Source organism: Coturnix japonica, chromosome W (assembly GCF_054131305.1).
Source record: "Coturnix japonica strain WE chromosome W, WE-NBRP24, whole genome shotgun sequence".
NCBI lineage: Eukaryota > Metazoa > Chordata > Aves > Galliformes > Phasianidae > Coturnix > Coturnix japonica.
Window position 1 is genome coordinate 5,146,053 of NC_140701.1, and position 70,510 is coordinate 5,216,562.

The following is a 70,510-nucleotide window of genomic DNA, read 5'->3' on the forward strand; positions in this document are numbered from 1 at the left end:
TTCCTCACATAGTTCCCAGTGATGGTTCTTTATGTTTTATTGATACATCATTGTTTGATTGTGAATGGTACAGCAATCTGTAGGAAAAAAAATTTGCAAATTATTTCACTTCTTTCCTACCCACTTTCTTTTTTCTCACTCCAAGAGCTCATGTAAACAGATCTCCTGAATAGGTTAAAAGATACCTAAAAAGCTTTCAAAATTTGCTATTCCTTAGCCCTTCTCTCTTGCTACCTTGTTTGGGTCTTAGGGAGGTACAGCCGCAGACAGCAGAACATAGTGCTCTTTTAAATCCTGCTCTATTTACACTACCACAATGCTCTGAAGTCCTCTCATTTGTGCAGGCCTGAAGGTCCTATGTATCTCAAAACAGTCCAGTTGTCTCTACAGCAGCACTCCAGCACAGCAGTCAGTAGCCAGCAATACGAACGGCTGTGTCAGAGCTGGTCTCCTTCCTGGTACTGCCATAACAACAGGGCCCCTTCAGAGAAGGACCAGAGAACTGGAGGTCTCTTCCAATTCTGGTGTAAGGAATATATTTCAGGAGCTGCTCCCTGAGAATGCTTCGAGATGTTTTGGTGCTCTTTACTGCGTGACTAGGTCAGATTGAAGAGTCCCAAGGAGATCTGTAAGAGACTCAGGGCAGTGCTGTGGTTTAAAGTTTATGGGTTGAGATAAAGAGAAAAAGAAAATGATAATAATTATGACAAATGTATTTATATATACATAATATATTTAGAATATTTTCTTATATATACAACAAATGAATTACCAAACATATATGCACAGATAATAATACGTATGCAAAGCTGTTTGCAAGTCCAGGACTTGTTGCAGGGGTTTTAACAGCCACAGGGTTCACTGTAGGAGCTGAAGCGGCTGTCGGGGTATTGCAGGAACTGGAACAACTGCAGAGCTCATTGCCAAAGCTGCAATCACCACAGGACCTGTGACTGAATTGGAGCAGCCATTGGGCTCTTTGGAGGGGTTGGAGTGACCACAGGGCTGAACCTCCTGGCACAGTTCACCTCCCTTTGGAGGAATTTGTTTCATTTCCTTATCACAATACCTGGAACAGGTACAGGACCTGTAGCAGGAGTGACTGCAGAGCTCATTATGAGGGGTGGAGTGACAGCGGGAGCTGTCCAGAGCATGGAGCAACTGCAGAACATGTAGCAAAAACATGCATCTACTGCCTATGAATATGTAGATGAGTTCCTGTAGATTTGTTGAATATGTATGAGCTTGGTTTTGAAATATGTAATGATTCTGCATGCTTGTGTGCAAGACAGGAGGAGTGATTCCCCTTTGTACCCTGCTCTGAATAAACACATCCCTGCTTTATAACCTAACTCTGGGTTTCAGAGTTTGATTCCACAAGTCAGTTTGGTGACCCAGATGGGACCTGCTCTGTTCGGCTGCTGGACCAGCTGAGAGGGGGAACACTTTTGGCTCACCCCAAGATTTCTCTGCCCAACTGGAACGAAAGCAGTGTGCAAACTGCAGTGGAGAAATCCTACCAAGCTAAGTGAGAGGGAACCTTCTCTGATTTCAAAGTTTACCCTAGCAGATTCACTGGTGAAATTGTAGCTAGGGAAGCAGGATAAGGTGGTTTATTTCCTGGTGGATATGGGTGCTTCTTACTATGTATAAATGGCTTTTTAACAGCAGCAGAAACTATTGCCCCAAAGTGAAGAGTCTTGCTTTCTTAAGACTTTACAATTTATTCTAGGTAAACAGGTAGGAATACACAAAGGTTTGTAGATGCCACATTCACCAAAGCCTTTGCTAGGGCAAGAATTACTAGAAAAAATGGAAGTTGAAATAAAGTCTAAAGGAAAACTGGAGTCTGAAGTAAAAGAAGAACAGTTAATAGAACTGCTTAGTTTTGCACTGATCACTACCCCTGCAGGGACTGGGATTTCAGATGAAGTAAGTGATCATGTTCACCCTGGGGTGTTTGTTGTGCAAACTCAAGGAAGGGCTAAGGCTGCAGCACCAATGGCATTCAGAATAAAGCAGGGAGCTCAGCCAGTTTGGATTAAACAGTTCTTCCTCATATTCAAAGACAGGAAAGAAATCCAGCCAATAATTGATCATTTTCAGAAACTCTGGATGTTGGTGGAGTGAGTCAAAAATACAACTCACCCATCCTCATGATTAGAAAAATGTACAGGAACTACCAGATACTACAAGATTCAAGGGTTATCAACAGAATTGTGGAGGATTTATATCCATTGGTAGCATATCCCTATACACCGCTTACAAAATCATCAGGGGGATTGGCATGGTCCCTCTTGTACCATCCCATGGCACCCAGACTGTGTTGCTGCAAGGGTTGGACTGAGGCACCGGCTCTGTCAGCCTCATCTCAAGTTTGTTGTATGACAGCAGCGTCTCCCGGTGGTGGGTGATGAGGTCGTAGAGGCTGTCAAATTCTCAGCTGTCAGTCAGAAAGAAACTGTGGATGCTGGTGTCCTGCTGCCTGTGGATGTGACAATGCTGCACTTTCCTATTACGCCAGATGGACAGAATGCATTCCCCAATGAGTTTTTAGTTCTTCCTGACAAGAAAGGAGACATCAGGTGCCCCCATCTCAGTGCAGTACTCTGTCAGCAGCCACTCAGCAATGTGCCGCCCACCACACCCTGCTCCCAGCCTGCCATGGAACCATTCCCATGGGAGATGCAGCTCTGTGTTCAAGCTCACCTCCTTTTGCACAGCTCATCTCCCCCAGACATCTCCCCCTGTTGTCCTGACCAGTACAATATAGAGTGGGTTCCGTGCACAAGTGATGGGGTCTTACACCATTTGGCAATCCACCTTCTGCTCATCTGCCACCATTTGGCACTCTGCCGTCTGCTCCTCTGGATTTGCCATCTGCTCCTTTGTCAGACATGAACCCATGGATCCTTACTGCTCACTTCAAGCCACCTCAGCTTTGGTGGCGCTTGCCTATGGTCTTTACAGCATCTGCTAACACCCATGCTAGGTGTCTGGTTATTATTTTGAGAGGGTCTGTCTGGCATGGATAGTTACAGTCTTTCAGTTTTCTCCCTCCATATCTGTTGAAATTAATTTATGGGGGTGGGGTGGGGAAGAGATAGGTGGTTCGGAGAGCATACAGAAATGGAGGACATGGAAATGCAGGCTTTGTTTCCAGACAGTAAAAATTTAAAATGAGATTAAAAAACAAGATACCAAAAATTGATAGAGGTCTTAGGAGGGCAGGTAGGAGAAGGAGGGTGGGTAAGGGTTCAAAACAAAATAATAGTCCCTATTATGCGCAATATTCATGGCTGAGCACAGGAAAACATACAGGGGAACAGAGGCTCTTTATAAATAGCTGAGCCATCAGATTATGGCTTGGAAGTTATACACCACCACTGAATAGGTAGCACAGCAATGTGAGGTTTGTTTGCAGAATAATCCTAGAACCAGCCCCAAGGTTTCTGTAGTACAAATAGGAAAGGGAATTTACGCTGGGCAACAATAGCAAATGGATTTCTCTGAACTCCCAAGGAAAAGGATGGTTTCATTATATGCTAGCTCTGACCAATACATTTCAGCATAGCCGTATGGGATTCATTCCCTGACCATACTCAGAATGTCCAGGATAGGGAAAAGAGAGTGGATAATCTTCCTAAAAACCCTGCAGTTGTAATAGTTGCAGAAATAAAGGATCTCAGTCAAATGTTTGAAGCTGAGACAGAGTATGGGGATATGAATGCCTGGGTAGAACTGATTAAATATACCATCCAGAATACCAACCATAGCGATTGCTATGCTTCATCATTCATCAGGATGACCTGTAGCTCAGGTAGTACCCCTTCCACTAGGGTGGACTCAGGAACCCCAAGGGATGTGGTGCATGATTGCCCTGTATCAGGAGAAAGCCGCTTAGGGCAACAGAGCCTGTAAATCGCTATCTTTACTGCTCTCTCCAATGCCTGAGGTGGATGCCAAAACCCCTCCTGCATTCCCCATGGCCACGGGTAACCATACAGTTTGCCTCTCAAGACAGGGTGTAAGAGCTACCAGGACTACAGGGAATATCTCCCTATGCAGTGAGACCTTGAATGTCATGGAAGATTCAGCAGGAAACTATTTGAGATTGGGAATCTGTAGAGCAGATCTCTGGTGCTGTTGCGGCCTGTGGGAAGATCTTACAGTCCACTCTCCCATCTTACTGGGGAGGTACCTGTGTACTTGCTCAACGAGCTCTACCATTCACCCTGGCATTCACAAAGGGGATGTCACACACCCCCAGAAAAAACAAAAGGAGCTTAGGGTTCTCATTTGATGATGCTGTATATAGATATAGATTCGATGGGAATGCTCAGAGGTTTCTGTGATAAATTTAAGGCAAGAAATCAAATTGCTGCAGGGTTTGAATCACTGTTCTGGTGGGTGACAATTAACAACAATGTGGACTGGATTAACTACATCTCTTAAAACAACAAAAGAGAGAATCTGGTCTACAGGCAATATGGGAACATACTAAAGTACTTCATCAAGTATCGATAGATGATACTTTATTTGGATTTACCAAATTGTGGGAAAAACCTACTGCTTGGCTACCACAGTTTGCATGGCTGAAGCAGCTCTTTGTTGCTTTGTATTACTGCAGACATCTTGCTTGTTTTAATGTACGTTGAAATGAGGTGTGCATTACGGCAGTGTAAAACCAGTGGGAATAGCTGTGAAGAATAGAAAAAGCACAAGCTAAGACAGAAAGTGGAGAGCGGAAGTTATTTGAAATCTTCCCTTTCCCGGAATGTAGTAATCAAGCAAAAGTATTTGCAAAGTCTAAGAAAAGGGGGATTGAGTTTGAACGAGGGGACAATCTAAGGCTCAACTATTGCAGAGGGGCTTGGGTAAGCAGGATGTCAGATCAGATAAGAAAAGAATATTTTGAAACTCCATTGTCAGCGTTATGGGGAACAGTGGGCAAGGGACCAGCTGGAAACTGTTGCAGGCTGAAGTCAACACACAATTTGATGAATAGCTGCGCGCTTCCTGCTGGATTGTGGGCTTCTGAGAACATCCGACCCCAACAGCTCCAGAAATGTCTCACAAGAAGGAGGACAGACAGAGTAACTGCACGTCCTTTATTCTTTTAAGGTTCACAGAGAGCCTGGTTCATTATGCACAGTGTATCTGGGCTACAATACAAAGGTAAATGCTGAATAAGAATTGGTTTTAATAATGAAGTTTTAGTGAAAAACATCACAGTATTTAAAAACATAATAATAAGCAGAATAAATTACACATACTAAGTGGCATGAAACAAACAAACAATGAGAGAGAGAGTGATTCTGTAAAAAGCTGCATTACAAGTCATAAATTCCAAAAGACAGGAGTAGGAGATGGCCCTGTTGTCCCAGAGCGCGTTGGCCATGGCTTTGGGGAGAGTGGTGGAGATGCAGCCCAGGTCAAGGAGGGCCAGGTTGAGGAGGAAGAAGTACATGGGGGTGTGCAGGCGGCGGTCGCAGGCTACGGCTGTGCTGATGAGGCCGTTGCCCAGGAGGGCAGCCAGGTAGATGCCCAGGAAGAGCCAGAAGTGCAGGATCTGCAGCGGCCGCGTGTCTGCCAACGGCAGCAGGAGGAACTCGCTGATGGAGCTGCTGTTGGGCATTTGCTGCTTTTGGGCTTGGAGTCCTGTTCAGAGTGCAGAAGATAATGACAAGTCCAGACCATTCTCAGAGACACTCCTCCTGCTGTACTGTGAAATGTTTTCATTTACCTTTGGGTAATTTTCATTTAACTCCATAACTTGAATTTATATTCATGAGCTTCACCATCCCTAAAGAATTAGAAGATTAAGGAGCTCTTACTTTTTCTCATTTCATAATCATATCCCAGACTCCTGAATATTTTCCTCTTGGTAACTGTTTACATGTCTCATATCTTCACTCCAACTGTTCTTAGTGCCCCCAACCCCAGCCTCTTTGCACTTCAATATGTTTTAGTCAAATATGCCTGTTTGCAGGATAAGTGCACTATTGAAGTCTGCAGAAAACAAGAAAAACATGAACTGATTCTTTCCTTTTAGAAACGAGAGGCTGAAAGCACAACCTGTGCGGCTGTTCACAAAACAAGCAATTGATTGAAGAAATATTTGGGAGTAACATAGCTGTGTTTTAAATTTTACAGCCTCTATTAGATTTCCACCTCCAGTCCTTTCTGCCTTCCCTCAGATTAAGATATGGAAAATCCCTTCCTTGGCTCTCCTCTTGCAAAGGGCCTGCACAAACATTCAGTAGTGCAGTGGAGCTGTGATCCCCTGCCCCAGGCAGCAGCTGTGGCAGCACAAGCCCTGCCGGGGGGCTCCTTCCCCCCACACATCTCCCCGCAGCACCCTGGGCAGCTCCCCGGGCAGGCTGAGTGCAGACACTCAGGGCTGTGCTCTGACACTGCAGCATGGAAGCCCTCGGGTGGAGCAGAAGGCTTTTTCCACAGTAAAGAAACATGCAGTGCCTGCAGCCAGATCTTCTACGGGATGTCCCTGGTTTGTTTAACCCTCTATGAAAAGAAGCTGCATGGTCTGCAGTGAGACTTACCTTTTCATGGTCTGCGTGGAATGCTCTTGCTGTGTGCCCACAGTCTGCTCACACCGTGCACATCCTGTAAGCTCTCTCCCCTTTCTCTCCTCTCCTTCTGTCACCTGTAGACTGTGCTGTGCACAAGAGCTGCTCCTGGGCACAGCTGTCTCTCTGCAGCACTGCCCACTTGTATGAGCTCCATGTGTCCCAGGAGCCCGGCCCAGCTCAGCAGCAGAGGATGTCATACTTTATCCTTCCCACCCGTCTCCCCTGAGATGTCCCTGTGTCCTCTTTGCCATCAGATCCTGGAAAACAGCCACATCATGATTGTACTTTGAAATCTGATGAATTAAATACCAAATGTACAGTGGTCAGTGACTGATTCCAGACCTGATACCTGAGATCCTGTGATGAAACAAAATGGGCATACAGGCAAGGACAGAGAGAGGTGAACTTCCCCTGTGCAGGGCAGTGATTTCACTGAGGCAGTGCAGGCGTCACATCCCTAATTGGAAACCCTGGGGAATGAATGAAATGAATCCCAATGAAATGGGATTCAACTCCTCATGGACACACAGTATCATTGGGATTCCTCTGGTTCAGCTCCGATGTACACAAGGACAAATGGATCTAATTTTATTTATTTATTTTTTTGTTTGTTTGTTTTGAGGCTGTAAGCTTAAAAGATGAACATACATGTCAATAAAACTGAAACAAAGAATTGAAGACAAAGAATTCAATGAAAATGTTTTAACTCTTCTCATCATGAGAAATTCTCATGAGTCTTGATCCATTTTTAGTTGTAAATATGAGAATTTGTAGGGATTTTGTGTCTTTTTTTTTTCTTTTTTTTTTTTTTTCCTATATTTCAAATGCCTTTGGGTACAGAGACACCATCAGTGGTGCCATTGCTATTGCCCTGCGACTAAAGCCCAGCGTCCACCGCTGCTCTTCCCTGCTGCCTATTTGATGTCCCTCATTTTTCAGGTGTCTGGAGCTGTCCTGAATAAATGGCCGTGGTTAAGGGCATGTTTTCAGCAGGCCATTTGGACTCACGCTCCTCCCACTGCCTGCCATATTTCCCCATCCTTGTTCAGTCAGATACCTCCCAATTATCTGTCAGGTTTCTGACTTTCAAGGAGATTACTTGAATTTGCTCTGTCTCTCCAAAGTCTGATTGACTGTGTTGTCAAATTCTTCACCATAATTCTATCTTCCTATCTTCTTCCTATCTTTTCTTTTTCTCTTTCTTTCTCTCTTTCTCTTTCTATTTTTCCCTTTCTTTTTCTTTTTCTTTTTCCTTTTCTTTTTCACTTTCTCTTTCTTTTTCCTTTTCCTCTTCCTTTCTCTTTTTCTTTTTTTTTCTGTTTCTTTTACTTTTTTTAATTTTTCTTTATCTTCTTTTTTCTTTTCCTTCTTTTACTTCTTTTTCTTATTGTCTTTCTTTTTAATTTTTTTAAAGCACAATGTCTAAAAGATGTTTATTAATGTCAGTAAAAGTTAAAAATATGAGTTGAAGACAAAGATATAAATAAATGAGAATGTGTTAAACATTCTCAATGTGTGAAATACTCACATGTCCTGTTCAGTTTAAAGTTGATACCTCTCAACTACCTGGCTGATCTATCCCAGGGAGATTACTGGAATTTGCTCCATCTCCCAGAGTCTGATGGCCTCTGTTGTCAACTCCTTCACTGTGATTCAATCTATCCTACCCTACCTCAGTATAAATCATTTCTTTTAAAAGTATTCCATATGAAAGACAAACTTCAATAGATGCAGCTTGAATATGGCATGCAGTTGATCACTGTTTTACTGTTCATTCAATTGCATCACTTTTCCTTCCGTTTGCTGGCCAGATAAAAAAGAGAAATCTTTCCTTTTCCATGTGCAGCTGGTTCTCTGAGGAAAGCCAGTGGGAGTTGGTGCAAAGCAGTTTTAACACTGAGCGGATGAATGCAGAGGAGAAGAGTGATGTGAAGAAAAGTGATGCAAGTCCCATAGGTCCATTGTGAGCAGAAATTGGGTGGGGAGGTTGAGAAGGACATTTGTCAACACAGTAACAGTACAGAACTCATTGGGACATCCTGGATTGGTATCAGTTGCACAGTGCTGCTTTAAACCCAGCTATAAATAAAGAGACAATAAATTTATAATGGATTCTTTCTCTTTAAGCTCTCTCCAGATATCCCTCCTTTTTGCTGAACAAGTTCTGATAACCTGAAGAAGATAACAAGATGGCATAAGGCACAGGAGATTCTTTAGGTTATAATGGTCCCAGGGTGCATTTGATGCTGAGTTCGTCAGCCTCCAGTGCAGAGAGAAGTTTGCACAAAGTGCTCAACAAGACAAAGTCACAAGTAACAGTGAAGTTTCTTGGAGTATTAATGGGCCCAGTGAGGAACATTACCAAGTAAGCTTCCCAAGGGACTTGTTAGAGAAGATAACTGGAAGCCATGACTACAGGCAGGCAAAGGCACTGGCATGCTAAGAAACCTCTCCTTTGCCTTACGAAGCAGACAGGTCAAGCCCTGATTACAAGACCAGTGGTAGAGAGATCCTGTATCTCATGTTGGCTCCTGGCATTTCCTGGGGCAATGGGTTGGAGGTCTGTATGATGTTAAATGAAAGACATGGGGACAGAAGATCCCAGGCTCTACATGAAGGACGCTGTGAGGTTCATGTCCCATATGAGACCTATGTTTCATTGCAGGATCTGAGAAGGGATGTGAGAAGGGCCCAGAGTGAACAAGCAGTCAATCCCTGTGAAACTCTGAACTTCAAATCTCTGAGTTCCAGTGCCCTCCTTTGCACATTCTCCCAGAGTTTGAAGTCCTTTATGTTCTGCGGTGCCCAGAAATGCACCTAGTGCTGCTAGTGAGGCAGTAGCAATGCAGAGCAGAGAGGGATGATCCTTTCCCTCACCCAGCTGGCAATAAGTTGCTTCATGCACTCCAGGGGACTGTTGTCTTTCCTGGCTGCCTTGGCACACTGCTGACTCACATTCAATTTGATGCAGACCAGGACCCCCAATCCTTTTCAGTGAGACCACTCTCCAGTGTCCCATATCCAGTCAGTGTGTATGTCCAGCGTTGCCCCTACCCAGGTGCACAATCAGGCACTTGTTCTTGTTATACTTTATGCACTTGGTGCTTAGTACCAACTGGTACCCACTTCTCTGACTTGTCCACATCTCTCTGCAAGTCCTCTCCACCCTCAGTGGAGGCAACAGCACCTCCTCATCTGGTCTCATCAGCAAACTTGCTCAGAACGTCTTCTAGTCCTGCATGCAAGTCATCTGCATAAACATGAAAGGAAAGTGGCCCCCAAATGGAACCCTGGGGACCCCGACAGTGACCATCTACCAGCCTGATGGAACCCACTGACTATAATCCTTTGGGACTGACCTACTGGCCAACTGCTCACCCACCACATTGTGTTTCTGTCTAGCCATATGCAGAACATTCTATCCAGAAGGTTGTTGTGAGAAACAGTGTCAAAATCTCCACTGAAATCCTCAAGGATTACATCAAATGGCTTCCCTTGGTCAACTAAACGGATAACTGTGTCACAAAATGAGCTTAAATTAAACAGGACCTTTGCCTCACAATCTTGTTTTGGCTGCGACCAATGACAGAATTGTCCTTCAGCTGTTTTTCCATAACTCCCACCATCATTTTCTCCATAATTTTACCAGGCTCTGGACTGACAGGTCCATAATTGCCCATGTCATCTTTCTTGCTCTTCCTTACAATGAGACAACATTTGCCAGCTTCCTGTCAGCTGGCATGACCCTAGACTTCTTTAGATGCAATTGAAATGAGATCCCAGAGCACACTAAGGTGTCATCATTGAAAGAAAGTAGATGTGCCATAGCTTTGCAATGCCTTGAACTCCAGAGAATGCCACAGATGGAGCAGAGGGGAAGATTTGCCTCTTCTGTAGTGAACTCATTCATTTGGTAAGCAGAATAACACTACCTGATACATGGGGACTGTGTCTCTGCTCTGCTCTGCTCAGCTCACAGGGCAGCGGTGCAGGGTGTTGCTCTCATGTCAGTGCAAGTAAACTCACTTTATTCCTTTTTCCTCTGTAAATGCTTCCTCTATTTCTATGCTCACATACACTTCCACATTCCCTCAAGTACACTTCCATATATCATTAACAATTACACAGTCTTTCACTTTGTCCGTGTCTGGCCATTTCCCTCACAGGAGGAAGGAAACATGGATCGGGACTCGGCACTCACCCTGCAGCTGTTCTGTGTCTCACTCACACCACACTCACTCTGACATTTAGATCAAAAACCATGGTTTATTCATACTACACAACGCTGACAACGTTTTCTAGCTGGAATCTTAATAACACTCATACTCTGGTCGACCAGTTGCAAACGTTAATGTTTTTCCCAGAGTCAGCTTGACACACGGTATCAAACACTTAAAGCAGATGATAATCTTGGACAGGGATCTCTTGGAAAGAGTCCAGCGGAGGGCCACAAAGATGGTGAAGGGCCTGGAGCATCTCCCCTATGAGGAGAGACTTAGGGAACTGGGTCTGTTTAGTCTTGAGAAAAGAAGGCTGAGAGGGGACTTGATCCAGGTCTATAAATATTTGAGGTGTGGGGGGCAAAGTGGTGAGGCCAGACTCTTTTCAGCAGTGTGTGGAGACGGGACAAGGGGAAACAGACAGAAACTGGACCATAGGAAGTTCTGCACTAATGTGTGCAATAACTTCTTTATGGTGAGAGTGACAGAGCACTGGAACAGGCTGCCCAGGGTGGTTGTGGAATCTCCTTCTCTGGAGATATTCAAGACCTGCCTGGATGCCGAGCTGTGCGACGTGGTGTAGGGAACCTGCTTTGGCAGGGGGGCTGGACTCAATGGTCTCTGGAGGTCCCTTCCAACCCCTACAATTCTGTGATTCTGTGAATATCATGGGGTGGTTTGGATGGGGAAAGACTACCCCTTTGAATGACCTTTTGTCAGGGCATGTCCTGGGATTCCTAGGATCCTCAAAATGCAGCATTGCTTCTGTCACTGAAAAATGGGGCCCTGTGTGGGACGGAGGGAGGGTCCATGAGTCCCTGGCCCACCTGACTGAGTATTTCCATGGTCTTAGCAAAGACATACTTACAACTTGAGAATGACAGTTAGCTGCGTTCATGGTGGCATGGCCACTGCTGATGGCCTTGAACTGTCTGAACATAACTGAAGAGGCTCAGGCTGATGCAAATCAGCTATTGAATGACAGTGTTTAAAAACTGGAAAGACAGGTGGCAGTTTTGATGGGGAAAAAACCTAATTCAATCATTCTCCTATGGAAGATCAGGGACATCTCTCTGGAAGACCATGGGGACCCTGTACAAGGGAATCTGTATAAAATGGACTCTGTAAATGAAGGCACTAAAAGGTCAGATTTTGAGGTTCCCTTTGGACTAGATCTATTTGAGATCTGACTGATTGTAACCAAAAAATGAAAAAAAAAATGCAGGATAGGCTGGTGGGAGTGCCCTGACCAGTGTCCAACCCCCCAAACCCTGCTGCCCATAATACAGCAGCTGAACTGTTGGATATAGTACAGTGGTTAGACAGAAACCAAGAGAGCATGCCAGCATAGCTGCTCTGGTTATGGGACATGGAGGCAGAAAGCGCTGTGGTGTATGGACTGGAAATTTCAAAACTGACATCCATTACTACTCACCCTGCCCTCAGGCAAAGACTGTATGCTCTGTCCAACATAATGAGGATAGCCATTTGATCAGTGAATGATTTATGGCTGTGTGTCATATAACATTGCCAAATAAGAATGACATACCATTAAATATCAGCCTGTGGTCCTCTATGGAGGACTAACAAAATTATATTAGAGAATTAGGCATGAAAGAGGCAATCTATGAAGATGATTTTGAGAGCCCAGTCAATAAATTTTTCATCAGGAATGAGGGATCTCATCCTACAGCCATCACCTTTACATCAGTATGGGTCTATGTTATCCATACTGAACCCCCCAGTGGCCCTCAGGTGCTGTAATACAACAGGCTGCCCAATTGATGGGGAGACAAGAGTGCCTACGGCCAGATGCAGGCTCTGAATGGTGGTGGAAAGGTCAGAGAACCATCTGCTGCCATGACTTAGGCGTCCAGCCCCTAAGGTAATCCAGTCTGGACCCATTAGGGTCTTGAGACAACAAATGTTTAAAGACCAGATTAGAGCAGGAGTTCAGTTTAAAAAGATCGATGGACAGCATAATCAGGAAAAAATATCTGTTAAACAGGCCCAAGCACTGAGTATTTATAGTCCAACCTTTTCAGCCAAACTAGATGTGAATGTAACTCAAGAAGGGTCTGGATGGGGGCTCTGGCAGAGCCAGAGTTCTTTGTGAACCCCTATGAGGTTTTGGTCACAGGTTTGGCATGGAGCAGAATAAAGATACATCACAGTTGAAAAGCATTTATTGGCTACCTATTCTACACTACAGGTGGTAGATCCAGTAACTCAGATTTCAGAGGTTATCGTTAAACAACTAGGCCAGTCCAGGGGTGGGTAAAAGATCTAACACACATCTCTATGATGGGGGTGGCCCAATCACAAGCAGTGGTGCGCTCAGTTGTTCTGCTTGCCTGCTCCTCAAGGAGTTAGGAGAAATCTATGCCTGCTGCGTGTTCGAGTGCATGCGCGATGCCATGTGGAGGGCTTATCGCAATAAAGATTGGCGGATTTGCTGCGTAGACCGGTCAGAACTCAGATCTGCGTTGTGCTTCCTGCGGCACCAAACGCCCAACAGTGGCAGTTCCGTGTATTGGCCAGCAGGTGGAAGCAGAGACCACGGAAAGAACGTCTGCGGGACACCCTGGGGATCCGTTCTCTTTTGATTATAGGGGAAGAACACAAAGATGGATTAAAAAAAAAAGGGCGGGGGGGGGGGGGAGGAGGAGTGGGAAAAGAAAAAAAGAAAAAATCAAACCACAGCAAACAAATAAATCTTCTCCAAAGGTAGCAAACGTGAATGTCTGTCAATAAATAAATGAGTAATTGAATTGATGTCTGTTTCCCCTTTCCCCCGCCCCCCCCAACTTCCGAGATGAAAAAACACCTTGTATCAATTGGACAGATGCACACAGTGAAGCCAGGGAGTGTCTGAAACGCAAAGCAGCTGAGCAGCTTTTAGAAGAAAACAGAGTAGTAACAACTTCTGTACCTACATTCACCACTCTGAGATCCTGTCTGGGTCACCCAAGGCTTGTAAATAACCACTGGGTCGGTTCTGATGTCGAGTGATTTGTTGTCAGTTCTCTCATGGTTCTCCGGTCAGTTCTCCGGTGCCAGGATCTGCCACAGGGCATTCTGACCACGGGCATCATGTTTCTACGCTGCCGCCTGCATTTAACAGGCAATGGGACTGCCCAGCATGTGCAAGGCAGCACCTCTTTCACACCACCAGAATGTTTAAGGCTGTTGGGATTGTTGTTAGCGTCCCATTAACACTGAGGCTAGAGATACCCTTAGGATTGACATTACTATTAGCATTACTTTGATGGTGCCCTATCTGGGTCATCTTCAGGGGATGTCAGGAGTGAAGGCTTTATGATCGTTAATGGCTTTACGATCTCTCGCCTCCAACTGAAGCAGTAGTTAGACCAATTACCAAGTGACACCAAGGTGGTAGCGTGGTAAAATGGCGATTTATTGAAGCACACACGACCTTATATAACCTTTGTCCACTTCGTCTACGCCTACTGTATTACACGTAGCAAGATTCTTCCAGAATATGGGGAAGGGCCTGTCACGTCACAGCCCGATAACATCCCCGTATTTCGCCTAATACAACATTTCCCCCTCCCCATGCTTAAAAGGCTTAACCCGTTACAATACGGAACAATATCTCTCCATCTTCCTCTTCACCTTCTTTGCCTTCTTCTGATTCTTCCTTAGCACCTTCCTCCTCTTCTTCAGCCTCTTCACCTCCTGCTTCTCGTGCAACGACTTACTATGATCACTCAAGTTAAAACAACACATCCCATCAAAGTCTTTACAACCATGACCCTGTGCGAGAAGCAAGAAATCAATTGCTGCTCTGTTTTGGAGCATAGCATGTCTAATACTGTCAGTGTCTTCAAGTAGCTCACTCAGCAGTGTGGAAGTCATGTTAGCCTGTTTCACGGACCAGCAAGCGAGTCTCTCTATCTCTTTTAGCGCCTGCGCTGCAGCTGCTCCTGGTGCAAAAATAGATGCAAAAATCCTTGCTGTTGGTCCCCAAAGTTGAACTTTGTCACCACAGTCCGATGCCAGTGTGTGAATGCTCCGTCTCTTCCGAGATTTCGTCATGTTTCTGGTCAGGCGCACCCAGTCGAGGGCTCGTGGGGACAAGATGGTTAACCGTCCCAAATAACAAGGTCCTCCCACTGCATTTGATGGTATACCTTGCCATGCACGGTCACCACAAATCAAGAATATACCCGGTGGCAGTGCTTTCACAGTGGAGTTGTTCCAGATGTATTTTTCTAGCCCCTGTTCTTTTGCCCTGGGTTCAAAACAGCAGCCTTTTGCATACTTGCTGCTGAGATTACAATTTATTCCCCGTTGAGAACCATCAGGCCTCGACACATTAATGACACCAGGGTTACTCACCCAATGTTCAGGCAAACAATAACTACTATTTTCCCTAGGTGTGGATGTGTTTGGAAGGAAGCCACAATATGACCCTTCCCAGGTAAATAGCTCTGTATTGTGTGGATAGACGGTAGTGAATGGATCTGATCTATTTTTCCGTGCATTCCAATAAGGACCTTGAGGTGTGAGAAGATCTAAAATATTTGAACGGCTCCTCTCGTGGTTAAATCTTGCAAAGCCAATACATCCAGGAGACCACCAATAGCCTCCCTCTTTATCCCATGTATCGTTAGGTACCCGTTGAGACCCCAATATCTGCAGCTCTTGGGGATCCCAAGGAAGAGTGACATTCAGTGTACAAACAACACATGCTATCCTTTTGCTGGCAAGGATTACAGTGTCATTCCCTAAATCTCTACGTGTGATGTTAATAGCTGTTAGTGCACAGAATTCTCTGCATGGATCTTGTATGGGATTATATGATCTTACGTATCCCCGAAACTCAGAGGAGTTCCCCCATATAGGAATCCCAATTAAACATGTTTGAAATGGCGAGGTAGTTGATTGCAGGCTAAGACAGAAATCCGTCCTGCCTGTTTGCTTCGCCCAAGTAACCCACAGATTCCCAGGTTGTTGGATCAAGTGAACACCCCCCACCGGCGACCAACATAAAGACAAAAGACATAGCAGCATCAAAATGGTGTCTCTCGTTGGCAGCAGGGGTTGTTTCTCTGGGTCCTTTGGGTTCTTGAGTCTCAAGAATTTCTTCGGTATCCAGATGAAAGATCTTCTTCTGCGCTCCACCAATTCAGGATTCCTTGGGCGGCCGATCAAGAGGTCCTGGAAGAGGATACTCAGCTCTTGTTATTTCCCTGACATTTTCTTTTTTGCCACCAACCTCTGGCTTAATGTTTCTCGATGGCACTCAACGTATGTCTCCTGTGCCTTTGCATTTTACTGCTGCGTACCCCCTTCCCCAGACTAGTATGGACCATCCCGACTCCCAGGACCCATTATCCACCTTGATCTTTACTGGCGGGCCTTCTTCAATGATTCTTGGCCGCCAATGTTTCTGGGTGGGGGTCCTGGAATTTTCTCCTCGCTCAAAGTGATTTAGTGCATACAGTGCGCGGGCCAAGATTTCCCCTTGTTGTGATACTGGGATCTTTCCCGAATAGCCTTCCCCCTCCCCAAGGACACGAATCTTTTCTTTGAGGAGGCGGTTAGCCCTTTCGACGATAGCTTGGCCCTGCGAATTTCCCGGAATGCCTGTGGTGTGTGTGATATTCCAGCGAGCTAACCAATCTTTGGACGAACGCGAAATAAAGCAAGAACCATTGTCTGTTTTTATGTGGCGCGGCATTCCCAAAACTGCTATAGCCGTGGCCCAATGGTGTTGTGCTGCTGTAGAACTGACACGACCGTGTTGTGTGGCTACAATGACAGTAGAGGACGTGTCAATAGTCACAGCCAGCCACTGTCGTGGGGCCATCCGTGGTTCCATTGTGAAGTCTGTTTGCCAGACGTCTAATGGAGCGAGACCACGAGGATTAACCCCCGCTCCTAAAGCTGGCGCAGAATTACAGTGAGGGCAGGTTTGCACTACCTCCCTAGCGACTGTAATCGGGATAGAACAGGCTCGAGCCAGTGCCTTGGCCCCTATGTGAAGTGCTGAATGAAGATCACGAGCTTCCTGCAAAGTGCACACCTGGTTCCCTGCTATCCGATCAGCCATGTCGTTTCCTGCTGTAAAGAAACCTGGCACCTCAGAGTGGCTACGAACATGAAGGATGGCAACGGGTGCAACCCTGATAGCTAAAGCATCCTCTAACAGGGCTGCAGCTGCTGTACTCGGTTGCCCTTCCTTTCCCATCCGTAGCAGCATTTTTGCCACGAACACAGAATCCGTGACAGCATTGCAAGGCTTCATGGGCCAAAGATGTAGTGCCACTGCCATAGCCCTAGCCTCGAGCATCTGAACACTTGCTGTCTTGTCTGTTATCATCTTGTAACTCCAGCCACCCTCAACTGTTTGCCACACAGCCACCCCCTGGCCCGTTGATGACGAAGCATCAGTGAAGACTGTAGGACCGTTCACAGGGGTGTCCAGGACCCTGTGTCGCAATGATATCTGGAGGGGTTTTGCCAGTTCAAAAATTGGCAGTGAGTCTGAATAGCAAAACTTTCCGCTGAAGTCATAAACAGCCAATGACACCTCATCTGGCAGAGGTTGCACATTTCGAAAAGCTCCTGGTAAATAGATGACTTCCAAGTCCTTCCCGAAAGCTCTGATCGCAGTGAGGCGAGCCTTTCGCAGCAAATATGACAGCTGTTCTAGCCATGTGGTAAATGCTCTCACCGGCTGAGCAGAAAATAACCATGACAGTGGGCGTGGCCGAGAGTTCAAAGCATGCCCAATCACTGCAGCTGAACCATGCTGGCACCTAGTGACCGCAGCCTCCAACGGGCGATCAGGTTCCCACCTGGCAAGGGCATTGGTGGAGCAGGCTGACAGTATCTCCTGCCAGGCTGACTCCATCTCTGGATTCCAATGCCTCTCCTCTTGTGGGACTGATCCCTTCAGTTGATCATAGAAAGGTTTCATGAGGCGCGGAGGGATGCCAATGGCATTCCTCACCCATTGCAGTGCCCCCACCAACTTCTGCACATCCCATAAGTTTGTAATTTGAGGCTTAATCTCCAGCCCCTCTGGGATTACTGTGGAAGATCCAAATTTATAGCCCAGGAATTCAATCCCTGGTTCTCTCTGGATCTTTTCCTGAGAGATCACAAACCCTGCAGAGATGAGGGTGCGGACGATCTGCCCCTCCAACGTTTTCAACTGAGCATCATCAGGTGCAACAAGCAGCAAATCATCCATGTAATGGGCGATTTGGCATCCTGGCAGTGCCTTTCTCACTGGTTCTATGACTCTGCTCACCACAAGTTGACAGATCGTAGGTGAACAGACCATACCTTGCGGAAGAACCTTCCACTGGTACCTCTGAGCTGGCTCTCGATTATTTACAACCGGAACTGTGAATGCAAAGGCTTCCCTATCCTGTTTAGCCAATGGGATAGAGAAGAAACAATCCTTTAGATCAATGACCATCAGAGGCCATCCCTGTGGGACTGCTGACAACAAAGGTCCCCCTTGCTGGACAGGACCAAAGGGGATGATCTGTGAATTGACTGCTCGGAGATCGTGGAGCAGCCGAAACGATCCAGAGGCCTTCTGAATGACAAAGATGGGCGTGTTCCAATTGCTAAGCGATGACTCTATATGGCCTAGTGCAAGTTCTCTGGAAACAAGCTGTATGAGCGCTGCCAATTTTTTAGCAGGAATGGGCCACTGATCCACCCAAACGGGAGATGTATCCCGTTTCCAACGCAGCGGAATCGCATGCTGCAGCGCCAAGTGGTGGACAGTGGCCCTTAGGATAAATTTGTCAGCCGTAACCCAATGAGAAGAAGAAGATCTCTGCCTAGCAGAGATCCCCTGATCGGAGCTATATTGGGGGTGATGAAAACCGTTTTTTCTATTGAGCCATCTCGATTGATGATCGAAATTCCCACTTCCGCATCCGACACAGAGGTGGTCATTTCACCCCCCACCCCTATCAGGACCTTTGATGTTGCAACCTTTGGCCACTGGAATGGCCAATCGCGCTCTGCAATAACAGTAACATCTGCACCAGAGTCCAACAAAGCTGTAAGGTACACCGTCCTAGGACCTAGTGTAGGCACTCCAGGGTCCAACGTCATCATGACCCTCACCAATGGCCTATCACCTAGATCCATGGTCAGCGCCACCGTGTGGTCAACACGCTTGGCCCATTTTAATGAAGCGGGAAGGGGCCCTGGGCCGCTGGCACCCTCCCGTTCCAGTTTCCCTGCGGCAAAACCTCAAATTTTCGACAGTGACGCGCAACATGTCCAACCCCATTGCACAACTGACAACGTTTTCCTTGCGGCTTGCTCTGCCCAGCTTTCTTGGGGCATTGTGCTTTAAAATGACCATGCTGCCCACACTTGAAACACGGACCTTTTCCCTTCTCATCCCCGGTGCGAGCTGCCACCATCACTGCAGATTTAATCGCAGAGCTGACCGAAGCAGCCATCCCTTGCACCGAAGCAGCCATTCCCTGCACGGCAGTTGCCAAGCCATCGTTATTGGAGGGAGTATTTTTCTGATGATCCAGCACATATTTGATAATCTCCCCTGGGGTGTTCAAAGTTCCAGGAGCTGCCCTAATTATCTGCTGAACGTCCGGGAGCGACTTTTGCTTGAGACAGTCTATCACAACCAAAGGCTGGACTCCCTTCGGGAGGTCAGACCCTTCAATGGCACGAATCAAGCGATTTGCAAAATCAGAAAATGACTCAGAAGGCTCCTGTTTGATGTCGGACCACGGGAGCACAGGCTCCGCAACTTTAGCCACTGTCAGCAGAGCCTGAAAGGCTGCCTTTGTAAGCGCAGCTAACTCCCCCTCTCTCAGCCCTCTTGCTTGATCCTCCGGGGACCCCACCATACCATCTGCTAGTCCCTGAAGGCGCAAGAGAGTAGTTCTTTCAACCCTAGCTCCACGGCCCTGACCTGTATGCGCATTAGCCGGATGATTGTTATCACGTGCTGCCTCAGCGACAACAGCCTGAAGCAATCTATTCCATTCATCATACCACAGCGTGTACTGCACGGGCTCAAGAATCACCCTCATGAGACTGACCACATCGTACAGCAGGAGACTCGAGGCCATGAGAGCCTCAATTGCTGACATAGTTACCGGAGAACGCAAGCCCTTGTTCTTAACTAACTCTGCAAGGCGAGTAATCGCCTTGGAATCCAGAGGGGTCCAAGCCGGACCATCCTGTTTCACTATTATCGGGAGGGCAAAAGCTGTTGTTTCCGGGTCGGCTGTCTGGAGGTCCTCCCTTGTCTGGGCCCAATCAGTGAAAGTGGGTGGGCTCCACGGTACGGGTGCCGTGGGGCCACATCCCCCTTGGGCGGCCCCCTGGGCGGCCCACGCAGGACCACATCCCCCTTGGGTGGCACCTTGGGCGGCTTGGCCAGCCCCTTGGGCGGGCCACATGAAATCATCACACCCACATTCACCTTCACTATCACATGGGTTGGCACAATCCCCCCCTTTCTCGGCATACGCACAGCAACAGGCGGGACCCGACAACGAAGAAGTACCACCCATCCTTACACTTTTCCCCGGTGACACCACACCTCCCCCTTTCTGCTCTGGTGGGACCACACCTCCTCCTTTCAGCTCTGGTGGCACCACCATGCCTCCCCCCTTTCTCTCTCCCTTGTCCTTGTTCTTATCAGGTACAGTAGCAACATCGCATTCCTCGAGGGGCTTCCCTCCCCCTTCATCCCTGTAGGCGTCCAATGAAGGATACGAGGAGTCAGGATAGGGGGGCGGAGGCGGGGTGTCCTCCTGTTCAGGGCTGCCTTCTGGAATGTCCGTCTTAGGCGAAGGAACAGGTGTGTTCGGGGGAGCCGGCGCCATCTTGCCTTGCACTGAATCTGTAAGAGAGTCAAGACTCCCCCCCCGGCCTCCCCCCGTCTCCAAACCCAGAATTTCTCTAGCACATTGGTTTGCTAGCTTCTCCTCCCGTGCTGCTTTCAGCGCCTCCAAGATAAGTCCCCATACTTTGAATTCTGATACTTTTCGAGTGGCCAGCGACCTTTGAGATAGTGCGGCCGTAATTCCATCCCATCTGCCAGGATTGTATAAATCAGACGGGTTTGTTAAAAGCCCTTCCTTTTCCAGCAGCGAAAGAACTGCTGTTACCTCCTTTTTGGAAGGAGCCTGTTTCCCACAGTGAAGTTTGCAAGCGTGAAGAATTACCTTGATAACGGCTTCCATGTCGCCCCGGCCGAACGTAGTTCTCCTGGCCGCTCCCTGGCGCTTCCCCGAAGGTTCCTGGGGGTCCCCGAGATTCCGAGATTCCGGGATTCCGAGCTCGCTCTCCCACCTGTCGAAGAGTGATGGCCACTCCTCTTCGACCCTGGGCTTCCACTACTCCGCGACGAGAGGATTCGCTACCGCAGTGGGATCCTGCTGCCGTTTAGCAGACAACTACCTTGCTCCAAAAGTCCCTAATCACGCCTAATCGTGACGAATCACGTCGGCGGTCACCATTTGAAGGCTTTATGATCGTTAATGGCTTTACGATCTCTCGCCTCCAACTGAAGCAGTAGTTAGACCAATTACCAAGTGACACCAAGGTGGTAGCGTGGTAAAATGGCGATTTATTGAAGCACACACGACCTTATATAACCTTTGTCCACTTCGTCTACGCCTACTGTATTACACGTAGCAAGATTCTTCCAGAATATGGGGAAGGGCCTGTCACGTCACAGCCCGATAACATCCCCGTATTTCGCCTAATACAACACAGGAGTAAGGCACAGTGTCAGGAGAAAAAGAACAGACTCTGTTACTTTATAAACATGATAATAGAGAGAGTTCATTGGAAAAAATACAACTCTTAAATAATACAAAGCATGCTTCTGATTGGATGCAGGCATCATCTGGGCTCTGATTAATATTACTCTTAAGGTAAAGATTATTGTTACCTTAATGATTGCTTTTTGGATTATGATCAGGGTTAAGGTTCCTTTTGCTACAAACTTCTAGCATCATTTTTGTTGTTACATTTGGAGTTAGAGACGATTTTAGAATCAGGGTAAGGGTTAGGATTAGAGTTACATTGCGGGTTAATGCTGTTGTCTTTACAGCTCCTGTGAGGGTTGGGGTCTGGGTCAGGTGTTTAAAAAATGAAATGAAAAAAGAATAAAAAAAAAATATATTGAAAGCTTCAGATTTCCTTAATCTTTGTGGGAATCATATAATGTGCAACTCAAATCTACCTCTTCGTGCAGTGACTGCCTGTAAATTTGCTAGAGCCTGATATAATATGGCCTTGTGCCATAGTCCTCCAGATTGTTGCTAGGATTCCTTTCCATATATTGAAATTGAATTGACCTAATATATAGGTCAGTTACCAACCTCTTGTTTTTAGGTTTGCCTTGTACTTTTCTGCGGACAGAGCAGGGCAATGTTTCCAACAGTCAGTACATTCATTCTGTCCTGTGCTGGGCTCTACCCACCCTGCGTATTTATCTTGTGCTTGTCTCAATTCTACCCATGTCAGAATGCCCCCAGTCTGAACTTAACTCTGTTCAGCAACTTTCTTGGTGGAAAAACTACTTATACAGCTGTTTTACAAGAGGGTTATATATTCAGTTAGGGCCTACACTATGTACTGAAAATACTGGAAACTTCCACTGCAAAAACACAATCTACCTCTCCCATCTGTGAAGCCTTGCAGACCCACAGCACGCCAGGTTATTTCTGCTTTCATAGCATTTGCATGCTGTAGGGTGAGCAAAAGGTTCTGCTGCTTGATTCTTCTGCAAGAGCTGCCTACCGGCAAATGGTTGCAGGGATGGAGGATGTGACAGAAAGCATTTGTCTCCACAAGAGCAGAGTTACATTCAGTGCAGAGTGTGAGAGTCAGGTTGGTGTGGAAAAGCACTGACACGCTGGGGATGATGCAGTGCTCACATGTCTAACACTCACAGACATTACTGTCAGAAGGATGGTGCTGTGTTGTGCTTCTACCTTTGGCAGCCCCTAGAGAAATGCTGCGGCACACAGAACACCTTTGTATTGCACTGACTGCTGCCATGCAGCATGGATTTAACACACCAAATCCAGAGGAGCATGACTGCATCTAACTGCCCTGAGAAAAACTACTGTAGCTGAAGAGATGAGGAGGCAGCTGCTCATCTGCAGAACAAGCAGTACTGCCAGACACTGGGCCAGGTGAGCACCTCCTGCTGCAGCGTGATGATGACAGGGCTGGAGATGATCTGCAAAGCCAGCTTCAAAGTGGGAGACATGAGTCAACATGGCAGGAGGACAGAGGTGTTAGGGAGCAGCCAAGGCATCAAAGAGTATCAAAAGGCTTTGAAAGGTATCACAAAGCGACAGCCAGGAAGACTGGGATTATCATGAGCAGCAACCTGGATGCTAGAGATTATTTGCTGCCATACAAAATGGTAGAGATCTTGCTGCTGACATCCCAAAGCCATGCAAAATGGGAACCCAGAGCTCTGCCTGCACGAACCCCACAGCCATAGCATTGCAAGCTGAGCTGCCTTGCTGTTTGTTGCATTCATCCCAATCCCTGTGAATGAAGACTCGGAATGCAGTCAAGGCGATGATTGAGCATGAGAGTGACTTTATTCAATAAAAGACAGGAGGGCTTGAGAGGTCAAGGGTGAAGATAGGACTCCTCTTGTCAAGATGAGAGTGGCTCAGAGCTGGTGCTGCTGCCTGGTGCCTGGGACTGGCAGCCTGACTCTAAGTCCCCATCTAAGATGCTCAGCTTCACCTCACTGATGCTGCCCTGCTCCTGCATGGTGGTGCTGCTGTTGGGGCACTCGGGCTGTGCTTGGGATGGGCAGCACTGCAAAGGCGCTGGGTCACAATCCAGGCAGGTGACTGTGGTTTCTGGCAGGCTCAGGTCAGGAGCTTCAGCAGAGCCAGGAGATATGAGAGCATGAACGTGGATGAGCCCCTTGTGTCCATCACTGTTACCATGTGGAAGGCTGTCATCCGAATTGCAGCGATTTGTGCTTAATAAGAACTCTCCATTGATGGAAACACACTGCACATCACTACTTGGTTTGGATCTTTGGGGTTGACAAGGGCTCGAATTATCTAGGAAGGCACAGAAACACAAGGGTTAGTGTCAAACGTTTGCAAGTTGAATCATGCAAGAGGTTGCTGATACTTGGTAATAGAGTGGCAGCAGGACGAAGCAAATAAGCTTGAAGCAACAGAGCCACTGTCTTGAAAGTGATCCTCGTGCAGGTCCATAAGTTTTGACTCTGCCTGGACTTCATATGGGGCAGTATGACATCACAAAGGGGTGATATGATGTCACAAATGGGCATTATGACGTCACAAATAAGCATTATGATGTCACAAAGGGGCACTATAATGTCAAAAAGGGGCATTATGACATCACAAATAAGCATTATGACGTCACAAAGGGCATTATGACATCACAAAGGGGCATCGTGACGTCAGAAAGGGGCATCGTGATGTCAGAAAGGAGCATTATGACATCACAAAGGGGCATCGTGACGTCAGAAAGGGGCATCGTGATGTCAGAAAGGAGCATTATGATGTCACAAAGGGCATTATGACATCACAAAGAAGCATTATGACATCACAAAGGGGCATTATGACATCACAAAGGGGTGTTACCATCACCCTGCGCCCAACTCCTCTCTCCCTCCTATTGGTTCCCTCTCCCACCAATCCCCGATCTCCCCTCCCCTTAGGCATTGAATTCTCTTCTCACTACCTCCTCCCAGTCCTCCCCTAGGAACAGAAACCATTCAGATTCTACAGCAAACTACAGCATCTGCACTGCAAGAGCTCACTGAACCACCTGCAACAATGAAACATGGTTTTGGAGAGTGGGTTTGAAAACACACCTTTAGACAGCTGTCTCCCTGTAGCCAAAAGGAAACCAAGCAGCAAAAGAAGAGTCCAGCCTGAAACATGCCCATGCTACTAGCCCAGGTTTTTCACAGTCAATGCAGAATCCATCCTGTTCATGAGGTGACAAATGACCAGTGGGTCTCCCCTTGCTCCACCCCTTCTCCTTCAAAGCCAGAAAAAGAAAGAAAAAACAAGCTTCTGTACAGCTGCCGTTATTTCTGACAGCGAGTGTAATCACAGAATCATAGAATGGCCCGGGCTGGAAGGGACCTCAAGGATCATGAAGATCAATCGCCTCCCTGTCCCTGCTGGCCATCCCCTCTTCTGATGGAGCCCAGGGGACCATTTGCTCTCTGAGCTGCAAGAGCACGCTGATGGCTCACGTTCTGTTTTTCATCCACCAGGACCCCCAGGTCCTTCTCTGGGGGGCTTCTCTTAAGGACTGCTCCTCCCAGGCTGTACAGATGCCTGGGATTCCTCCAGCCCAAGTGCAAAACCTTGCACTTTGCTGTGTTCAACCTCATTAGATTCACCTAGGCCAACCTCTCGGTTGAGCTCCCTCTGAATGGCATCCCTTCCTTCCACTGCATCAGCCGCACCACTCAGCAAACAGCAGAGGGTGCACTCCATTGCATCATTGGTGTCTCTGATAACCATGTAAAAAAGCACTGGTCCCAAGACAGACTCCTGGATGACACCACTTGTTATTGGCCTCCACCTGGACATCGAACCATGAATCACCACCCTCTGTCTGTGGCCTTTCAACCAATCCCTTATCCACCAGGTGGTCCACCTGTCAAATCCACATCCCTCCAGTTTAGAGATAAGGATGTGGTGGAGGGCCATGTCAAAGATCTTGCTCAAGTCCAGGTCAATGACATCAGTTTCCTTCCTTTTGTCCACAAATGCCGTCACTCCATCATAGAAGAGCACCAGATTGGTTAGGCATGGCCTTCCCCTGCTAAAGCCACGCTGGCTGTCTTGGATCACATGCTCATTCCTTATGTGATCAAGCATGTCTTTGAGGCGGATCTGTTCTTCACCATCTTCATCACAGTTCTACATTTGAATCAAATAATTGGTGTTGCAGTCACCAAGAAAACCTCTTTGTCTTCTACTCTTGCTGCACATCTGTGCTTTCACCAGAAGCAAAGGGAGAGGCCACCTCCTAGATCCAAATTTTAAGAAATTAACACCCAATAGGTGTCATCTGAAGTAAAATAGGAGAGAAATCAAGATGACTCTTCTGCATCCAGCTTGGATCACTCCCTCACTCAGGCACACCACCATCAGATCAAGGAGATGCTGCCTTCAGCTTAGAGACTGTATGGGAAATCACAGCTTGAACCTCTGATTAATCAGCTGAGGCAAGTGTTGGGCTAGCTGCGGGAGCACAGGTGATAGTAATCTAGCTGTGCTCCCAGAAGGGGTGGACCTCGACTGCACCTCTTCTGAGACCTCACCTCATTTAAACGCTGACCACCACTGAGGCAGAATCTCTTGGAGACTGCTCCCCAGTTGAGACTGCCTCAGCTTTCTGGTCAAGGCATCAACATTGGTCAGTTTTCCTTTGCTAATAATCTTTGACTATTTACCACCATCTTGGTTAACATCTTTTTACTAGCCACCCTTACAGAGACCATAAGGGCTTGGGCTTCCAAACTCTCAGCAAGCATTTGGATCAGACAGCTTCCTGTTGGGGAGCCCCCTGCATCACTGCTGCCTCCTCGTGTTCCGTACCCGCAGATGCTACAGAGCTCATTAGCATGGACTTCCTTCCTCCCCTCAGCAGCTGCTCTTGCACTCACCTTCATTCCTACTCAGATACCGGCCGCTTCCAGCACCAGCTGACCTGCAAGACACAGAAAGGAAAGGTGGGAGTCATGCAAATCCCCAAGAAGCCCAAGGCTGCGTCACCACCACATATGGCAGCCTCGGGAAGTCAGCTGAAACTACAGCCTTTGTCAGAATGGAAACAGGCACCGTCAATTAAGTGTGACCTCTGAACTCATTGCCACCATCAGAAATAGGCACTGAAATTGCTCACTTCACTGCAGCTGGTTACCTCCTGATTTTGGAGGACAAATGCGGACATTGTCTTGAGGGCTACCAGAAAAACGACATCAACTTCATTGTAGGTGGTTAAGCTTGGAAGCTGGACTTGAGCAAGAAAAGTTTCTCAGCTCAGAATCACAGAATTATCAAGGTTGGAGAAGACCTACAAAATCATCTGGTCCAACCATTACCAATACTTCCCGGATAAATCATACCTCTCAACACAACACCCAAATGTTTCTTGAGCACTCCCATGGTCGGTGACTCCACCACCTCCCTGGGCAGTGCTATCCAATGCCTGAATACCCTTTAGGGGAAGTAATATTTCCTAATGTCCAGCCTGAATCTTTCCTGGCACAGCTTAAAACCATTCCCTCTAGATCTATAACTGATCACACGAGAGAAGAGGCCAAACCCCAGCTCACTACAACCTCCCTTCAGGACGTTATAGAGAGTTATAAGGTCTCCCCTGAGCCTGCTCTTTTCCAAGCTGAACAATCCTAGTTCCCTCAGCAGCTCCTCGTAAGGTTTGTGCTCCAGACCCCTCACTACCTTCGTAGCTGAAGACGTTCCAGAACCGCAAGGTTTTCTTGCAGGGAGGGGCCCAAAACTGAATAGGTCAAACATCCTTCTCTCCATCATTGCTGTCACGTGGAAGGCTGTCCTTGGAACTGCAGTGACTCATGCATCGTAACTGCACTCCATTGATGGAAGCACAACGTGCATCATTGCAACTTGCTGGTGGGTTCCTGTATTGGCAAGGGATCGATTCACCTGGAAAGAGTAGATACACAGCATTTAGCGTCAAACTTTCACTGTCCAAGGAGGCAAAGGCTTGGTGCTGCCTGTCAAGCAGGTTTCAAGCAGCTTGTGAGCCTCATCTGAGAAAGACAGGAGTCAACCAAAGATGTCAGGCACAGGCTTGAATGCCAGAAGGAGGTACAAGCCCACTGAAAGCATGAATTCTACCTGTGTTGCTGACAAGCAGTGTTTTGAAAGCTGGATTTGCACCCTTACCTGCCAGGACCAAGACTTCAGCTTCAGAGGGCTCCCTGGCACTGCTCTGCAGTTGGTTCTCGGCCACAGGGGATGGTTTGCCCAGGCAGAAGCAGGAACACCAACTGCCAGCTGGTGACTCTGCCCTCTTACTGGGAGAACTTGGTCTGGAGAGAAAACAGAGCATGCTGTCAGTCGTGGTGCAGGGTGAGGGAAGAGCTGCACCGAGCCCTTGCCAATAGTTGCCTGTTCCCGCCACTGCCTGCTTTCTGCTGAAACACAGCCTAGAAACACCCTCTGTTTCAAACAGCAGAGGATGCTTCCATTCCTACAGCTCAGCCCTCAAGTCCTGCTGGCTACATTCCTCTCAATGATTTCAAGCAAGATTCGGAGCATGTGAGCAAAGGCTCCACAGCCGGACAGGAAAGGAGCTGGCAGGCGTAACTGCTTTCTGAGGAACCGTACAGTTATAAGGGAAGCTCAAAAGCATCCCTGACTCTTACGTTAACACCTCCTCGGCCTCAGCTGACTGCCACCTTTAATTTCTAGTGCCAGCAAGTCTGACCAACAGCTCTGCTTACAGGAGAAGCACAATTGGTTTCAGGCACATGGCCCTGAAATCTGGAAAACCCCAAGATTTCCATGTACAGCCAGCACAGAACAGGATAGACGCCAGCGTGGCTTTCTGCATCTTGTGACTGCCTGCCCAACCAGGAAGGAAAGGCACCTTGTGTGGCTCCACTGAGGCCATAGGGCAACTGTGTGTTAGTTGAATCCTCAAAGATATAATGGACAAAAAATAAACCAATAAAAATCATCCGAACAATGATGGTAGGGGCTGGAAAGGGAATTCCTCTTTCTTTATCTTTCAGATGGAAAATCAATGATTGCGTTGAAGTTCCTCAGTACAGCTGCAGGCCCTTCCTCCACTTGTATCTTGCTGCTCCGTGTTGCAACAGGAGAGCTGCTCTGGCCTCTCCTCTCAGCCTGTGCCGCCTGCACGGTGAACAGCTTTGTGGATGGAGAGACCCACACAGACTTGGGCCCAGGCAGAGAACTGTGCCCTGCAAGGGAAAACCACAGCTAAGACAGAAAAGGAAGCAGCAGCACAGCCATCCCCATTCTGCATATCTCTCAGAATTGCTCATCCGAGCCACTGGAAGAAGAGGAGCTCAAAATAACTGTGTGCTCAGAGGTATGCTCGTGGCAAAGGACACAGCCACAATTAAGAGCAGCTCACTGTATCTTAAGAGGCAAACAAAAAGCCTAGAAAAACTAGGGGCCAGAGATCTCAGAAAGCATCACTGCCACACTTCAATCAAGTTTCACCTGCTTGCAAAACATCTTAAGAGCAGTGATGGTTTTCTCTATGTAAGGCTTGGACATCTCAGGACCCATCAACAGGGCACCATATTCTAACCTAAGCCCAGAAGCCTGCTGTCTCCTCAACAGTAACAGAATTTTCAAAGGTCTTGGAGAAGCCCTGGATTGGATGAAGCTGTCAGATTTAGATCAAGCTAATGGAGGAAGATGCTCACCTACTCCCTCTCCCATGGCTGGTGTGGATTTGGAGCAGAAAAGGACGTCTGTGTAAATAGTACTGTTGAAATATCAACTGGTAGAGCAGTGTTGCACATTGTACAAATCACAGTTGGACATCCATGGACAATTGATGATGATAAAAGTAATTGCAGGGGAAGAGCTGGATGAAATATTGTTAAAAACAAATAATCATTTTAGCTGCACGTTTGTAAGCATTTCTTTTCATCCTTCTCAAAACAGTTTCATGGCAGAATAAAGAGGACACGTTCACACAGACATTTCCACAGCCAGACTAGGGAATAATCAAAGAATATCAACCAAAACGTATTTCCTACCAGTTACATGAATCTTGAAGGTGAGTTTCTAGCCAGCAGCCTCGCAGCTGTACTCCCCTTTGTTGCAGTAATTCATTCCTGGATGTAAATCACATGTAGAAAAGTGTTGCTATGATACTAGATGACCAAGAAAGTCCTATAGCCAAAATGTTTTGCACCAGAGAGGCTGTCAGTTGATCCTCCAAATGCAAGACACACCAAATGAACCGTTCCTTTATCTCTGGGATTCCAAGCATTTTCTCACCTCTGACTTTCACTTGGAATGTTGCTTTGTCATCTTTTGTTTCACAGCTGTAGCTCCCTTGGTCTTTCAGGGTCACATTTTTGACCATGAGCTTGCGGTGCGTCCCCTTGGAGATGATGGTTGTCCTCTGGTCCTGCTTCACCTCTGTTTCATCTTTCTTCCATACGACAGCTCCGCTTGCAGCTGACACCTCACACACCAGCTCCAGGTCTTCAGAAGGACTGACTGATATTTCTGAAGTGGTTTTGGGCTTGCTGACAACATTAATGGCTTCATCTGAAGAAAAAAAGAGAAAGTGGTTTACATCCTGACTCAGGCTTATTCAGCACAGCATGAAGATACAGTTAGAACTGATTGTAATGTCTCTGCTCATTACATTTGGGTGATTGAGTTTCACCTCTGGAGGTACTCACATACAAACGTGTGCTTGATTCTCCTGTGTAAGGAAAGAGTAAGTTCTATGCAGACAGTTGTTATTTCTTTTAATCAATTCTGTATTCTGCACACGTTCTTCTGAAGCTAAAATGAAGGCAGATAAGTAACGTGTTTGCAATGCATGAACAAACCTATTCAACACTTTGTCTCTAAGCTAACAAGCAGCGTTTGAAGAGCACATCAGTATTTCATGCACTTCATTCCATCCAGACAGAACCTGCCTGAGGAGCAAGCTGATGGCTGTCAGCTACAGGCAGACCTAGCTTAGTATTGCATTTCTTAGAGCAACAACTGTTGCTTTCAGTCACTGAATATACCAAGGCCAATTGCTATGCCAGGCACATTTATGGCATCAGTGAACAAATAATGAGTTAAAAATTGTAATAGACAGGAGTCATCTATTCTTGTAAAACTAGGTGACCAAAGAAGACCCTAGGTGACCCTCTAGAGTCAAGCTGTTTAGAACTAATAGCATCAATCAGTATCACATAGATAGATTACTTCCCTGCCCTAAGACCATCTTGTGACCATTTGGTGCTCCTAATTAAGCCCTCTTGATGGCATTTTGTCTGAGCCATGTGACATTTTGTGATAGGAGTTACTGCTAGTGTTCCCTTCACCCTACACCAAAGTAGGAGGTATCCATTCTCAGGGAATCATGCAGACTTCCTCTGGATTTGATGCGCAGAGACAGCCCCAGAACTTTTTAAATCTTAGCTTAGCTCTCATCCAATAATGTTCATCAAACAGTGAAACTTGTCCTTTGGGGATGCCTTTGTTCTGCATCAACCAGTTCCAACGGAGTCTTCTTGGCTTGTTTTAGATCAGTTTTTTAACAGATAAAGAAAGGGGCTTTGAATTACAAAGAGAAATTGCAGAATGCATGATTCTCAACCAAACAGAACGGGAGGTGGGATGCAGGGTGAATACCTGAGCCAACACCACCTGCAAGCAATCCTTCAATATCTTAGGAATCTCTAGCCATCCCAAATCCAGTGTTGGGCTTGATCTATCATCTCTGCTGAGTTTTTAGCTAGCTGATGGTGAGCATCTTGGTGGAGATGGGTGAGCAGTCGGACTAGAGGGTCTTAATCAACCTTAAGGATCCTGTGATCAGAGGAACTTGAATGTGCTGTTAAAGGTCACAAGAGCTGCACTGCAGCATGAGCATACACAGCGAAAGGTTTTCAGTAGACCTTCGGTTCATAAATGAGGACTGGGTTATGGAAAATAGGCTCAAGAAATAAACCAGAAAACAGATCTTAACGCCAGGTTCTGTGAATGCAGCCAGCTGAATTTCACAGATATTGAATTTCAATGACAATTTCTTGTGTTATTTTACCCTCCAGCTCCACCCTGAACAGGAACAGGTCAGTGACAAGCATTACTCCTCCAGGCTTGACCTGACAGTGCTTTACTTGTACTATGAGCTAATGCCAGGAAGAGCAGGAAAAGAGTTTCATCCACGTGCCTTCTCCTTCCTTAGTAAAATCAGTGTGAAACTGCAGCCACGTCAGGCTGAAGGAGACGTCTCAGATGTCCTGCCTGGATGCAGGAGCTCACGTGTCAGAGGATGTCTGGCACGTCAAGTCTCATGGCAGTGCAGTGCATGACAAACTGCAACAACACTTTCCTGTGGGCTCCTTTGGGCACGAGGCCCAGCGGGTGACACACCTCTGGCTGCAGCTCTTCAGAGCCTCCCAGCAGCCACGTGATGCCCATGGGAGAGACACAGCTGACCCGCACAGCAGATGATATACCAGCTCGCTCTGATTTACAGCAAGAGAAGATACAAGTGGCGATGCTGAATGGTGAAATACTGCGAGTGTGTGGCATAGGTATAAGATTTGTGAGCCTGAGGATGTTCAAAGTCAGGATGGACAGGGCTCAGAGCACCTGATGGAGCTGCGGTGCCCCTGTTCATTGCAAGGGAGTCCAACTAGCTGACCCTTAAGGGTCTCTTCCCTATCTATGAGATACACGAAAGCTGATTCTGCAGTAACCAAGCTACCAACAGCAGCTGTTTGTCTTACAGCTTGCCAACACAGATTTTAAAATAACAGCATTGATTACTCATTTGATAGTCACATTACAGTGCAAAGCACATGGAAACGTCCATCAGCTAATTCATTTAATTCTTTGGGCAGACCTGCCAGTATGAAATATTATGCTAACATGACAGAGAGAAGAAAAGCAAAATTAAGACTAGCTGACAAGCCGTGGCAGGAAGTTCTGCTCTCCATCGATTTAGTCCCATTATTCAATTCTGTTTGGAGATGTCTCCATGACTCTCTGGAGTTTGTTCTTTGAGAAGAAGCAATTAAGTAAGCTCTCCAATGCCAAAGTGCATACACTACTCTAGGCCTTTCTTGTTTCTCCATGGATCAACAAGGGTGACAAGCCAGCAGAATATGATGAAGAGCCTCATCATGCAAACTCATGCATTTTATCCCCCTCACAGATGCACTGACAACTTACAGCATCATCCATTGAGATGCTGTGAATTTTCAGGGTGTGTTTCTTCCCCACAATGTGCAGTTCCTATTTTTCACTGGCCTTGAGCTCCTTCCCACCCTTCATCCACTCCACAGTAGCGCCTGTGTCTGAAAGCTCAGCCTGCAGTTTGGCTTCCTCACGCAGCCGAGCGGAGATCTTTTCTACATCTTTGCTCTTATTGGTAAATCTCACTGCAGCACCTGTCAGGAGCAAAGGCCTCGTTATTTCAATTGATATCAGGCTAACGTGGTCAATGTTTGCTGCAACATCTCTGAAAAAGTATCACCTTCTGTTCCTGCACTCATCATTGTGTCACTGCTGAGCAATTCAAGATATTTCATTTGGTCTTCTTGCCGGATTTACTAAGTAAAAAACAACCAAACATCTCCTTCTACTGATTAAGAATGCTCTAAACATGCTTCTGCAGAGGTTTCCACCCAATGACAAACAGGTCCTCCCATCATGAATGTTTATTTGTTCTCTTTTGTCATGCAAAGCTGATTGATAGAGATATTATTGGAATGATTGCTCCCCTACTTCTAAACTATTCCAGTGCAATCAGAAAGGCTGTCTGAACCTGGAGCTGAAAGTACTGCTCTATGGTGATGCAGTGGTAAACCTGGTGACTGAATGCACTGGCCAAGAGCTGTGAACTGCAGACATTCATCAGCTGGCATGAAGCAATCTGGTTCAGATACCAAGCAGCTGGGTAGACTGGCTTACCCTACACTCAGAGCTATCATGTTTAGGTCATTACCAGGACTCACATCAGTCCATGGGATGCAATTTCAGGTATTTGGTACAGTCAGTGAATGCCTGCAGCCCCAGTTCTAATCATCAGATCACAGCAACTATGCCTTGACTGTAAGAGGAAAGGAGAAGGATCAAAGCAAATACCTCTCACTCTCATCTTGGTGCTGACATCAACATTTTCGGCAACAAATTTCACTTCTGCTCCACCATCATTCTTGGTGATGTTCTTTATGATTAGGCTGTGAGTAGTTTGGGTTCTCTTGATGATGCAGGTCTCGCTTTCCTGTAAGACTTTACCACTGAGGTACCAAGTGCTGCAACACATTGTTGTAAGATCAGTAGTAAACATGGCATCCCCTCCAGGTACAGCTTCACCAGCTGTTAGGGGGGATTTCACAGCCAGGACTGGTTCTGAGGAAGAACAACATGTATGTCTTAATGCTCTTTAGATGCAAGTCTGGTATCTCATTTAGAGATGGAAGATTAAATTATAGGTACATTTCTACGTCTCCCTTTGCATGAGTGCTGGAAGAAGCACTTCTATGCTTAAGATCTGTTACAGAAAGTTCTGCCTCTTGCACATGTGTGATATCAAAAGATAAGGATATTCACGTCTCTGTCACAGAAACATAACTTGTATCACTTTAGTGGTAGCTGGAGGTAGACAGGAGAACTAGTAATAAAGGAAAGCCTTTGGTGTGTTAATGCACTACTATCCTTAAAGTCAAAGGAAACATCTTTAGGGAACCAACACAGCTGCTCAGCTCACACTGACCCATTTCCATTGGGGTTTTTGTGCTTACCAAGGTGCACGCTCCCTGGGAATTCCAGAGACGGGCTCTGTCCATGCGCATTGACTGCAGACACTCGGAACTGATCATCAGCCTCTTCAGACAGATTGCTCACCGTGAACTCTGGGACGGGGACATGAGACTCGTGGCACCTCACCCACGTGAAGCCAGTTAGTTTATTGGGTTCCACAATGTAGCCATCGATTGGAATGGGGCGTTGCATCTTCGGAGGGGACCATGCCAGCGTTACTGAGGTTTCTGTTTTATTTTTCACCACGGGGTCAGTTGGGGGCTGGGTGGGAGGTTTTCTGGGAGCTGAACAGAAAGAAATACAGAAATATTAGCATAATGTCATGTAGGCTGGAAAAGACCTTCAAGATCAGCAGACTCAACTTTCAGCATGACCTACTGAGTCCCACCATTAACTACTGTGCTACCTGAGGACATACATGACAAGCTTATTCCTGCAGGTATTTGCATAGTGAATATATTCACCCTCTGGTTGCTTTGGAACATTTTAGAGGTTAAAATCCCATCAGACTTTTTCACTGTGTGCAGCCACTGATACAGGCAGGAGGCTGGGAATTACCTGATAAGCTCTAGTTACAGACTACTGACACAGTAAAGGATTGATTTCATTTCATTTTGGCCATCAAAAAGTTTGGAGCCTGGTTTAAGTCATCCATCTAGACTCCAATTATAATCATATGGAGAACAGCGCATTTAGGAGAACTCATCTCATCTTAATAAACCTGAATGAAATCACAGAATCATAGGATCACGGGAGGGCTTGGGTTGGAAGAAACCTTCAAGATCATTAAGTTCTAAACACCCTGCCATGGGCTGGCTGCCCACTAACCAGCTCAGGCTGCCCATCACCCATCCAACCTCGCCTTCAACACCAAGGACAGGCACCCACAGCTTCTCTGGGCAGCCTGAAATGGAAGCAATGAGCCACATGTTGAAGATACTCAAACATTCATGACTGTAGAGAGAGCCAAATACTCCATACATATTGCCTGCCTGGTCAATGGTATTAAAATGCCAACAACAGACTCATCCAGCTCATTGAAAATGGTGTGAACAAGGCGTACAGGATTCTTCCAGCAGCGAGTTAGATCTGCAAAGTGTAAAAATAGGAAATCTCAATGCAATGCAATTTTCCCTCATAACATAAATAGACACATAACTGTTTTGGGGTGCACTGTTACCAGCCTGTCAGTTGCTGTTGGTCAGTGCTAGATTCCAAAGGTCCCACTAACATAGCATGAAGCCGAAAGCTAGACGCTGGAATCAGATCTCCTGACCTTACCATCAGAAACGGAGATGTCATATTTTGCTCAGAGGTGCCTGCTTGTAGGAGGGACAGCTTCCGAGCTTTTTCTGCTCCAGGAACCAGCTCGAGCTTCAGAATTTAAACAGCAGTCAGAAATTAAACTGAGCTTTGTCACCTCCATCAAACCGAAGGAGTGGTTGGGTGGTACAGCTTTCCAAATAACTTAGAAACTGTCACAACAATCAGATGCCTACCTTTTCTTTTTGAACTTGTTAATACATAGAGCTTAATAGCATCAGAATGCCCCAAGCACTTCAGATAACACGACAGCTGTAAACCCTTCTTTAAGGATTCGTTTGTTTAACCACTGAGTAACTGTAATTCAGTGGTGCTGGTGGGAGAAGGGAAGTCCTAATCTTCCCAGATGGTGAATAGAGTTGATGTTCACATGCAGACTGGTGCTGCAGCACAGCCAGAAACCACTCATTTGGGAAACACAGCACCAAGAAAATAATGGGAATAGCTTCATAAAATCAGGCAGCTTCACCCAAATTTCATGTCAGGTCCATTATTCTTCCTATTTTCAGGAAGAAAGGTTTTCCCTTATTCTTGTAGTTTTATTTTCTTTTCCTTTCCAGCAAGCAGCTTTGTAGCTTACAAATTGTTTTCTAATCACCTCCTGGTGTGGACAAATCACACAGGTTTGACTCCATGTTTTACATAGTTACCATTTTATCTTTGTTCCAGTATGGAACTGTACAGTCATAGAATGGCCTGGGTTGAAAAGCATCTCAAAGATCATCCAGTTCCAACCCCCTGCTATGTGCAGGGTCGCCAACCACCAGACCAGGCTGCCCAGAGCCACATCCAGCCTGCCTTTGAATGCCTGCAGGGATGGAGCACTGCAGGGCTGGGCTGAGGGCACAGCCCTTCCTCTGCAGGGTCACTGGGGAGCCCTGAACGAGGGCCAGGACTGGGGGCCTGGATGGGGTGCTTGGGCTCTGCACACCAAGCAGGGCACACTGCACCATCCCATCCCATCCCATCCCATCCCATCCCATCCCATCACATCCCATCCCATCCCATCTAGCTCAGCAACAGCTAGAAACACTGCTGCGTTACCAACACTGTTTTTTTCCTAAAGCCGAAACAGAGCACCAGATGCCAAGAAGGGAAAATCAACTCCGTCCCAATGGAGACCAGAACATGGTTTAATTTGACAGGGGGGGATGCGGGGATGGACTGAAGAAGGACTCCCGGATCCCAACACCGCAGCTGTGGCAAACACACACAGTGAATACAAGGGCTCCTTCCAGACCGAACCTGCCCAAGGACAGGGACGGCTGTGGGGCTCTGGGGCGAGCCCAGGGCAAGAGGAGGGGTTCTATGTGGAGGCGGATGGAACGGGGTGAGATCACAGCCCTGTTACAATGGGCTTTGACCACCAGGAGGCAGAGCTGGAACACGAGGCTCATTTGCCGCTGTTCCTCGCTGCGAGATGGAGCAGAGACCCCCACTCTGAGTTCGAGAGGCTTGGCCAGAGAGGCGCGGAGCATCCCGCACCCCCACGGCCCCGCAGGGGCCCGGCGAGGTGCATGGGGTGCAGCCCCAGCAGGGGCCCGTGGGCTCAGCTGAGGATCCTTTTGCCTCCGTCGTGTCACCTCAGGACGAGGATCCCCTGAGCTACATCGACGCCTGCTGTGCATGCAGACCGCAGGTAGTGTGCACTCTGTGCTTCCATGGCTGCCCCTGCCCGGCTGTGCCCAGAGGGTGCCGGGGTCCCCCGATGCCAACCCCTGTAACTCCCCTCCTGTCTCAGACACAGGAACAGAAGCTGCGCTTTCTGGCCTGCGTCCGCACTGCCTGCACAGCTGCCATCACGGACAGCGTGGTCCACAGCCAGCTGTGTGACTACGTGCTGAAGGTGGTGCTGTGCATTGAGGTAATGGAGCACTGCAGGGCTGGGCTGAGGGCACAGCCCTTCCACTGCAAGGTCACTGGGGAGCCCTGAACGAGGGCCAGGACTGGGGGCCTGGATGGGGTGCTTGGGCTCTGCACACAAAGCAGGGCACACTGCACCATCCCATCCCATCCCATCCCATCCCATCCCATCCCATCCCATCCCATCCTGCTGTGCCCACAGGCGCTGCTGCAGGAGGAGCCCGCCGAGCACCTGGACACGGAGCTCCGGCAGCAGGCCATGAGCACCATCGCCGCCATGAGGTACTGCCCCAGCACGGCTTTGCCAGCGTGGAGGCATTGGTCCCAGCCGGGGCCCTGAGCGGGACAGGCTGCAGGGCACAGGGTGCTGAGCGGAGCATCACACCTCTGCCCTCTCTCCCCTCGCAGTGGAGCATGGCTGCTTCCAGAGGAGAAGAACGGTCTCCTGCGTGCCTGCCTCGGCAGCGTCCTCCACCTCCCTCGCTACGAGGACGACGCGGACCTGGATGCGGCACTCTACGTGGAGGTGCGCATCAGCTGAGCCCTGGGGACGCTTCCTGGGCACCAGCACCCGGGATGCCCCTCTGCTGCCAGCAGGACGCAGCAGGGCAGGCCGCCCTGACCCCTGTCCTCCTTTGCAGACCATGGAAGCCCTGCACCACCTGCTGCAAGTGCTGGTGAGCAGCGCTGGCCGCTTTGTCCTCGTGGAGCTGCAGAACATCATGGAGGTTTGGATGTGGCAACGCTGGGGTTTGCGGGGATGGTTCAAGGCCACAAAGGAGGGATCCACACGAGGTCCCCCAAGGGCCTGCTGCGGGCAGGGGGTGCTGGCCCAAAACTAGCCCGTGTGGTGTTAGAGGGATGGGTGGGGAGCAGCGGGAAGATGGCAGGGCTGCAGCAGGACAGGGACGCAACCACCCACCCTGCTGCAACTGGGGAGCAAGGGGAAGGACGAGTGCCCCGTGCTGTGGGCACAACAGCAACTTTTCTCTCCACAGCTCCTGCTGCCCTTCACCACGTGCCAGCTGGCGGCCGTGGAGGAGAGGGCTGTGGTGTGCATTGCCAGGCTGCTCGCCTTCAGCAACACCTGCGTCTTGCCTGAGGTAGGGAGTCCCGGCGCGCTCAGCTCTGGGACCACATCCTGGCTCCCCAGCCAGAGCCCACCTGTGTCCAGGCTTGCACAGAGCCTGGGCTGGGCCCTGCTGCCCACTCAGCCGTGCTGCCTCTCTCCCCAGCTGTGCACCTGCTTCGTTGGAACCGCGGTGTTCCAGCACAAGTGCCAGGAGAACCAACGCTTCCCCGTGCTGGGAAAGCTGGTCGGACACCTCATCCTGTCCTGCACTTCCACGGATGACAGGACCAGAGATGAGGCGATTAATGCTGTTCATCAGCTTTTCATCTTCATCGCTGCCCCAAGTGAGAGGAGTTGTGTTGGGCTAGGTCCCTCCAGATGCCCAGACCCCTCACTGACACCGTGTGTGCTCCTGTCCAGGACTGCCATGGCAACCGGAGGAGCGCACAGTACCACAGCTCTGGGACAGCCAAACTTCGCTCCACCAGGAGGTTTCCCGTGAGGACAGAGCCAGAAATATCTTCGAGGTACAAAGAGCAAACCCTGAGCCCACAGGAGAACCCAGGCCTGCAGTGTCAGGAAGAGTGCACGCACTGTCCCCGAGCAGCCCTGGTGCCTTTGGGGCCCTCACGCTTCATATCCCTGGCATCACCCAGCACAGCCTCTGCTCCCAGTTCTCCTGGGACACCTGCACAGCTGAGCAGCCAAGCAGAGGATAAGTCATCCCTCCTCTCCTCCCTCCCACAGGTCCTTCTGAAATACCTCCTGTACCCTGAAAAGGTCAACATTTTACTCACAGCCATTGAGAGCATGAAAGCACCGAGCCTCCACAGCACCCAGCTGGCTGCCCACATGGTGGATGTGCTCGCAGGAGAGGCTCGCTTCCCTCCACAGCAGGTGGGAACCTGCTGCTGCCTCCGCTCCAGCCCTGGGGGCTCTGCTCCATCCCTGGCACTGCGCTTGGCCGGCAGGCAGCAGTGGGGATGGCAGCAGGGCCCTGCTCTGGTGCCATCCCATTCTCACCCATGCTCCCCCCCTCCAGGTGCAAAAGATTGTGAAGGCGATCCACAGCAGCCTGCCTTCCATCAAAGCCAAGCCAGCTCTTGAAAGCCTGAGCAGGGCCTTGCTTGTGCTGGCCAGCAAATTCCCAAAGGAGATGGTCAGCAGCCTGCTGGTCTGCTCTCTCACCTGCTCCAGGTATGGGGCCACAGCCCTCAGGGCTCCTCTCCCCCCCCCTCCCCACCCCACGGCCGTCAGCCAGGCAGGAGCAGCCACGCTGACAGCCCTGGGGACCTGCAGAGTTGCTGTCACCATGTGGAGGGAAATGCTCTCGGAGTCTTCAACCGTGAAGACGGTGCTGCAGGAGGTGTTCCAAGTGCTCATAAACCACACTCTGCAGCACACCTCCCCATTCATCAAGGAGAGGCCACGTGTCCTTGCCCTGGCCGTGAGTTCCTCATTCACCCAGCTGAACCCCAGCTGAGTCCCCACTCCCCTTCCCTGTCCACCCCCGAGCCTTCTTCCTGCCCTGGGATGCATCCATAGACCTGCCTGGGGCTCTGGGGGTCTCCCTCCCCCCCCCTCCCTTTCTCCATCCCTACTCTTCTAGAGACGGGGTGGAAACCCAGGGGACAGGGCAAGAATCATATCCGGGTGCTTTCTGCAGGCAGAAAGGATCCTACCAGAGATACTCCAGCTGCCTCTGGTCCTCAAGGAGGCTGAAGCCATCTTCCCCCAGCTCTTCCCAGCCCTTCTCCTGCAAGTGTCCTTCACCACGGAGCTGACGCTGCAGGAGGTGGAAATCTTCTGGGAGGGGCAACAGCAGCACCAGCTCACTCCCATCAGGTGCCACATCCCCGTCCCCCTGCTGCACCCAGGGACCCGGTGCTGGGGCTCCTGATGTGACTCGCACCCTTCTCCACCTGCAGGTCCGCGGTGCAGTCCTTGAAGGTGCTGCTCTGCAGCGTGGGCCTCCAGAAGCAGATGGAGGCCATCCAGGAGCAGGGGGGCTGGGACGCGCTTCTCAGCACTGTGACCCACCTCCAGGGTGTGCAGGTGGTGGCCAGGTGGGAGCCCTTCCTTGTGGTGTCACGGGGGTCCCCAGTTCTCAGCCAAACTGCAGCCACAGCACCAGAGCCTGTGGCCCCTGCAGCAGTGGCAAGAGGGCTGCACAGCCAGAGCTGTGTCTGCCTGGTTCAGGGCTCACGGTGCCTTCTTATCCCTGCAGGGTGATGAGGGAACTGCCTGCTGCTCTGCGTGACCCCATCTTCCAGCAGCTGGTTGAGCTGCTCAGCACCAACTTCTACTCCTGGGATATGGTGGCCATGGTCTTCCTCGTTGAGGTGAGCAACAGCTGCAGAAGCAGAGAACACTGGAGGCTGCAAGGCCACTGGCAGCACGAGCCCTGCTGCCTCCCTCGGGGCCTGCTGTCTTTCCCCAAGCTGACTGTTAGATCCAGCACTAAGAGCCACGTGTGTTGTTGCAGATGCTGGAATGCATGGACCTCAGCAAAGAGCTGCACCGCATCATAGGAATCTTTGCCCACTATCTGCAGAGCAAGAGGGTGGGCATGCAGCAGCTGGTGCTCAGGGGCATCCTGCAGCTCAGCATGAGGCAGGACACGGTGAGCAGGGGTGGCCAGGAATGCCACAGGTTGGGCTGGGCCTGCCATGGGGCTGTAGCGGGGCCATGTACATCTCGGCAACTCTTCAGGCAGTGAGGAGCTGGTGCGCTCTGCCCACCCCATCACTGCCTGCTATTCAGGGCTGGTACTGGAGTAGCCTTGCCCTCATTACGCTTGCTGCTGTACCTAAAGGATGGGGTGTTTTTCCCCACAGGCAAGGACAATGATCATCTTCCTGCCGTGCATCATGGAGCAGCTGCAGGATGCAGATAGTGACATCCGTGCCACGGCCCTACCAATATTCAGCAACCTGCTGCACCTCCTGAAGGAGGTTAAGCTCAGCGTCATGGCTCTGGAGCTGGCCGGCAAGCTCCCAGCTCTGCTTAACGATGTAAGGATGATAGGGAGTCCAGCACACGAGGGATGTGGCTGCCAGCCCAGCGTGCCCATGCCTGCTGCCTTGTGACAGCGCACCAGGGGACTTTCCTGGCCGCTCACCAGGTTCAGGCACTGTGTGGTCCTGGACAGACTTTCCGCTGGGCAGAGCTTGCACACTTTGGAGCAGTTCTGAGGGCATCCTCAAGATCTGCATCCTCTCAGCTCGGAGATTTTGCCCCCACTTCACTGGTGGTGCTGTCCCTGCTTGCCATGGACTTGGAGCTGCTGACACAGATGTCCTTCCTTCCTCCTCCACAGGAGTCCGGCACGGTGCGTCAGCTCTCCATCGACTTCTTCCTCAAAACGCTGAGCTTTGTGGAGGGCCAAGAAAAGAGGAAGATGCAGAAGACGGTGTGCAGGAACCTGGTCCTGCTGTATCTACACCTGCACGATGAGGAAGAGAACGTGTCCAAGGTGGGAATCAGGTTCATCTGGGGGAGGGTGATGCTGCTCCCGTGGTGCCCCCCATACATCAAGAGTACTGCAGCCCACAGCAGCATCAGCCCCTGCTGCTGCATCCTCCCTGCAGAGGGGCTCTGGGGACACGGGCTCTGCGGCTGCTCGGGCTGCGGTGCTATCTCAGCTCTTTGGCAGGCCTCCCAGAAAGCCCTCCTTGGTGCTGCACGGTTCCTGCGCTGGAGGAAGCTGGAGCACCTGGTGCAGACAGAGCAGTTCTGGCAGATCAGCGACTGCATGGTGTGTATGCGCAACAGTATGCCCATTCCCACACCCCAGGACAGGGTCGGGACCAGCCTGCACTGACCTCACATTCTTCCCTCTTCAGCTGACCAAGAGGAGGAGACAGAGTGCAGCGCAGGACTACCTGGGCGACTGCCTGCTCTACCTGCAGAGCCTGCAGGAAACCCTGCGACTGGAGGCCGTGAGGTTCATCGGTGAGCCACGAGGCTGAGCTTCCCCCATCCCCGGCCCTCCATGCTGCACCCACGGAACAGCGGGGGTCGCTGACGGGGTTTTGTGTTCGCAGGGCTCTTAGGGCGGCACATGAGGGATGAGCAGCGGGCTGACAGAGAGCACATCTACCAAAGTAAGCCAGGGAGTGGGATGTTGGGGCAGCCAGCAGGTGACATGCCTGTCCCTCGCTCCCTCCTGCCAGAGGGGAGAGCTGGGTCATCATGCCTCTCTGTTCCTCTTATCGCAGGCCTTCAGGGAATGAAGCATGACCCCAGTCCAGCTGTCGCTTCCTTGGCCCTTCAGACGCTGAAGATCCTGAAGGAAACGAGGCCACATCCACAAGGAGCCATTGGGCAGCTCTCCACCAGGCTCCGTGGCACATGGAGGAGGTGGCGCTCCTCCCGGGCAGACAGCTGAGCGCCCTGCAAATTTCCCAGCATCTCCTGCCTGCTGCTCAGCCCCACTCCTCGGGCACATCACTTCCCTTTGCCCCATCGCCCGCACAAATTGTGCTTTTGGAAAGTAAATGGGAGTCGTTAGGACTGGCCCTAGTATCCTGTTTTCATAATGACTGGGCCCGTGTGCTGCTTTGTAACCTGTTATACTGCAGATAACAGCGGAGCGACATAATGGGAGAATTTCTAGCATTTCCAATGCAGTTTCATGAACTGCAATTATTAGGCATTATCCAGGTTATTATCCAGTGTGCTTCTATTTTATTAATAAATTGGATGTGAATCAAATAGGATCTAATGTTACCAATGCTGGAATCTATGGGAATAGGCATTTGATGTGTTAGTAATGCTGGTTACAATGCTGTTAGCCTACCAATGAGCCTTTTCTAAATTGGAGAAGACAAAACCTGGACAGAAATCTCGGGTGAAGGGGATGTTCCTGTATCATAGTGTGATCACTTCCTTTCAGCCCGCTCATCAGGATTTGTAAACTATGACCGTGCATCACTTGAGACAAAGCTGTTGGGTGCACCTGGGCTGGAGTCAGGGAGGTCACAAGTACCTGATGGGGGCGGTCACATGTACCGGTATATACTATTTGTTGCAAGGCATTAAATTCGTTCTTTTGGCATTACGCACTGTGTGTGAGTCTCATCTGTTCCCCATGTGCGGAGGCACGGTACTTTCACACGCAGCCTTGACTTGTCGCCGGATTTGGAGGCGACAGTTAAGAAAACATTTCTAACAGAACCAAACATTTCTAACGGTACCACAGTGATACCAGAAAGCATTTCACCCCGTCAGCTCTGTCCATTGGTACCAACTCCTCACTGCCATTGGAAGTGAAGATGCTTCTAGAGCTGTCTCAGGACCTGTGGAGTTTGCTATGTGATGACAGTGAAGTCTTCATGCTGTACGTCTCAGCACACTCGGCATTTCCTGCTCCACTCAAACCATGTGAAGGGAATGCTGGTTGTTACAACGTGCTGCTCGTATGCTCTGAAGTCACATCTTAGACCAGCAATACGACATGGCGCCCTTAGGAAACAAAATTCAATGCTTTATTGCTTCTGAGCATTGACATTTTCAATAAATTAAATCAACACAAAGGTTTATAACAAACACAAAAAGGAGCAACCAGATGAAAAACCTCGTTGTAAGAAAAAGCAGCATTTTTTTAATCCAAAAGCAAGAGATCCAACACGCACAAACCCAGAAGGAAATCTCATTCAACATACACAACGTTCCACTTTGCAGAAAGGCGAGACAAATCTGCTCATAACTGCACTGATCACCTCAGGTAGGAACAGAACAGCAGTGAAGTCAATGATATTTAACTCTACCTTCTGGAACTTGGACATGACTGTAATTCACAGCTGTTGTTCGGCACTGCTCAAAAACCCACCACACTTCTGTCTAGAGAAAAGCTTCAGAGCATTTCTGACAAGCTAATCGATTCTCTCCTTACATGAATGATGCTGACAGAAGTAAACTCACACAGCCAGCTTGGACTTGGACACGCTGCATATTCCAGTAGCTTCCCTGCAAGTACCAGAACTGTCTGTTTAATGCTTCTCACTTCAGGGCACCGATAACTCAGGTTTTTCTGCGCTGCATTACGTTCCACTTTGGTACTGGTTTCGTGCTTGGTCCTCGCTCCAGTGTTTGCTTCAGGTTTTGGTTCTGGTTTTTGTTTTTCAACATCAAACCATTTCTTTGCTAACTTTTTCAACAGCCCACCATCCTCAATAAGGGTATTCTTAATTACATGTTAATTAAGACGTAAGCCATACAATGCCTTCATATATGTCTCCCTACCAGTAAGAATGGGAGCTCCCCACATTAATTCTGGCCATCAGTTCATGTCAGGCAGGTGCACTACAGACCTTCATCACCAACGAGGCTGTTGGAAGAAAAGCTAAGAACGAATGATGCATGAAGAGAAAATTACTCGGCTCTCTTTCACTGTACAGAGTAGTTTAGTCAGCAACCACTTATACTGTCACTATCAATACTTCCAACAAACTCATGTGGAAACCTTTATCCAGGCAGACCCGTGCAAAGAATACAACCCTCCATAATTGCAGCCACGAACAAGAATTATTCTGCCCACGAGCATTTCATGTTCCTTTCTTCATATACTGGGAGAGGAACTGGCTTCTGACAAAGTGGACCAGCTTGGTCTCTGTGCAGAACATGGTAATGTTGGTAGCTGCAAAGCACAGCGCCCCAATGCTGATGTGAATCAGCCTTGACATCCAACCCTTATCGCAGCAGAAGAATGCCTAAAACAAAGGAAACCAGCAACTGAAGGAAAACCAGTTGGCACAAGGTAGGCCAGCTACATACATGATAGATGTTGTTGTTTTATTCCCCCTGCACTGCTTTTTTATTTTTTTAACCGAATCTTTAGTGACCATTTCTTTGCACTATCACCATCAATTACCAAGAACTAAGAATGTGGATATACAGATGGCCAGCAGAACTGTCTGACTCATTAGGTACACAGTTCTCTGCCACCTGGAGAAGGCAAGCAGGCACACATCTGAAGATCAATATAATTGCATGTCTTTGTTTCATTTTTAATAGATCTATACGCAGCCTTGCAAGATGTAATGGAAATCTCCAAGGCTATGGTTGTAAGCCTTTCCTGTTGATAATATTTCTTTCCTTCTGGTAATGAAGCCATCTGACAAACCTCCGCAGTGAAAGGAACATCCCGAGGCAGATACTTACCTCTGAATAAACAGTAATTCCTCCACTTATGACATAAGCGAGTATTAAAAACGGTGAGGGAAGCAAGCCTGTCAAAGGTCTGTAGGAGCTTTCCTTGAAGTACTCATAGATGTACTGGATGCTGTGAGCAATGCGAATACCCATATTAAAGCAGTTGGCAAGGATGAAGCCAACACTTCCGTGCCAGCGGGTCAAGAAATAAGAGATGCACAGGAACACGAAGGACAAGGCCAGCATAACAAAATTGTACCTAGGAAGAAGAAACAATATAAACAACATATGCAGTTGCACTATTTAATTACTAAACTCATTTTCAGAAGATAAAAATCCATTCGCTTTCTAAAACATGGGAGCAACAACTCCTGTCATCTGCTAACAGCCGGCAAGGCTGAGAAAAGAAATGCAGCACAAGAATGAAAAATACGTTGAGTAAACTAAACCAACAACTACTTTAAGTGAAGGAAATTCTATCCTACTATTCACCTGTGCATTCACTTCAGAAAACCTACTAACAATAATTAGCAGTATCAAACACTGAGGACTTTTTCCTTCTCTATTTGGTACTGAAGAACAATAACGCTCAATAGGGTGACACTTAGTCCTGCTCCAAACAGTGGCTTTAAAGAGAAGATCACACTTGGAAAGGGGGACAAAAGCAGTCCTTGCACATCTAAAAAGAATTGCTCAATTGCTAAACTGCTAAAAGAGGATCTCTTTTAATTAATGACCTAAAAAAAATAAAGGCCTAATTAATTTGGAACAGAGCTGTAATAGACAACAGCCACAGAAGTGAAACAAGTCCGATGGCAGCCATCAGGTTGCAGTGCCAACACACCACAACAGAGAACCAAGAAAACATCCAGGCTGCAAAACATCACAGGAAGTCATCTTGTCCAGAGCTCTCCTCAAGGCCGATAAACCACTGAACTCATGTCATCCCAAATGTGATCTATAGAAACTGTGACTGAGAAGTTTTAACAGCTGCAAGACTTTAAGGAGTTTAACATAACAGTCCACCTTAAAAACTGAAGCTTCTATTCACGTACATGTACAGAAAATAAGACTTCACATTAAATTACTTTCCCAGTTTGCTGTGTATTAAAAGCTAATAACCTTGTCAGTTCGGATCCTTTTTACCCAAAGGTTTAAACTAAAGCTTTTACATCGAGGTCTGCACACAGTCCTTAAAACGACTGCAAAAAGAAACTGCCTTCTCAGTAACAGAAAAGCATTTCCAAGCGAATATCCAAGCAGAACAATTGTTCCCCATTTGCATGCTTAACTCCATGCAAATCACACACAGATGCACTGGGGGTACTCCTCACCTGTCCACTTCTTCTTTGCACATCGAAGCAAACGTGAAACATTCTGTTACTCCATTGACAGCAAGAAATAGGACATACAACGAGTAGCACCGGAGAAGATCGGGACCTACAACAAAATAAAGACAGCAGCATTACAAGGATAAAGAGATCATTATTTCTTTTATAAAGCCACAGTTTCATACTCCACAACAGAAGCTGTAACATTATCACCGATGATAACAGCAACTTCTGTGTCCCTTTGAGAAGCTTCTGGTCTGGACATCTTGACAAGATGACAAACAGAATAAACAAAGCAAGGGGAACCCAAACACAAAGTACAAGGCGGCAGCAGCTATTAATGTAACAGACAAGATCTCCTCCACAAAAGTGGTGGTTGTATTTATTGGGCCATAAGCTGGTACACGTGACACAAGTCGGGAAAAGCCAATGCTTTATCCTTCCTTCCTTGTAAACCTCCTAATATTGTTAAAACTACTGCTGGGCTACATTCCAGCCTCTGCAAGCATCCCTGCAGGTAACTTTGGGAGCTGTGGTGCTACAGTTGGAATATTCTAAATGCATGCATCTACAGGAGGGCAAAGCAATCAAATAATTCTACCAGAATGAGGCTACTTGAAGCTCCTTTTAACCTGAGCTGATTTTTTTCAGACAGAAAGCTGACCGAGCCAAGAGCTCAGAACAGAGCTGAGAAACAAAAAACACAGCTAAAGCTTTTTACCTGTTCCAGAACTGAGCATTGAACCTCCATAAATATCCAGAGCCAACTGAGAAAAGGCACATCCAAAAACAGCAATGGTAAGGCCAATCAGAAGCACCAGCTTCAACAGCAGTTCTAACACATTCGAAGCCATAGCAACATCATCCTGGAGAAAAAAACAGAAACAAAACAACAAAACCCAGCAGTCAATTACACGAACTAGAACCAGCACAACTGCTGCTGTCACCAAGAGAAACTGTTCCAGGGGGAAAAAGTCCACTGGCACAATGCAAGGCACAGCCAAGACTATTTTTTGGTATTGACACACCTACACACTTGGTCCTGGCTTCCAGCTGTGCTCAGGTATTCTTATTCTCTTCCGTATTATATGCAGAACTCTCAACAAAGATCAGCCATTGACAGCTCTGTTTCAGGGCTTAAGGAAAGGGGCAAACAGCAGCCAGTAAATAGCAAAGAAAAGCACAGCATTTGCCCAGGGCCACAGCCTGAATCACCAAAAGGGCCACGTCTTCATTGTTACACTGGACTACAAGTTTCGCCACAGCATAAGGAGCCACTTGTGAGTTCTGTACATGGTAAGATGCAGCTGCCCACACCCCTCATGAGGAGTCAAACCTCCTGCCAGGTGCACGGGATAAGCCCACACACAAACACACCATGAACACTCCACGTCAAACACACACACAGGTACACCTCTGTCAGCCTACCATTAACGTGAGACACGACACTTGGCTGACTGGGACCTTCCTATCTGACCAAGAATTTCTTCTAGAGCATACAGAAACCTCTCCTTCATGTAACCATCGTTACTGCGCAAACAATCCCAAAGCTCAGCCAAAACACAGCTGTCTTCCTCTGGAAAGGGCACCCTCTGAAGCGCTCAATGCTTACCAGCCTGTTGTATTTTCAAGTCAGTCAAATATTGTCAAGTGCCACTTATTTGCTGGAAAGAGATTGAACCTACAGTAATTGCCTCAGCACAGCTGCACAGACATGGTGCACAAGCACCATGCTGTTGGAGTAGAGGATTTTAACTTCAATTACCAGACAATGCAGCATTATGTCATTGCACCTCGTAACTCCTACTTCGCTACCTTTTTATCCATTTGCTTTTTGTCCAGACTCCTTCGGCATGGTCTCCACTTCAAGTTTCTTTCCAAATATCTTTACACTCAGTAATTTAAACACACGACAGTCACACTCCTGATACAATTGATCTCCAACAGAAGGTAAGCATTTCATGTGGAACCAATACTAACAAACGTACCTGCTTCTGATCCTTTACATTCTTCCCTCTTTCCAATACTTGAGCGAAAAAGACATAAAAACTCTCTTCAATAGGCAAAAAGATGAACCTGGCCACCAGCGACCCGAGATTATTCACGATATCATACACACCTTCACAAACAAAACACACCAACAAGCTGTCACTTTTTTTCTGGCACAAATTCCTATTCCACATTTCTGATAAACAAAGAGAGAACCAGTGGAACTTAATGCAGCATTAGAGCAAATCTAGCAATAGCCCCAGACACCCCCAGGCAGCCCCTTCAGTTCTTACTACAGAGGAAGATAAAAGATCCAGATGCAAGAGAATCAGCCTGTGGCGCAGCCAGTGCTGTCACCTGAACTGCTGCTGCCATTCATTACTCTGTAAGGACACTGCTTTTATGGAGCACATTCAGTTGGAGATGTGATGCTACAAACAACAGTGTTCCTGCTGTAACAGCTAACAGACTGCAAAGGAAGACAACAGGGCCAAGAAAATGAAGAGAAGGAACTGCAATGTATCAGATACTATGCTGCCTCCTTCCAAGTTTTTAAAACAGAAACAAGACGCACAGCAGAAGAGGCACAACTGCCAAGTTTTGATCCAAGGGAGAAGCATTCCTTAAATCCACGACCCTCAAACAAGTTGCTCTGGTTTTGTTTCTTGTTTTTTGGTGTGTGTTATATTTAATAACCATTTACCCATCATTCTCTGAAATGCACCTCAACGTCCCAGCGCCACTGAAATCCTCCAACATTTTCATGTTATTTTCAAATGGTTTCTAATATTTTCAGTATTTTCAGAAGCAGACAAAAAGGAGCAACTAGAAAATGATGTCATTGTTGCACAGCATCGCCACACTCACCCTGATCGCCAAAGTTTATCACATTCAGAAAAGTCATCACGTATCGCTCACCTGAAGTTGAAAACACAGAAGTAAGGACAAACCCCCACATCTCTCCCCGTGTGTGTCCAGGCCCTGCTAACAGGACGCATTCCAGAGACATGTCCAGCAGGACGGTACAGTTCTGATCCTCCACAAACCTTCCGTAACTGCACCTGGGTTGCCAACACCTGCTGGTGCCGCTCTGACCACCATCCCCTCCCAGCCTTCCCAGGCTCCTTGTCCATTTTGTGACCTGTATCCACTTTCCTTCCCCCAGCATTCCCACACATCGAGCCTCACTCTCTGTCAAAATCTGCTTCAGGAAGGACTGTTTGAAGAAGCTCCAAGTCAGCCATGCTTCCTTCCAGTTAAGGAAAGCCTGCAAAATCAAAGAAGCAGCATCACCCTGGTCTGGCTGACTTTCTCCCTTGTGGAAAATCACCATCTTTGCAGATACACAAAGGAACTGCATAAGTTTTCTACAGAGTAAATCACTCAACAGTAACCAGAGAGGGGGAAAAGTTGTTTAGCAGACCAATATAACTCTGCCCCTCACAGTACTGTACATCTTTCAGTGCTCTTCAAAGCACTCCTGCAAGCCTCACAAGACAGAACTGCCTTCATGTCCTCAATCTCTCAGTCTCTTCCTCATCTTTGCCTTTTCATTTCTTTCTTTGCCCCATTTCCTTTTTGGAGGACATCAGAGATCTGAGTATCTGCAGGACGCTGTGCACCACCACGTTCTGTCTGAGGAGAAGTTGAAGTACCAGCTCTGTAAGACAACCCTGGATTCTCTTCTACCTGATACCAGCTCACTCCCTTTAACACTGTAAATGTTCCATCTCCAATCAACAGATGAGGCAGCCAACGAGGCCCAGAAACAAAGAGCTCCAGGTTCACTGTGGTTTTCTGACAAGGATTTGAATGCAACAACTGTGAATGGAATTTTATGCAACCATGCTTCCTAACCAGCCATGGTGTCCAGGAGCAGAAATAATCTCTCAGTCACTCCATCAACTCCAGTTTTCAAAGCGCTCTCGTCAAAGACTTAAGAATGAACTGTGTGACCCACCTTATCCGCCATCCAGTTAGGTAACAGGCCTTTCATTCTTGTAATCGGAAATGACTTCTTTGTTGCTTCAGGAGACCCCAAGAACTTTGCAAAACAAACCACATAGCACAGCACCAGAACACTGGTGTACAAAAGCTGGAAAGACAAGGAAGGAAAAAAACAAAGAATGAGTGAGAACTCAGTGAGAAGTGAAGGCAGTTCTTCCTCCTGTCAACTCTGAACCTAGCTGAAGGCGTTACTGTAACTCCCCTCCCCACACACAGAGTACTGTTGATTTAAATTCATTTTAATCAGCAGATCAGCATCACAGCCCTCTGCCCTCAAGAACAGCTAAAGCACACACAACGTAACAACCTTATTCACAAAATGTACCTTTAGGCACACAACAAAGGTGCCCATTAAACTGACTGGGCTCAACGCGCCAAGTAACGTCTATCACCAAAATCCTTCACATTTAAACCCTCACCTCGGAGGAACATTCTCTCACCTCCTCAGTGTTATCTAGCAGGTTAAATGTCACAGACAGCAGCAAAGAACATTTCAGAGCAAGAATTTATATACAGAATACAGGAAACTTACCTGAGCCAAGGAAAAAATGTGAAGGCCCCATTGCGGATAAAGGATGACTAAGATAACTGTCAAAGTGCATTTTGACACTATCGAAAGGCTTTCAGCAATTACCTTCAAGAAAGAGAAAATAGACAATGCTCATTTTTGCCAGCTTAACCACCTACAGGAAGGCAAAGCACTCCAGTTTCACACACACAACCCACAAAGGACCTGTAAGGCATTCACAGTCAGTGTGGCTACCACAGTTCTGCTGCTGCATTGACCACCTCACGCTGCAGCATCTCTGCACATTCTCAAGTCTTATAGGGCACTTTTCCCCCATCACACTGCCCCGCTCCCTTGTGTGGGACCCACATGGGAGTAAATCCTGCTTGGCACAATCGTGACCCCAGCTGCTGCATTTCACAGCCTTACACCGACAGTGAAAAGCAGAAGTGTGGAAGGCGTCTGTGCCTCCCTCTGAGCAACACTTGTGATTATACATTTAATGAGCATTAGGGAGGTAACTTCTAAACAAATTAACTTCCTTTTTTAAACAGGAGCAAATTAACGTTACAAATACATTATGACTACATCGTACAGCACGAAGCAACCCATAGCTTCATTTGTTTTTTAAGCACCCCTGAACATGCACAGATCCAGTTCAGGAATCTGGTCTTCATTTCCATTACGTCACTTTTTCAGCACGAAGTTTCTCCGTCCCACACAGCCCTATGCTCACAGCTTCCCTACTAACCTTAAGCCTTACAAACAGGTGAGCCTGGGCTAAAACCCAGAATGGCTCCCCTAGAAGCTCAACAACTGCAGAGAGGCCAAACACCACCACACCAGCCTCATAGTGAGGAACCACGGATGGATCCGGAACTTCAAGTACGTGCAGCCAGACGAAGCCCAGGAAAACAGACCAGAAGACACCAAGAGGGACTCTAAAAAGTTAATGTAAAAACAGTCAGGTTTCCTTCAGCAGAAAAAAGAACAAGAGAAAATCTGATTCAAATTTCCCACGCTGCTGTACTTTACGTATGTCGAAAGAGATCAGACAAACTCATTGCTATTGTAGCTACAAGTTTTGGTGTAAAACCTGTCAGTGCGAGCTACTACTTGCAGCTATGAGTCTGATAGCCCCAATGTAACTGTTACAGTGAGCCTTCCAGGCAACGGCAGTGGAGTCAGCAGAAGAAAACATGCACGGCATGCAGTGCAGACACGGGCTGCAGACACGGGCCGCCTCGTGCAGGTCCCGCTGCAGGACCCGCCGCCTCCTCCAGCCGGAACCAGGAGTGAGCTCTAAAGCAAAGCGGAGCCGCTCTCACGTCAGCCACAGCAGGTTGATGGTCGCGGCCCAGCTCCGCTCCGCGCCACCGCTCAAGCAGGCCCTGCGGAACGCCTCCCTGGCCAGGAACACCGCGGTGGAATAGAGCAGCGTCAGCCTGCGGGAGACATGACGGGACACGGGGTCGGCCCCGCTCCGTGCCAAGGAAACCCGGCCACCAGAGGCGGTTCCCGGCGGCTCCCATTGCCGGGGCAGCGCGGCGTCACCTCACGCTGACGACGCCGAGGAGCTCCCTGGACAGGTAGCACAGCGTCAGCGCGTTCAGCCCGAAGGTGACCGCCCGGAACAGCACCTGCGGGGGAACGGGGGAGGAAAGCGCTGCCGGGGGGCCGGGCCGGCTCCCGCGGGCGCCGCCCAGGAGGGCGAGGAGCGGGAGGAGGCGGGGCCGGGGGTCCCGGGTCGGCCCGAACCTGCAGCAGGGCGCTGGACGAGGCCAGGCGGGCGGTCTGACGGAGAGCACCGACGGCCGCCATGACACCGAGCGACCGGCCGGAAGGACGGCGTCGCGCCGCGATGACGTCACGAGGGGGCGGACGGCAGCAGAGCTGAACCCGACCCGTGTGGTGCCTGTCAGCAGGTGGCGGCGGGGTGACACAGCGGGGTGTGCAGCGATACAATGTACGGCCTCAGTGTGCGGGGAAATGGCAGCCAGAGGCGTCCAGCTCCACTTGTGAATGTGGATGGAGCACAAGCAGCGCGTGTGAGCGCAGTGATGTGGTGCATTGCAGCACTGGGGGCACGGACAGGAAAGAAAAGCCCCAGATCTGGCCATGCAGCTTTTAGCAGCGCCGCATTCGGCTCTTGTTCTTTGCTGGCCAAAACACGGAGCTGCTGGTAGTGACAGTGCTGAGACACGGCGCTTTGTAGCTGACACTGCTCCACACAACTGTGCTGTTGTGCTCTTTGCACCCGGTGCAGTTCCCATGGAAATAAACGGCAGGCATTACTTTTGGAGCAGCCCGTACAATACAACTTCACCACCTCATTTTATCTGTGCCTTATCATCCTACCTAAAATGTAAGACTCTTTTCTGAGAATCCAATAGTACCGAAGGTTCATCGTAAGAGACACTTCAGGAGTCACCTCAGGCTGTTCTAAGCGGTAGAACACTCCCATCGCATCCTGAGGAATGTGGAGAGGTTCAAAGAAGAGGCTCTGACCCCACGTCTGAGGCTAAACCAGCACTGACATCCTCCGTGCACACCATACTCCTAACATTCCATGTCTGATGTGGAGCAAACTCCTGTCCATCCGCACACAAAACCTGATGCGATCAATTATGCTGAAAGCACAATACAGAAAGCAAAAACCTGTTCTCTGTCTGTGGCGAACCTGAAATCTTTCCAACAGAAACAGAGCCCCACAGCATCCCTATGGGAGCAGCAAGGCACAAATGCCACTTCTGACTACTGCAGTGACACCATACCCCGAGCCTGTGACTTGAATCACTTCATCCTCTCACAAACATTACATTGTACAGAACGAAACCCCGTAATGTTGTCAGTAACGTTTCCGAAGGGTATATGCAGGTTCACTGCAGCCTAGGAGAGAGCTAGCCAGGAAACCATGAAGTCAGCCTTGCTTTTTTATTGAATTATGGCAGTTTTCCAGACCTTTGTGTGATTATTAAAACAAAAGAGAGAACTGTGGTGCTTAACAATGAGATCAGATCAGCGGTACAGAGAGTGGAATGTGTAATTTGCAACAGGGGAGGCCCAAAATCAGACTTGCCTTGTTAAACCATACAGATAAAAGGGTGAGCAGCCCTTTTCACTGTGCAACACTGGGTTTTTCAACCAAATCCATGTGAGGCTGCTATGAGCTTTGCGTGTCATTTTCTTGAAGCACATGACGACTCACCAATAAAAAGTGAACTCATTCAGTCTGCTGGCTGTTTTGCAGCCCAGGCTTACATTTGGTCCCTTTTTACCTCTGAGCCAAAGTCTAGCATCGTTAGCAAGAGGCCAAGCTAAGACATTTACTTTCACGCAATACCATTTAACCACGTTAATAATGCAGGACATCAGGTGGTTACAGCTGGGTAGTGCAGTGAAGACATATCAGCTATTTGCTCAGAACTGGAACGAAGGGGGAAGGGGACAAAATAAGGGCTACTGGGGTTGAACGGTGCATTCGAGGGATTGTACCAAACTCTGTGGGCAAAGATTGCAGAGTGCAAAAGGAGGGAGTAGGGCAGGGGGATGATGGGGATGCCGCTGTTCTAGCGGATCCTGGATCGCTTATGAAGGTGGTGAGATGGACAGCCCGGCTGAAGTGCCTTTATACTAATGCACGGAGCCTGAGTAACAAGCAGGAGGAACTGGAAACTGTGATGCACTCTGAAAATTATGACATTGTTGCTATCACAGAAACATGGTGGGATGACTCCCACAATTGGGATACTACCATCGATGGCTATAGGCTCTTTAGGAGAGATAGGCGAGGTAGGAAGGGTGGGGGAGTCGCCCTTTATGTCAGAGATTGGATAAACTGTGAGGAGCTCCCCATGAGAAACAGTCAAGAACAGGTTGAGAGCCTGTGGGTTAGGATTAGAGATGGGACTAATAAAGGTCAGCTGGTATTAGGGGTATACTACAGGCCACCTGATCAAGGGGAGGCTGCTGATGAGGCTTTCTTGCTCCAGATGCGTGAGGCGTCTGGCTCATGGGCTCTTGTCCTGGTGGGGGACTTCAACCATCCTGACATCTGTTGGGAAAACCACACGGCGAGCTGCAAGAGCTCCAGAAGGCTCTTGGAATCCATTGATGATAGCTTTCTGGTTCAGGTATTGGACAGACCGACCAGAGGTCAAGCGTTGCTGGACCTGCTGCTCACCAACGCTGAGGAGATCATCAAAGGCGTCAAGGTTGGAGGCTGCCTGGGCTCCAGCGATCATGCCCTGGTTGAGTTTGTGATCTCAAGCGATGTGGGCCTGGCAAAGAGCAGGACCAGGATGCTCAACTTTAGAAGAGCAGACTTCAAGCTACTCAATGGAATGCTGGCCAAGATCCCCTGGCGCGCTGCCCTCAAAGATAAGGACGTTGAGGAGAGCTGGCTACTGTTCAAGGATGCCCTCCTGGCAGCACAAGAGGTCTCCATTCCCCTGATTAAGAAAGTGGGCAGGAGAGGTAGAAAACCGGCATGGCTCAGCAAGGACCTGCTAAGAGAACTGAGGGTGAAGAAAGGGGTGTACAAGCTCTGGAAACAAGGCTGTGTCACCCGGGAAGAATACAGGGATGCCGTCCGAACTTGTAGATGTGGGATCAGGAAAGCCAAGGCACAGGCAGAACTGAACTTGGCGAGGGATGTGAAAAACAATAAGAAAACCTTCTACAGGTACATTGGCCAGAAGAGACAGGCCAAAATGGGCGTACCTACTCTGGTAAATTTAAAAGGAGAAATGGCTTCAACAGATGAAGAGAAAGCTGAGGTGCTGAATGAGTTCTTCACCTCGGTCTTCACTGGTGGCCAGGATTCTAGTCTTTTTCACGTCCCTAAGTCTTGCACCCCCATCCCTCCATGTGGGGACCAAGGAGGTAAATCCCTCCCCACTGTAAGGGTAGAGCAAGTCCGAGAGTGCCTCCTTAGACTGAATGAGTATAAGTCTATGGGGCCAGATGGCGTGCATCCCAGGGTCCTGAAGGAGCTGGCTGAGGTGGTTGCTGAGCCGCTCTCCATCATATTTGAGAAGTCGTGGCTGTCAGGTGAGGTCCCGGATGATTGGAGGAAGGGTCACGTCACTCCCATTTACAAGAAGGGGAGCAGGGACGACCCGGGTAACTACAGGCCGGTGAGTCTCACCTCTGTGCCTGGGAAGATTATGGAACAGATCCTCCTGGACAACATGCTTGATCACATAAAGAACGAGCATGTGATCCGAGACAGCCAGCACGGCTTCACCAGGGGAAGGTCATGCTTAACTAATCTTGTGGCCTTCTATGATGGAGTGACGGCGTTGGTGGATGAAGGGAAGGCGACCGATGTCATTTACCTGGACCTGAGCAAGGCCTTTGACATGGTCCCCCATCACATCCTCATCTCCAAATTGGAGGGAGGTGGATTTGATGGGTGGACAACTAGATGGATAAGCAATTGGTTGAAAGGCCGCAGACAGAGGGTGGTGGTCAATGGCTCTATGTCCAGGTGGAGGCCGGTAACGAGCGGTGTCCCTCAAGGGTCTGTCTTGGGACCGGTGCTCTTTAACATCTTTATTAATGACATCGATGAGGGAATGGAGTGCACCCTCAGCAAGTTTGCTGATGACACCAAGCTGAGTGGTGCAGTTGATACGGTGGAGGGAACAGATGCCATTCAGAGGGACCTTGACAGGCTGGAAAGCTGGGCTCGGGTGAACCTAATGAGGTTCAACACGGCAAAGTGCAAGGTTTTGCACTTGGGCCGGAAGAACCCCAGGCACCTGTACAGGCTGGGAGGAGTGGTCCTTGAGAGCAGCTCGGCTGAAAAAGACCTAGGGGTCCTGATAGATGAGAAACTTAACATGAGCCAGCAGTGCGCTCTGGCAGCCCAGAAAGCAAATGGGATCCTGGGCTCCATCAGGAGAGGGGTGGTCAGCAGGGATAGGGAGGTGATCGTCCCTCTCTACTCTGCTCTTGTGAGGCCCCATCTGGAGTACTGTGTCCAGGTGTGGAGCCCTCAGTACAAAAAAGATATGGAGATTTTGGAAAGGGTCCAGAGGAGGGCCACAAAGATGATCAGGGGGCTGGAGCACCTCCCCTATGAGGACAGGCTGAGGGAGTTGGGTTTGTTCAGCCTGGAGAAGAGAAGGTTGCGGGGTGACCTCATTGCAGCCTTTCAGTACCTGAAGGGAACTTACTCCCAGGAGGGGAGTAAACTCTTCGAAAGGGCTGATAATAGCAGGACTAGGGGAAATGGTTTTAAGTTGAAGGAGGGAAGATTTAGGTTGGATGTTAGGGGAAAGTTCTTTACTAGAAGGGTGGTTAGGTCCTGGAACAGGCTGCCCAGTGAAGTTGTGGATGCCCCGTCCTTGGAGGTGTTCAAGACCAGGTTGGACGGGGCCCTGGGCAACCTGATCTAGTAAATGTGTATGTTTGGTGGCCCTGCTAGGCAGGGGGGTTGGAACTACGTGATCCTTGAGGTCCCTTCCAACCCGGGTAATTCTGTGATTCTGTGATTCTGTGTGAGGTGAACTGAACTGAGAAAACAGAACACTTCATCTTTGCTAACACCATCGTTACTGTCCGTGTTCTACACACAGAAGGTGTGCCCACGTGAAGAACACGCTCTGTGCTAACTGTGGGGCACAGCACACTCCTCGGTGGCTGCTCCTGCATTGCTGAAGGAAAGCAGTCTTTGTTAGCAGATCTTTTGCTTGGAAGACAAACCAAACAGTTACTTACACCAGAACACAGTAAAGCAAAAAGAATAATAAAGTTACTTGAAAAGTGATTGTGCAGAATGGACAAGGGAGAAATGCTCAATACTTGCAGAAGTAGAAAGAAAGGTCCTGAAAACAAGGGAGAATTCTGGCATCACTTATTTTAAAAGAATGGTGACTCAGTATTTAGAAAAGAGGTCAGCCACTGGATTTCACAACCACATGTGGAGAACACTACAGAGGAAACTGGATGGGTCTGCCAAAGCAGTCAGTGTAGGGCCGAGAGCTGCCTCCCCCACACACACCGAGGTGGATTCAAAACAAAAAAACACAGAACTCTCCTCTGCAACTATTTCTGAAGTGTTTGACCAGCAGAGTGCAAAAACCAGCAGCACTGAACTGCTACAGGGACCGAAATGTGCTGACATCACCAGAGCCAGGTGGGCAAATCCGAGACAGCTTCGTGTGTTACTGCCCATCCTGTACCCAGCTGTGCATAAATAGGAAATGTCAGTCTAACTATTCCAATGCAGTCTGTAAGGTGAACAGACAACACGTGGAAAAGAAGGACTTCCCAGTCTTCTCCTGGAAGTGAATGAGAGGAATTTTATGGACAACAAGGAAAGCATATTGATAGTCAGAATGCTTGTACAGCACATGCATGCTATAAACTGCACTGTATTCCACGATACTGTCTCATCCTTGTTGCTCTCCTCTGGTGTTTTCAGCCTGGGTAACGTCAACTGAAGCAGCACACCTTACAGCACACACCGACATAACTAAACACAAGTCACAAATAAGGGAGAAGTGGAGCAGATCATTCCTTTATAAGATTAAAAAACCATCCTGGGGATTTTCTTTGAAACTTATGCCATGCGGTTCCTGAACTTCCTTTTCATCCCAATGGTTCCCAAACACTTTGTCCTTCACAAGACCATCTTCCCCCCCTGGGGAAAACACAGCATTTCCACTGCTCAAGCATTACAGCTGGAAGGCACAGGACAGGAATTAAAGCACACTTCACTAAGTGAAACTGTTAACTGCATTTAGAGACTGAAATAATGCAGAAAGCCTAAAAGAATGAATGTCCTCTCCTTGCAGAAATGGATGGAGGTTTCAAGAACCAAAGCTCACCATCTGTCTCCCTTTCTGTCACTGAAAGAGCACGCCAGCTCCTTCATAGCATGCCTCTGATCCTCTCGTTTTCCAAGGCAAAAACCTAAGAATGACTCTCACAGGACTCATTAAGGCTGCTCCCCCCTCCAAGCAAAGAGTAAGCACAAGTAGAACTCTGCACAGTGCTCCCAGGAGATGCATGGGAAGACATGTACTGAGGCAGCCAACGCAGCTACTTTCACCTCTCTGGGAAACAGACTGAAAAAGCTGAGGCTGAAAGGACAAATGATGTTTTCAGTTTACTGCTTTAACTTCTCAGCTAAACAGCAAGGATGAGCTGTCCACAACTACGAGCAGTTTTGCTAGTAATTCACATGGCCACTCACTGGAATGAGGGACGCGCTGCTTAGTGACTTGTGTATAGAAGCAGGGAGCACACACATGTCATACAGCACAGGGGTTTAACAGCCAGTATCCTTACGGTGCTTTTTGAAAGCAGCCAGGACAGTCAGGTCACAAAGATCACAGCAGTCTTGACTGACTGATCTTCACTCACAGAGGGGTTCTTGAGATCTTTCCTGTTGCATTATAAAACGATGAGCATCAGAGCTCACACGTACACCTGCACAGTGGAAAGTACCCAACGTTCATTGAAGTCATCCAGGATGCACGCAGCATTCAGAGATTCCTGGTCCTTTTACATACCCACAAAGCACTGTGTACTTCGAAGACAAGGAAGTGGTGTACAGACACACACCTGTGATTGCTTGGCCCCACTGATGCTGTTAGCAGCCAGGTTTGATCAGAGGCTGAGCAGTCAAAAACTCTTTCAGAATCTTATCCACCATCCTCTCTTCAGCTCCCCTGCTGGAGCTGTTTTCACATCCGTGAAAATCTATTAAACTCTAATGTTTGCTTTTGTAACAAAGTCCTCCAAGACTGCAAACAGCCTTCCTTTTCTCTCCCTTTTTACTGTTTAATAACTTGTACAGAAATAGCCATGCTGCAGATCTGACAAAAGCCAACCCACCACAAACCGTGAAACAAACATGCACATAAAAACTTGGGGCAGGGGAGGAAACCCTCCAAAAATCCACAACCTATTTGAGACTTTATAAAGACTCCTCCCAGCCTCACCATGGGGTGTTTGGCCTCAGCCCACCCCCCACAGAAAATATTCTCTTTTTTCCCCTTGTGAGAATACTGACAAATGTGGGTGGCAGCCTGGGGCTCTTCTCCTGGCTCACAGCATTGCCCAAACACACACAGCCCGCCTCCATGCTAAAGTAAAACTGCAGCATTAAAATATTTCTGCGTGCTGCATCTGTTCTCACCACCCACAGTCTTGCTCCTGCCTTGCTGCTCTTGCCTACTGGCGTGAGTATTCCAGCTTTAGATAGAACTGTTTTAGGGATACAGGCCAAGAAGGTTAACGACAGTTAGCTTTTGTTGTTTGGGTTGAATATGGTTAAAATCTGTGCCCACACCCAGTATTAATAAACAAGCTCAGTCCGTGGCAGTGGACAGGTTCATCCCTGCAGAAGAGAACTGCCAAGTGAGTGCCAGCAACTACTCCAAGTCTGTGCAGCACCGCCTGCAGAAAGTGCTCTGTACTCTTCCTTACTGACGTTCTTGGGTTGGATATCTTTGGGAAAGCTGCCTGTTTTCTGTGCTAGGATGACCGAAATCAAGCAGCTTTCGACTTCCAAATCCATCCACAGTCCAACTAAATCTTGACAATGAGAAGTCCCTGTTCTATAGCTCTACTACATGGACACTCAGCTGCTGGTCCAAACGTGGCACTCTGAAATTATGCAGGTTCTCAAGCAGCTCTACAATTACTGGAAAGTTAATTCCAGAACTGCTGCAGTGAATTGTTTTTAGCAGCTATTAACCTATGTAAATGTCCATCTGTTCTGATTCCTTTCCACTGCTGAGTGTCCAGTGTCTGTTTTGTGATTTGAAGGTGACTGAACGTTACAGTCAGCTGTGAACAGGAAAGGTAACGGGTCACTAAAGCACACAGAAAGTCAGCATCGTTTGTAAGGTGGAAATGAAAAACCATAGTCTTCATTCTGATAGTCCCTCTCACTACCAGCCTTTATTACTGCTGAAATGAGAAAATCAGACTAGAGGGAAAGTTGTAATTAATGGAGTGGAATTAATCCAGGTCACTCTATTACTCTGGCTTTGCACAAGGGTAACTCTACTCCAGTAACTTCAGCTGAGTTTTTCTGGCACAAACCCACTGTAAGCAAAAGCAAAATTTAGCCTCTCGTTTGTTCTCATTAGGCTCCTGGCCCTTAAGCATCAGACTGACTGGAAACAGTTTACAGCCTTCAAGTTAGAAAGGAGAAAAATCTGACTAACAAGAAAAACACAAGTGTGCCAAATAAATATGGTACTGTTTTATAGACTACAGGATCAAAAAGATGCAGAAACACTTGTCTTAAAAGAAAGGTGACAGGGCTTAGCAAGAAAGCACTCTTAATGGCTATAGCTGCTACTGAAACTGCTGCCTCTTGTCACTAATCTTGGGCAAACTGCTTTTTTTTTCTTTCCTCTTAAATGGAAACCATAATCCTGCTATGAAGCAGAGCAGCCACGAATTAAGAGTTTTGGTAGCTATTATAAAAGGTTAGATTTTATGACAGATAAGACAATATTTCTGAGGTTTCTTAAAGCATGACTGTGATGAGAATGACGATAAAAGCACCCCGTGTATCAGGGTGAGCACAGGAGACATTACATATTTTGCAGTCTAAAAGTAGCAGAAAGCTTGTTAGTTTTGAAGTGACTTGGAAACAAGCTGGCTCCATTTTGCAAAGGTTCCTCCCTGTGCTGCCAATCACAGCCTTAGACTCCTTTTCTAGGTCTCTGTCTCTTTATTAGAGCAAATAGGAAGCGACAGTAATGACACCAATGATGGATGCAGTATCTGCGATACAGTTTTCTCCCATTTCTCTCCAGGGATTGGGCTGATTAACAAATCTGAATTTCTGTTTGCAGTCACGGACTATTTATGGGGCTTGAGAACGTCAGCAGTCATGGAACTTCATACCATATATTTTTCATCACCCCTTTTTTTCCCAGAGCAAACAGCCTGTTCAGGAATGACCACGGTTTTGACTGTAATCATTCATCTAACTGCTTATTTGTGTCTATTTGTCCCAGACACATAGAAAGGCTTGGATTGGAAAGGACCTTAAAGATCATCTCGCTCCAAACCTCCTGCCATGGGCTGGGTTGGTCTCCACCCCTTAGTTCAGGCTGCCTATCCAACCTGGCCTTGAAGGCACCATTCGCCTCCAGAGATGAGGCAGAGATGTGGGACGTGCAGAGGCCAATCCTCACCTGCATCGGTTAGGGTCAGTTCAACTCTTGCACAGCAGCCAAATCACTGGTTCTAAGATACAGACTTGCTCTTAAAAAAGCTTGTCTTGCCACAAATCTTTAGTTCTGAATAAATAGAGAAGCTATTTAGAGCTAAAACTAGCATTTGCATAGCCCTGCAAAGACTTCAGCAGAAGCCGGTATCTGAGAATAGGAACAAAACGTAAAACATGTTTGAAAGAAGGATGGCCATTCTCAGAAATAACTCAGCAGAGAGCTAAAATAAACCACACCCCATGGCAATGGTTAGCTAAAATATTCTATCCTATCTTTTATTAACTGTAACAAGAACAGACTAAGAACTGCTGACAATACACACATTTTACAGAGAAAACGGGTACCATGAGACATAAAGGACAGTGACGCTGCAGGCCAGGACAGCACTTGTGCTGTTCCTGAGGATCACAGCTCACATGGTTCTGTTTTAGTAAGGCTATAAGTCACTGCATCTCTCAAATCTCTCTCTGCTGGACTGCGTTTCTATAGAGGATTCTTTCTTTGCACCTGGATGTGTTTAAGAGCCGTCTGGATGTGGTGCTCAGGGATATGATTTAGCGGAGGGTTTTTAGAGTTAGGGTACTGGTTAGGCTGCGGTTGGACTTGATGGACTTCAAGGTCTTTTCCAACCTGGGTCATTCTATGATTTTCTGGAGAAGCGTGTTTGTCCCAGCTGAACTTCACATTCATTTAGTCCACTTCCCCGTTCCTATCCAAGGAAGGAACCATCGAGTGTCTTTAACTGTTCTACCCCAGTGCAGCACCCAGGGCGCACTCCCAGGTGGCTTATTTCACTGGTAACCTTACACCTGCTGAAGATCTTGTTGATACGGCACCATTCCCTGTATTTCCTTTTTCTGGAAGAACTGGCAGAGTGAAACTAACATAAACAAACTCTTGCACCGAGACACCGGCAGACTGGCTTAGCCTGTAATTTGTTTTCTTGCACTGTTCCTCCAGGATGACTGCATAGCTATTTGCAATACCATAAAAAGGTACAAGAGACCAAGCCCTGCCCTTCTCGGTCAGTCATGACCCAGTAATTTGTGGTGGCAACTATCCTAGTATAGTAGGAGGGATGCAACGGCACCATGCTTAGGTGTTTCATGTGTGCCAATAAAATGGAGCAAGCATAATGTTATCTGGAGCAGGAATAAGAACGGTCACTGTCAGGGCTCAGCTCCAGCAAGTCTTCCAGCTCATTAATCACGTGCTCCCAACCCCACTGTAAAGACAGGTTCTTCCCCCAGTTATTCTGCATTTAAATGCGGCCTTGTCTGTAGGTAATGTACAACCTGGGACTGTTCTACATGACGGAGATTTAGATACTACAAGGAAATTGTGCTTCTAAGACGTTTTCTTCTGCAAAACCATTAGCATGATTAGCATAAAACCCGTATGAGACCCCGCATAAAATCCAAAGCAAACATGTAGGGCAAATGAAATCAGTGCAGTAATACCACGGCTTACGTTTGCCCAGAAGGATTTCATTTTCTGCACCCTGAGCTGATGGGGCCGGCCCAGAGCAGGGCCATTGGGATGCTCAGGGGGCTGGAGCACCTCCCGGGTAAAGACAGGCTGAGGATGCTGGGCTTGTTCAGCCTAGAGAAGAGGTTCTGGGGAGTACCAATACTGATTTGCATACCTTTTAAGGCCTAAATCAGATGCTAAACACTACTGAAGTGCTGAAGATCTAAGACAACATCCCAAAAGTAGTTACTACCATTCATATGACTGAGAACAACTATTCTGCCAGGCAGGTGCTCAGTTGTTTTTCTTATTCTTCTTAAAAAGGGGAAAGAAGTACAAACCTTACTGTGAACACAGTGCTCCACTTCTGTCTTTGCTTCCAAACAAAGTGAACTTTATTTCCCCAGGCAGTTGATCTATCAAGCTTCATAGGTTCTTAATCGCACGTTAAACAGATGCTCTGTGATGCACTCTGCCTGGTGAAGCAGAACACCTACCCACTGTGGAATGTTCTCACTATATAGAAAGTGCTGTGCTAAGTAACCCGCTGGTTATTACCTCTGCAAACAGCAAGAAGCTGCTCCCTAATGCCAAGGGAAAAGATAGAAAGGGAAGAGCTACGTGACTATATAACAGAGAACCAGCAGAAAGCCATTAAGCCCCCTCACAGAGCTCCTGAAGCAGAAAGCTCGCTCAAAAGATGCAACAAAAGAAAGCACATGGAAGCCCCCGTTTGTCCTGAGCACACCTTGCACACTAACGTGTCACCCCGCTGACACACTGACTGAGCTTATGATCTCCAAGTGAAACACGGCCCTTCTATTCACATTTCTGTACCATCAGAAATGCCGATGATTTGTGTTACTTCTTAATTTCTGCCTCAAGCTTCTTCATTTATACTCTAAGCCGATGCAAGTTTTCCTTCCAGCAGGCTGTAGGCCACATTGTTCTGTATTAGAAGAGCATGATGAGTTTTATATGTTTTTATTCCAGTTACTGCAGAATATTAAGAAGGGTGAGAGCAAGAGGGCAAAATTCTCCCACCCAAATCTAAGCTGTCAGAATGGAGGGAAAAAAAAGGAGGAGGGGGGACTCTGTGATAATACTGTATGACTCAGAGGCTTTGCAAACCACCTTCAGAAATACGGCTGGGCAGGATGAAGGCTCCCTTCTCTTTCTCTGCTCCATTTACACATTCCCAGGACTTGCTGCAAAAGGAAACACCAACATTTTCCTCCAAATCTTCAGGGAAAAAGTTTCATGTTTTTGCAGCTGTGCTGGTCAGAATGCCGCTCCCAGCAGCCCCTCAGCTCCCTCCTTAAACGTCCTCCCACTGCTCAGATTTCTTTTAAAATGATGGTGGAATCCTCACACAGGTTCCCAGCAGCACACACACACTGTTGTGATCCAGCAACAGGTAGCTCAGCTCCACCGCACCATGCTCCACTCCTCAACAGAACAGGGGGGAAATAGGATGGAGGAAAAGGAATCTCACAGGTTGAGGTAAGGACAGGGAGGTCAATCACCAGTTACTGTCACCGTCAAAACACTCAGCATAGACTGATTGCTGTAATTTATTACCGGCTGGTAACAAATCAGAGCAGTGAGAGCTAAAGCAAATGCAAACACCTTCCCCACATCCCCAGAGCATAGACAGCACTGCTCAGGCTCAGCTCAGGCCACCAGCACCACCCTTCTAGTCCTGGGTGGATCTGGCTCTGAGCTGAGCTGGGGCAGCTGCTGGAGACCACCAGAGGTCACTGCTGCAGCTGCCATCAAACCCTCGTCGTGCAGACCCGACATACAGACACAGCCCCATCTTTAAAAAGACACAACTTTGCTGTCTTGCAGTTGACAGAGCAGCTGCTATACAGCATTGCCAGAAGGAATCCAATGCAGCTCAGTGACTACAGCAAAAGACTGAACTTTTTTTTTTTTCTATTTCTTTGCCTGTTTCAGGATCTGTAAGTTGCTGCAGTGCACGTGATCTGTCCAAAGCTGCAGATGGGAACAAAGGCTTTTTAATTTCCAGGTTGCTCACCTGGTGCAATCTACATTAGGAACTTTTAGAAGTTCCTCCGCAAAGCTGAGAGCATCACAGCAAATCTTCATCTCAACACCTACATAAAAAGAACAGTTTTCCTTTGCTCTCCCTGGCAACATTAAGCACATTTAAGTTGTCAGAGCTCACAAAACAGCCCTGAAATCTTCATCCAGCTTGTACTTTAATAAGAACAGAAAGACAGAGCAGCCCTATAAGTTCACTTACCTTGCCTGTAGCTGGGCACTGCCGCATACACAGCAAAAGGAAGAGGCTGGTCACTGGTTGAGAATATGAATACAGATGGGCTAAATTTAAGCAGAAGGGCCAATATTACAAGACAGCAGCAAGTGAGATACAAGTCCAGTTCAGCTCTTTTCCTGATAAGTACTCCAGCTGAATTAAAAAGACCAGCCAGCTGTATTATAGGATCACAATAGTGATGAAGTGCTACATGTGCATGTTAAATAGCTGCATTCGCACTTATAATGCTTGCCTAAGTACACACTTCCACAACAGTAGGGATACTCCAATATCTTAAAACATATGTACATATATGTTATTTTACAGCAATGAGACCGCACACAATATACAGTGCTAAGAACAGTAACATCCTTCAGTGCAGGTCTGCTGTTTGCAATGAACAGCTGGAAGCATTCCGCCTCCAGACTGGGCAGATCTCCCTTAGAAACTCTCACTGGCCAAGATTTGTCTTACAAGGGCTCAGAAACTAGAGCCGCCTGGGTTGGTTCTGTGTGTGAGCACAGCCCAGCAGCACAGCCCAGCTGTAACCTGAGGGCAGGTGTGGGACGGAACATTGCCCTCAGCAGCACAGAGCTGCCCTCACGCACCGATCTGCCTCACAGGTACTGAGAATGAAATAGCACACCCAGTATTTATAGGCCCACAGAGCACTCCAGGAGGGTTAGTCACCGTGTGTGACGATGGACACAGCCCTCCTCCGAGGTCTAAAAATAGGAGGCTGCAAAGGACTCCTGCAGCAGCTCTGCTGAGTGATGCAGTACTGCTCACCATCAGCAGGGACACTGATTAACTCGGGGTTCCCCTGCGGTTACTCAGTGATATTCAACTCCTGCACTCCTTGCACTGAGCACAGCTAAACTACTACGCAATTAATCTGCGCAACCCTTGATTCTAAACGAGGGCTGGTAACTCTTGCTGACAAATGCACTTGACAGAACTGCTTTCCTGGCACCCCCAACGAGCAGAACACGTTCTTATAAGGCAGAGGTGAGGTCAGCTGAGCCTTTTGTGTCACTTCATTCTTACTGTACACTCACCCAGCGTCAACAGCAAAACATGGCTTTGCAGTCTTCAAAGCAAAAGTGAACTCACTGGATGTGAAAAGCACCTCTGCAGAAATCCCCAAGGCAAACAGGTCAGTGTTAAACAGCTGCTGTTCAGAAAGAAAGCAGGACTGACAGAATGCTGGAAGGTACCTGAGGCGGCTGCACTGAATCTGTGCTGTGCACAGAGCTCTGAGAAAGACAGCATTCGTTCTGAATCCCTTCCAGCACACACCTACACTGATGCATTTATAAGAAGGAATTCAAAAAACCCGACTTCTCTGTCCTTAACTTTCAACTGTACTTTTGAACTTTAGATGCTGGCTGAGGAAAATGCAGGTTTTCAGGACATTGCTCCACTCGGGACAGTGTCAAAAGGGCACAGACTTCAAGAACCTTTCCCACAAGGTGTGTCCCTTCCCGGGCTGTCCTCCGAAAGATGCACGAGAAACACCCACTGACCACAGGAGACAATAAATAGCCATAGGGACAAAGGTGACAGCTGTACAAACATACTTTCAATGCCAGGTTTATCCAGAGCAGCTAAACATTTGGTTCTTAGCCCTTGGGAGCCAACAGATACGGCCTGTCCTCACCATATCCAAGACTAATGAAAGGCAGAGCGCTCCAACATCTGAAAAGCCAAACACGGAGTAAAACAAAGAAGGCGGCTCCTGCCTGCGGCAGAGTTGAGGGAGCCCCGACACCGCTGGAAAGGCCGCGTTTGTTTGCTTGCTGTTTTTCCACCTCCTGGCACGTGCGTGCAAGCCCTCGGGCACAGCTCCGTTTTAGCATTAAAATTACAAAGCATCCGCGGCGCGTCTGACACCGCTCCAAGTCGGCAGCGGCACGCAGCTCTGAGCGAGCGGAGTGGGGCACAAGGAGCACCAAGGGCTGGCACCGGGCAGGCGAAGCGTTGCCTCTGCTGGGCATACAAAGGAAGTTCCTCCTTGTCCTATCACTTGTGTAAAAATGTTATTCCCCTCCTACTTATGTTTAAGTATTGTAAAGCCATAGCGAGGTCTCCTTGAAGCCGGACTGAAAAGCCCAGCTCCCTCAGCCTGTCATCATAGCAGCAGCACTCCAGCCCTCGAGCATCCTCATGGCTTCCTCTGGACCATCGCTAGAAGTTCACAGTTTTCCTGCGTTAAAGACCCCAAACCTGGACGCACTACCCCAGCTGGGGCCATACAAGAGCAGAGCATAAGGGGCCGTGCCAAAGGCTTTGCAGGATCCCAGGTAGATGCCATTAGTTGCTGTCCCTTTGTGCAGTGATGCCAACACTCCATCATAGGTCACCAGGTCACCAGGTTGGTCAGGCACAATCTACCCTTGGTGAAGCTGTGCCAGCTGTCTTGGATCACCTGCTCAACCCTCGTGTGTCTTTTTATTCAGAGGGCAGTGAGGCCCTGGCACTGTTGTCTGGAGAAGCTGTGGGTGCCCAACCCTAGAGATGGCCAAGGCCAGGCTGGATGAGGGCAGCCTGTCCTTGTGGGAGACAACCAGCTGTTGGAGGGAGTTGGAAATTTAAGGCCCTTTCCAACCCAAAGCATTCTATGACTGTATGAATTTCTCAGCTAAAGGCACAAGGAAAACGTAAGTACTAACATACCTGATATTAACAGGCTTTCTCCTGTAACTGCCGTGTTGTCTGCATTGCACCTGAGTCACAGTATGTAAACCCATGACCAGAAGAACCAGTCCCTCAGTAAAACAAAAGCATGAAAACAGGAACATAAAGAGTCACATACAAGAGTTATAACTGAGTCAGCATCAACCAGGCTGAATCACTGCCAGACAAACAAGGAAGTTAGAAAACTCTGCATAACAGGTATTTTTAAGGGGAGTTTCCTCTTTCAGATTGCCTGAAGCATTTCAAATGGAATTTAATTTGTGAAATATTTGAGGAGCACTATGGAACAATGGTATTGAAAATCAATTATTCTTCAAAGTTAGGTGCAATTACAGGAGCAAACTGACATGCTTTCTAAGTCCAGTCACCGGACTACTGGCATAGAGTGACAGAAACACTAACTTTATCAGTACAAAAAATCAAATTCAGACCATATCTATTTAATGGCCTAAGGCATAGTGACTTCCATCACAGAATGTGTCAGAAGCACATTGATGCACACACATAGCTCCTTCGTGGGTGGTGTGGAGGGCAGCACACTGCCTGTTTAGTGCGCAAAACAGCACTGCACAAAGACTGACACTGGAGACAGGATCAGCATGTTGGTGATTGGAATGGTGACCAGAATGGAAAACCAGGCCAGTAGCACTGTACTGTGATATGTTTTGGCAGTGTAACTTGAAATACCACTTCCACTGTCCTTAACTATTTTGTCTCAGAAATATTTAGGAGAAATGAAAATTCTGTTATTTGCCGTTTAAAGAGAACATGAGAATTATCCATCATTTCACTTGATTCATTCCTGAAGAACCCTGGAGCTGCACATTCAGTACTAAGGAGCCCAGAGTAAAAGGACAAACCACGGGCAGCGTAAAGAAACAAAAGGTTGCGCCTGGTTCTGTTTAAAAGCCATTCCATGAAGGAGATCCAGCAGTCTCTGTCAGTAGTTCTCACATCTGTGATATCATAATCCTGTGGGGTTTACAGTTATGTTTTGGTTTTTTTTTTCCCCTAGAAGGAAACTATTTTATTGCCAGGAAGAAAACATCTGAAATCTCTAGCCAGCAAAATCCACTAAGGAAGGAACTTACAGACTGCGATCATTCTAACTTGGGCTGGACTTTCTGTCCTAGTCCAAAGATTTCTTTATGCTAAATATCTCCTACACCCTCATCAATCTCTTCAATCAGCTTGACTCCTCACCAGCATCCCTCACCCACAGTTGCTCAC

General features: G+C 48.0%; 3 protein-coding genes and 1 long non-coding RNA gene across 11 annotated transcripts; 1 reads left to right on the top strand and 3 right to left on the bottom strand.

Moving 5' to 3' along the window:
- Positions 1-14,234: 14,234 nt before the first annotated feature.
- LOC116652933 (uncharacterized) lies at positions 14,235-21,564 on the bottom strand. Its single transcript, XM_085527863.1, has 2 exons — positions 21,019-21,564; positions 14,235-15,997 (listed from the first exon to the last, which is right to left on the bottom strand). Exons 1-2 carry the CDS (start codon positions 21,034-21,036, stop codon positions 14,411-14,413), a joined length of 1,605 nt encoding a protein of 534 aa, XP_085383989.1. The 5' UTR covers positions 21,037-21,564; the 3' UTR covers positions 14,235-14,410.
- Positions 21,565-27,785: 6,221 nt separating this feature from the next.
- Positions 27,786-32,963, bottom strand: LOC146754345 (uncharacterized). Of its 2 annotated transcripts, none has more exons than XR_014939017.1 (4): positions 32,779-32,963; positions 29,622-30,141; positions 29,283-29,446; positions 27,786-28,808 (listed from the first exon to the last, which is right to left on the bottom strand). It is a non-coding gene; the product is annotated as an uncharacterized LOC146754345 (long non-coding RNA). The 2 variants fall into 2 exon arrangements; XR_014939018.1 differs by lacking the exon at positions 32,779-32,963 and adding an exon at positions 30,279-30,456.
- Positions 32,964-37,014: 4,051 nt separating this feature from the next.
- LOC146754346 (maestro heat-like repeat-containing protein family member 7) lies at positions 37,015-43,025 on the top strand. Its single transcript, XM_085527533.1, has 22 exons — positions 37,015-37,024; positions 37,140-37,333; positions 37,436-37,558; positions 37,760-37,839; positions 37,966-38,083; positions 38,199-38,285; positions 38,556-38,660; positions 38,793-38,973; positions 39,050-39,156; positions 39,377-39,526; positions 39,672-39,826; positions 39,929-40,076; positions 40,296-40,474; positions 40,558-40,695; positions 40,857-40,971; positions 41,115-41,252; positions 41,467-41,643; positions 41,949-42,104; positions 42,285-42,386; positions 42,475-42,583; positions 42,676-42,735; positions 42,850-43,025. The coding sequence occupies exons 1-22, from the start codon at positions 37,015-37,017 to the stop codon at positions 43,017-43,019; spliced, it is 2,802 nt and encodes a 933-aa protein (XP_085383659.1). The 3' UTR covers positions 43,020-43,025.
- A 250-nt stretch (positions 43,026-43,275) lies between these two features.
- Positions 43,276-53,867, bottom strand: LOC146754347 (man(5)GlcNAc(2)-PP-dolichol translocation protein RFT1-like). Of its 7 annotated transcripts, XM_085527620.1 has the most exons (12): positions 53,378-53,487; positions 53,174-53,259; positions 52,948-53,064; positions 52,371-52,560; positions 51,644-51,745; positions 51,065-51,199; positions 49,972-50,371; positions 49,104-49,234; positions 47,837-47,981; positions 47,119-47,224; positions 45,794-46,043; positions 44,097-45,342 (listed from the first exon to the last, which is right to left on the bottom strand). In XM_085527620.1, the coding sequence occupies exons 1-12, from the start codon at positions 53,438-53,440 to the stop codon at positions 45,178-45,180; spliced, it is 1,890 nt and encodes a 629-aa protein (XP_085383746.1). In that variant the 5' UTR covers positions 53,441-53,487; the 3' UTR covers positions 44,097-45,177. The 7 variants fall into 7 exon arrangements, with proteins under 7 accessions (XP_085383745.1, XP_085383746.1, XP_085383744.1 ...); XM_085527619.1 differs by lacking the exons at positions 44,097-45,342; positions 52,948-53,064; positions 53,174-53,259 and adding an exon at positions 43,276-44,095 and having other exon boundaries at positions 53,378-53,867; XM_085527618.1 differs by lacking the exons at positions 52,948-53,064; positions 53,174-53,259 and having other exon boundaries at positions 45,794-45,914; positions 53,378-53,867.
- Positions 53,868-70,510: the final 16,643 nt, after the last annotated feature.

What these genes read in the sequence shown, in the direction of transcription:
- LOC146754346 (XM_085527533.1), top strand. An exon ending in TGCTCTCTCACCTGCTCCAG is followed by an intron (nt 39,827 to 39,928) that starts GTATGGGGCCAC and finishes GGGGACCTGCAG; the next exon opens with AGTTGCTGTCACCATGTGGA. An exon ending in GGAGGCCGTGAGGTTCATCG is followed by an intron (nt 42,584 to 42,675) that starts GTGAGCCACGAG and finishes TTGTGTTCGCAG; the next exon opens with GGCTCTTAGGGCGGCACATG.
- LOC146754347 (XM_085527616.1), bottom strand. Translation starts at nt 53,739, where the DNA reads ATGGCCAGATCTGGGGCTTTTCTTTCCTGTCCGTGCCCCCAGTGCTGC. An exon ending in CTAACTGGATGGCGGATAAG is followed by an intron (nt 50,372 to 51,064) that starts GTGGGTCACACA and finishes TTGATTTTGCAG; the next exon opens with GCTTTCCTTAACTGGAAGGA. An exon ending in GATAAACTTTGGCGATCAGG is followed by an intron (nt 49,235 to 49,971) that starts GTGAGTGTGGCG and finishes TTGTTTGTGAAG; the next exon opens with GTGTGTATGATATCGTGAAT.